This window comes from Biomphalaria glabrata, chromosome 12, assembly GCF_947242115.1.
Source record: "Biomphalaria glabrata chromosome 12, xgBioGlab47.1, whole genome shotgun sequence".
Classification (NCBI taxonomy): Eukaryota; Metazoa; Mollusca; class Gastropoda; family Planorbidae; genus Biomphalaria; species Biomphalaria glabrata.
The window spans coordinates 39,219,612-39,291,700 of record NC_074722.1 but is presented as its reverse complement, the minus strand read 5'-3'; the positions used below and the strand labels follow the sequence as shown (position 1 = coordinate 39,291,700).

Here is a 72,089-nt window from a genome sequence, read left to right as displayed (position 1 = left end):
GCAATTGAACAAGTAAAACAAACTATTCAAAGAGAATTGTATATCTGAGATAAAATTTAGGGTGTAAAATGTTATGCAACTGCTATCTAATGTTTATTACAATGTGTTGGGTGATAGGGTTTGCTTGTAATGCATGTGTACGTTGTACTAAACAGGTTTGTTTTATCTAATTTTATAAAATTAAGACATTAAGGCCACCTCTTATTGGTTTTATTAGCTACAAGGAATAAATAATTGTCCATTTCAAAAATGAAATGGAAACCTTCAAAGTTTAGGCATTTGATACCAAGGATTTTAACATTTCTAAAGTTTTAGTCCATAATATGTAACAATAAAGACCTTGAAAAGTCTATATCAAGAGATAAATTTAGATTATTTTTAAAGCCTTTTTAGAGTTGACATTTAACACTTAGTCTACGAGAACTAAAGAAAACCCATGGTTCAACAGATTGATTGATAGGTAAAGCTAAGAATTTAATGTATTTTGTAAAACATTTTATAAAATTGGTGTTAATTACATTAAGGGACTTTATTTTCATAAAATAATATTAGGTTTATGGTCCTTTCACCATTAAGTTCTAGCAAAAAGAATGATAGAAAGACAATGTGAAGACATCAAAGAATGGGCAGGTCCGCTATGAAATGGTTTATCCAGGGCTAAGTACAGAGAGGAATATGGAAGGGCTGTTGACAGATCTTATTTAGTGCCCCCATGGTTTAACAAATTAATCGATACTTAAAGCTAAGAATTTAATGTATTTTGTAAAACATTTCATAAAATTGGTTTTAATTACATTAAGGGCTTAATCACTTTTATTTTCAGAAAATAATACCAGGGTTATGTTCCTTTCACCATTGAGTTCTAGCAAAAAGAATGAAAGAAAGACAATGTGAAGACAAAGAATGGCAGGTCTGCCATGAAATGGTTTATCCAGGGCTAAGTACAGAGAGGAATATAGAAGGGCTGTTGACAGATCTTGTGTGGTGCCCCCATGGTTCAACAGACTGATCGATAGGTAAAGGTAAGAAATTAATGAATTTTGTAAAACATTTCCTAATATTGGTGTTAATTACATTAAATGACTTAATCGCTCTTTTTTTAAAGAAAATAAAACAAGGGTTATGTTCCTTTCACCATTGAGTTCTAGCAAAAAGAATAAAAGAAAGACACAATGTGAAGACATCAAAGAATGGCAGGTCTGCCATGAAATGGTTTATCCAGGGCTAAGTACAGAGAGGAATATAGAAGGGCTGTTGACAGATCTTGTGTGGTGCCCCCATGGTTCAACAGACTGATCGATAGGTAAAGGTAAGAAATTAATGAATTTTGTAAAACATTTCCTAATATTGGTGTTAATTACATTAAATGACTTAATCGCTCTTTTTTTAAAGAAAATAAAACAAGGGTTATGTTCCTTTCACCATTGAGTTCTAGCAAAAAGAATAAAAGAAAGACACAATGTGAAGACATCAAAGAATGGGCAGGTCTGCCATGAAATGGTTTATCCAGGGCTATGTACAGAGAGGAATATAGAAGGGCTGTTGACAGATCTTATTTGGTGTCCCCATGGTTGATCAGATTTCATCGATAGGTAAAGCTAAGAATTTAATGTATTTTGTAATTTATTTCCTAATATTGGTGTTAATTACATTTAGGGACTTTATCACTTTTTTTTTATAAGAAAATAAAACCAGGGTTATGGTCCTTTCACCATTGAGTTCCTCGATGAAGAATGAGAAAGACAGAGAGTAATATGAAGACATCAAAGAATGGCCAGGTATGCAATGAAATGGTTTATCCAGGGCTAAGTACAGATAGGAATATAGAAGGGCTGTTGACAGATCATGTGTGGTGCAACCATGGTTCAACAGATTGATCGATAGGTAAGGCTAAGAATTTAATGTATTTTGTAAAACATTTCGAAAAAAATTGGTGTTAATTACATTAAGGGACTTAATCACTTTTCTTATTTTAAGAAAATATTACCAGTGTTATGGTCCTTTCACAATTGAGTTCCAGGATGAAGAATGAAAGACAAAGAGCAATGTGAAGACATCAAAGAATGGGCAGGTCTGCCATGAAATGGTTTATCCAGGGCTAAGTACAGAGAGGAATATAGAAGGGCTGTTGACAGATCTTGTGTGGTGCCCCCATGGTTCAACAGATTAATCGATAGGTAAAGCTAAGAATTTAATGTATTTTGTAATTTATTTCCTTATATTAGTGTTAATTACATTAAGGGACTTAATCACTCTTTTTTTTATTTTAAGAAAATATTACCAGGGTTATGGTCCTTTCACAATTGAGTTCCAGGATGAAGAATGAAAGACAGAGAGCAATGTGAAGACATCAAAGAATGGGCAGGTCTGCCATGAAATGGTTTATCCAGGGCTAAGTACAGAGAGGAATATAGAAGGGCTGTTGACAGATCTTGTGTGGTGCCCCCATGGTTCAACAGATTGATCGATAGGTAAAGCCAAGAATTTAATGTATTTTGTAAAACATTTCGAAAAAAATTGGTGTTAATTACATTAAGGGACTTAATCAGTCTTTTTTTATTTTAAGAAAATATTACCAGGGTTATGGTCCTTTCACAATTGAGTTCCAGGATGAAGAATGAAAGACAAAGAGCAATGTGAAGACATCAAAGAATGGGCAGGTCTGCCATGAAATGGTTTATTCAGGGCTATGTACAGAGAGGAATATAGAAGGGCTGTTGACAGATCTTGTGTGGTGCCCTTATGGTTGAACAGATTGATCGATAGGTAAAGCTAAGAATTTAATGTATTTTGTAAAACATTTCGAAAAAAATTGGTGTTAATTACATTAAGGGACTTAATCACTCTTTTTTTATTTTAAGAAAATATTACCAGGGTTATGGTCCTTTCACAATTGAGTTCCAGGATGAAGAATGAAAGACAAAGAGCAATGTGAAGACATGAAAGAATGGGCAGGTCTGCCATGAAATGGTTTATCCAGGGCTAAGTACAGAGAGGAATATAGAAGGGCTGTTGACAGATCTTGTGTGGTGCCCCCATGGTTCAACAGATTAATCGATAGGTAAAGCTAAGAATTTAATGTATTTTGTAATTTATTTCCTTATATTAGTGTTAATTACATTAAGGGACTTAATCACTCTTTTTTTTATTTTAAGAAAATATTACCAGGGTTATGGTCCTTTCACAATTGAGTTCCAGGATGAAGAATGAAAGACAGAGAGCAATGTGAAGACATCAAAGAATGGGCAGGTCTGCCATGAAATGGTTTATCCAGGGCTAAGTACAGAGAGGAATATAGAAGGGCTGTTGACAGATCTTGTGTGGTGCCCCCATGGTTCAACAGATTGATCGATAGGTAAAGCCAAGAATTTAATGTATTTTGTAAAACATTTCGAAAAAAATTGGTGTTAATTACATTAAGGGACTTAATCAGTCTTTTTTTATTTTAAGAAAATATTACCAGGGTTATGGTCCTTTCACAATTGAGTTCCAGGATGAAGAATGAAAGACAAAGAGCAATGTGAAGACATCAAAGAATGGGCAGGTCTGCCATGAAATGGTTTATTCAGGGCTATGTACAGAGAGGAATATAGAAGGGCTGTTGACAGATCTTGTGTTGTGCCCTTATGGTTGAACAGATTGATCGATAGGTAAAGCTAAGAATTTAATGTATTTTGTAAAACATTTCGAAAAAAATTGGTGTTAATTACATTAAGGGACTTAATCACTCTTTTTTTATTTTAAGAAAATATTACCAGGGTTATGGTCCTTTCACAATTGAGTTCCAGGATGAAGAATGAAAGACAAAGAGCAATGTGAAGACATGAAAGAATGGGCAGGTCTGCCATGAAATGGTTTATCCAGGGCTATGTACAGAGAGGAATATAGAAGGGTTATTGACAGATCTTGTGTGGTGCCCTTATGGTTGAACAGATTGATCGATAGGTAAAGCTAAGAATTTAATGTATTTTGTAAAACATTTCCTAAAATTGGTGTTAATTACATTAAGGGACTTAATCACTCTTTTTATTTTAAAATAAATAATAGCAGGGTTATGGTCCTTTCACGTTTGAGTTCTAGGATGAAGAATAAGAGAAAGACAATGTGAAGACATCAAAGAATGGCCAGGTATGCCATGAAATGGTTTATACAGGACTATTTAAAGAGAGGTATATAGAAGGGCTGTTCACATATCTTGTGGTGCCCCCATGGTACAACAGATTGATCATTAGGTAAAGCGAATAATTTAATGTATTTTGTAAAACATTTCCAAAAATTGGTGATAATTACATTAAGGGACTTAATCACTCTTTTTTTTATTTTAAGAAAATATTACCAGGGTTATGGTCCTTTCACCATTGAGTTCCAGGATGAAGAATGAAAGACAGAGCAATGTGAAGACATCAAAGAATAGCCAGGTATGCCATGAAATGGTTATCCAGGGCTAATTAAAGAGAGGAATATATAAGGGCTGTTGACAGATCTTGTGTGGTGCCCCCATGTTTTAACAGATTGATCGATAGGTAAAGCTAAGAATTTAATGTATTTTGTAAAACATTTCCAAAAATTGGTGTTAATTACATTAAGGGACTTAATCACTCTTTTTTTATTTTAAGAAAAAAATACCATGGTTATGGTCCTTTCACCATTGAGTTCTAGGATGAAGAATGAGAGAAAGACACAATGTGAAGACATCAAAGAATTGCCAGGTCTGCCATGAAATGGTTTATCCAGGGCTAATTAAAGAGGAATATAGAAGGGCTGTTGACAGATCTTGTGTGGTGCCCCATGTTTTAACAGATTGATCGATAGGTAAAGCTAAGAATTTAATTTATTTTGTAACACATTTCCAAAAATTGGTGTTAATTACATTAAAGGACTTTATCGCTTTTTTTTATTAAAGGAAAAGTTTGGGATGATTTCTATGGGTTGCCTCTCTTGAATCCAAGACAATATTTCATTATTTTTATTAAGATCTAGAGACTGAAGATTCATAGTAAACTGGGGCGTGGATATGAGGAATTCTAAGACGTGGGGGGGCGTTTTTTTTTCAGGTGCTCAGGGCTGCTACACTTAAGTACTTGTTCTATGCAAATTAGTTTTATTTACTTCTTATGCTGGGTAGGTTCAAGCTAAAATATTCATTGTATACATTTGCGGCTTTTCTTGTACCGAAAGGGAAAGTTTGGGATGATTTCTATGGGTTGCCTCTCTTGAATCCAAGACAATATTTCGTTTTTATTTAGATCTAGAGACTGAAGATTCATAGTAAACTGGGTCGTGGATATGAGGAACTCTAAGACGTGGGGGGGGGGCTTTTTTTTCTTCAGGTGCTAAGGGCTTCTACACTTAAGTACTTATTGTTCCATGCAAATTAGTTTGATTTTTTCTTATGCTGGGTAGGTTTCAAGCTACAATATTCATTGTACACATTTTCGGATTTTTTTGTACGACAGGGAAAGTTCGGGATGATTTATATGGGTTGCCTCTCTTGAATCCTAGACAATAATAATATCTTTTAGATCTAGAGACTGGAGCTTCATTGTAAACTGGGGCGTGGATATATGGAGCTCAAGACATGGGGGGGGGAGTTTATTTCAGATGCTCAGGGCTGCTACATAAAAGTGCTTATTACACGATGCAAACATTTTTTTTTACTTCTTTTGCTGGGTAAGTTTCAAGCTAAATATTCATTGACACAAAGCTAAAATTAAAAAAAAAAACTATTCCAAATAACGTAACCAAATATATGCACAAGTCTTATTCCAATAAACCACGCGGGAAAAAAAGCACAAGTCAATTCTAAAAATACACCAAAATGCACAAGTCTATTCCACCACGAAAACAAAAGACCAGTTGTTTTTAAAAAGCACACTAAAAAAAGCACAAGCTGATTTCAAACTTCATCCACGTCAGAAAAGCACAAATTGATTTTAAATAGCCACAACGAAAAATAAAGCACAATTGATTTTAAACAGCTAACACAAAAAACACAAGTCCGATTCAGAATAGCCGGCACAAAAATGCACAAGCCCGAGTCAGAATAGCCGGCACAAAAATGCACACTTTTGATTCCAGATAGATGGCAAAAAACGAATAGGCACCACACAAAGAATTTAGTTGCACTTCAAAGTAGCACGACACAATACACAAACCTCCGATTCGAAATTGGAATACAAAACACCATATCGAAAATACTATACCACAGTCCATATTTGATATTAAATGTAAACGACGTTAGCTAAGACAAATGACAAAATGATAATGAACTGAAGCAAAATTTGATTATTGTAAACTCAACATGTATAAACAAGGGTCGAGAGAGCAAAATCTCAGGCCAAAAGATAGTAAAATAATGCAAAGAGTCTAAAAGAGCTAGATCTAGATTCTAAAATAGCCTTTTCAATTTTGTTGACCTTAGTAAAACAAAGGACCAATGAATGTAGAATCTACAGACTATGTAAAATAAGATCTAGATCTACATACAACGGGCCAGAATTGTGCAATTATAGCTTATTTTCAATTTAATGGCTAATGAGTTGGGTTTTTTTTTGTGTGGGGGAGGGGGGAAGGAAAGGGGGGGTCTATCATTGTCCCCCCCAAAGTATAACCAGTATAGGTTATAGAAATAAACTTTGAAATTCTGTTCGACATAGTCTACGGAATGTGTGGTCGATATAGTTTACGGTATGTGCGTTCAAAATAGATTACTCGTGTGTAAGAGATCTCGATTAAGCTCAATACCTAGATTTACACTAGTGTAGATCTAACTTTAGAAATATTAAATTACTACATCTAATTAAAAGCTAGAGTTGTAGATCTAGTATACATTCTACACATATCTATATTTCGTTAGGCAATATTCTATTTAAACTAGATCTATTCTAGATCTAGATAAATCTAACATGTTCGACTGCAATGACAAATTGCATTGTATACGCGAAGGAAGTAATTAGATCTAGATATTTTGTTATGTAAAGTCTGTAATGTATTAGATCTAAACATAGATCTAGAAAGATTATCAGTTTAAAATAGGAATACATGGTGAATAAATCGATTTAAATCTAAAATTTAGTTTTGAACAAAAAAGTCAAACTCCATTTAACTATTATCATTTGAGTCTTGGGTTTTCCCACTAAAGTTGGGTTTTTCTCATCAAGAGTTTATGCTTGCTATAAAGTATAGATCTAGATATTTTAACCTTACTAAAGACCGGGTGGTGCATTTTAATGTACGACTGAAAACATGCTGCATTTGTTAAAGTTGATTGTTTAAAGAAGAGACGAAAATGTATTTGCTAATACAGATCAAAATTAAGAATTGTCAAACGCCATTCCTTTAGCTTGGGTTTTCCCCTTAAAGCTGGGTTAAGTTTACCTTGCTATAAAGTTTAGATTTAGATATTTTAACCATAATAAAGACCAGGTGTATGGCTAAAATAATGTTGCAAGTTGAATTTCTTACTTTGCAGAAGAGATGAAAATGCATTGCTAATACATATCAAAATCAAACATGTTAAATGCTGAATATAAGAGGTGGCCTTAGCAAAAGAATATTGAACTTTTAAAATAAATAGGGTACTCACAAATTGTAGACGATCCACTTCGTTGAATCCTCCACACATGAAATTTAATGTCACTAGTACACATTTTTAAAAGCAAAGTCATTGTCAATTGTGTACTGCACATTTTGAAAAGCACATAAAGTTCATAGTCTATATTGTGTAGACTATTTTGATGTCGTAGAATGATGCTGGGATAGCATGTTTATAAATAGCTCATTTTGGAGAGCACGCACTTCTGATAAGAAGAGTGCACTGAGAGCATGGGCATTAGCTGCCCGAAATGTTGACAACAGTTCTGCACACTATGTACGTAGTAAAGACGGGACTGCTACAGTTTTGGAATAGGCATTGATGAACAAACAGACCTAGGGAAAAAAAGTAATGTGTTAAAGTATGAACTTTAATAAATTTATTTCTTTCAAAAACACTTGTAAATATGTTAAGAACAGACATAAAAAAACACAAATCTAAAGTTACCGTTTAATTCTAAGTTTCATATTGACTCACCGATCTCCAGGTCAACTTCAAGAAACATGCATAGACACCATCTAAACTTTAGGGCATAGAAAATGACGACTTTCTTCTCTTCTTCCACTTTCAATCTCGTATGGGTCACCTGTAGATGAACTAACTTGATAGCCCAAATGTCTTGACTTTTATACACTATCGAGTTCAGAAAAAAGTGTGCTGAGTTAATTTTCAATTCAATGACAAAAAAAATATTAATAATAACGACCCAGTTTACAATAGTTCTAAATTGTTTTCAATAGGGAACAACAAAATTACAATTTTAAAGATTTTTGTGTTATAACTACTGACTACTGAGCTCATGCAGCCTAAGGAAGAGAGAATTAGGTCTAGATGTAGATTATATTAATTTTAGACTAAAAAATACGGTAAATCAATAATTTTTATCTATTTTCAGATAGATTTACATTTCCAAATTAAAATAAATAACCCAAACCATAGATCTAATCTGAAAAGAAATCGCATCACACGAGTCACTAGCAACACTCTAACAGTAACAGAGCGATACAGAAATAAACAATAAAAAAAAAAGTTGTTTTTTTTTTCGATAAAAATGTTAATTTAAAGACAATTGTAAGCAAAAGTATATTAGATCTAGTCTGCCTATTATAGATATTTATTTTTTAAAAAATATTTCATCTAGATGCTAGCTGACGGTAATTCATCTTTTTTTGAATCCACGATAATACAAAGAGAAAATATCTGGATCTATGGGCTAGTTTTAACAATGTTAGAACCATCGTACATCAAATAAAACCTTGATCTAGAATTTTCTTTTTTTTTTATTCATGGCGAGTTCAAATATAATAAATGTATGCACTTTTTGTACTTCATTTTTCTCACGTGAAAAACAATTATCAGGGAGGGAAGCTTGTGTTGACGGCTAACCTTTGGGGAAAAAATCATCCAATTTTTTTTTTCTTATTTTGTGCTTTTAAAAAAAAAATGGGAGCGGGCAGGGTTTGAACCCTCGACCGTCGATAAACCCGAACAACAGTCCAGCGTGCTAACCACTTGACCAGGCAGCCAGCTATGTGCGAGGCAGTTCAAAGCCTAAAAAAAAATAAAGAAAAAAAGAGTGTGCTGAGTTAAATTTCAATTCAACGACAAAAAAAAAGTATTAATAATAACGACCCAGTTTACAATAGTTCTAAATTGTTTTCAATAGGGAACAATAAAATTACAATTTTAAAGATTTTTGTGTTATAAATACTGACTACTGAGCTCATGCAGCCTAAGGAAGAGAGAATTAGGTCTAAATGTAGATTATATTAATTTTAGACTAAAAAATACGGTAAATCAATAGAAATGATACAGTTTAAATTTTAATGAATAAGCTAGATCTACAAACTAGATATTGATTGAAACTTACAGAAATTCTATATAGATAATAGACTACCTTCGTTGAATACATTATGTCAAAATTGTTATTATCTAGATCTATTTTATAGAATAAAATTCGATTGTTTATCTTAGCAACAAGTAAGTTATTTTAAAACAAGAAATGAATTTCTAAAAAGGAAAAGATATTAATTGTTTTTTTTAAATACCGGTATATATAATTCCGATAAAACAAAATATATTTTTTTCCCATTGTTTAGCCCGGGGGGGGGGGGGAATCGGTTCACAGAAATAGATTTCTGCTTAACTGTTTAATGTATCCTATTACATAGATCTACATTAATATATAATTTTTAACATTTTCAGCTAGATCTACATTTTCAAAATAAAAAAAAATAACCCAAACCATAGATCTAATCTGAAAAGAAATCGCATCACACAAGTCACTAGCAACACTCTAACAGTAACAGAGCGATACAGAATAAACACTAAAAAAAAAGTTTTTTTTTTCCGATAAAAATGTTAATTTAAAGACAATTGTAAGCAAAAGTATATTAGATCTAAGTTTATTTTTTTAAAAATATTTCATCTAGATGCTAGATTACGGTAATTCCACTTTTTTGGAATCCACGATAATACAAAGAGAAAATATCTGGATCTATGGGCTAGTTTTAACAATGTTAGAACCATCGTACATCAAATAAAACCTTGATCTAGAATTTTCATTTTTTTTATTCATGGCGAGTTCAAATATAATAAATGTATGCACTTTTTGTACTTCATTTTTCTCTCGTGAAAAACAATTATCAGGGAGGGGAGCTTGTGTTGACGGCTAACCTTTGGGGGAAAAAATCATCCAATACAATTTTTTTTCTTATTTTGTGCTTGTAAAAAATGGGAGCGGGCTGGGTTTCCAGTGGTTCCCAAACTTTAAAAAATTATTTTATTTTTTTTTTTATTTTTTTTTTGTTTTATTATTTTTTTTTATTATTTTTTTTTTAAATTTTTTAAAATTAAAAAAAAAAATAATAAAAAAAAAAAAAAATTAAAAAAAAAAAAAAAATTAAAAAAAAAAGTTTAGGAACCACTAGTCTACAGTGAAGTCAGTCCCGGGATAGTGAATTCTCGAAAAAAAAAATAATAAAAAAATGAAAAAAAATTTTCTAAAAAAATTAAAAAAAAAAAATTAAAAAAAAAGTTTAGGAACCACTGGTCTACAGTGAAGTCAGTCCCGGGATAGTGAATTCTCGAAAAAAAAAATAAAAAATTAAAAAATTGAAAAAAAATTTTCTAAAAAAATAAAAAAATATAAAAAAAATTTTTTCCGATAAAATTGTTAATTTAAAGACAATTGTAAGCAAAAGTATATTAGATCTAGACTTCCTATTATAACTCTTTTTTTTTTTAATATTTCATCTAGATGCTAGATTACGGTAATTCCACATTTTTTCATCAACGATAATACAAAGAGAAAATATCTGGATCTATGGGCTAGTTTTAATAATGTTAGAACCATCGTACATCAAATAAAACCTTGATCTAGAATTTTCATTTTTTTTTATTCATGGCGAGTTCAAATATAATAAATGTATGCACTTTTTGTACTTCATTTTTCTCACGTGAAAAACAATTGTCAGGGAGGGGAGCTTGTGTTGACGGCTAACCTTTCTTATTTTGTGCTTGTAAAAAAAAAATGGGAGCGGGCAGGGTTTGAACCCTCGACCGTCGATAAATCCGAACGACAGTTAAGCTTGCAAACCACTTGAGCAGGCAGCCATCCATGTACGAGGCAGTTCAAAGCTTAGAAAAAAATAAAAAATAAAAAATGTCCTCTAATTTAAATCCTTACGTTAGATCTAATGGTTTAATTTAAAACTATTTATTATGAATGACTATATATCAATTACAAGTAAAGATCTATTATAATTGCAATGGGCTTGAATGGGTAATTCACTATCCTGGGACTGACTTCAATGTAGACCAGTGGTTCCCAAACTTTAAAAAAAAAAAAAAAAAATTTTATTTTTATTTTTTTTTTATTATTTTTTTTTATTTAAAAAAAATAATTAAAAAAAATAAAATAAAAAAATAAAAAAAAAATTTTTTTTTCTTATTTTTGTGCTTGTAAAAAATGGTAGCGGGCAAGGTTTGATCCCTCGACCGTCGATAAATCCGAACGACAGTCCAGCGTGCAAACCACTTGACTAGGCAGCCATCCATGTGCGAGGCAGTTCAAAGCTTAGAAAAAAATAAAAAATAAAAAATGTCCTCTAATTCAAATCCTTACGTTAGATCTAATGGTTTAATTTAAAACTATTTATAATGAATGGCTACATATCAATTACAAGTAAAGATCTATTATTAATGCAATGGGCTTGAATGGGTAATTCACTATCCCGGGACTGACTTCACTGTAGACCAGTGGTTCCCAAACTTTAAAAAAAAAATATTTTTTTTATTTTTTTTTTGTAGTTTTATTTTTTTTTTATTATTTTTTTTTGTTTAAATTAAAAAAAAAATAATAAAAAAAATAAATAAAAAAATAATAAAAAATTTTTTTTCTTTTTTTGTGCTTGTAAAAAATGGGAGCGGGTAGGGTTTGAACCCTCGACCGTCGATAAATCCGAACGACAGTCCAGCGTGTAAACCACTTGACCAGGCAGCCATCCATGCGAGAGCAGTTTAAAGCTTAGAAAAAAATAAAAAATAAAAAATGTCCTCTAATTCAAATCCTTACGTTAGATCTAATGGTTTAATTTAAAACTATTTATAATGAATGGCTACATATCAATTACAAGTAAAGCTCTATTATTAATGCAATGGGCTTGAATGGGTAATTCACTATCCCGGGACTGACTTCACTGAAGACCAGTGGTTCCCAAACTTTAAAAAAAAATTTTTTTTTTTTATTTTATTAGTATATTAGATCTAGACTGCCTATTATAGATCTTTTTTTTTAAATATTTCATCTAGATGCTAGATTACGGTAATTCCACTTTTTTTAATCAACGATAATACAAAAAGAAAATATCTGGATCTATGGGCTAGTTTTAACAATGTTAGAACCATCGTACATCAAATAAAACCTTGATCTAGAATTTTCTTTTTTTTTTATTCATGGCGAGTTCAAATATAATAAATGTATGCACTTTTTGTACTTCATTTTTCTCACGTGAAAAACAATTATCAGGGAGGGAAGCTTGTGTTGACGGCTAACCTTTGGGGAAAAAAATCATCCAATTTTTTTTTTCTTATTTTGTGCTTGTAAAAAAAAATGGGAGCGGACAGGGTTTGAACCCTCGACCGTCGATAAATACGAACGACAGTCCAGCGTGCAAACCACTTGACCAGGCAGCCATCTATGCGCGAGCAGTTTAAAGCTTAGAAAAAAATAAAAAATAAAAAATGTCCTCTAATTCAAATCCTTACGTTAGATCTAATGGTTTAATTTAAAACTATTTATAATGAATGGCTACATATCAATTACAAGTAAAGCTCTATTATTAATGCAATGGGCTTGAATGGGTAATTCACTATCCCGGGACTGACTTCACTGAAGACCAGTGGTTCCCAAACTTTAAAAAAAAAAAAAATTATTTTTTTTATTTTAATAGTATATTAGATCTAGACTGCCTATTATAGATCTTTTTTTTTAAATATTTCATCTACATGCTAGATTACGGTAATTCCACTTTTTTTTAATCAACGATAATACAAAGAGAAAATATCTGGATCTATGGGCTAGTTTTAACAATGTTAGAACCATCGTACATCAAATAAAACCTTGATCTAGAATTTTCTTTTTTTTTTTATTCATGGCGAGTTCAAATATAATAAATGTATGCACTTTTTGTACTTCATTTTTCTCACGTGAAAAACAATTATCAGGGAGGGAAGCTTGTGTTGACGGCTAACCTTTGGGAAAAAAAATCATCCAATTTTTTTTTCTTATTTTGTGCTTGTAAAAAAAAATGGGAGCGGACAGGGTTTGAACCCTCGACCGTCGATAAATCCGAACGACAGTCCAGCGTGCAAACCACTTGACCAGGCAGCCATCCATGTACGAGGCAGTTCAAAGCTTAGAAAAAAAAAATGTCCTCTAATTCAAATCCTTACGTTAGATCTAATGGTTTAATTTAAAACTATTTATAATGAATGGCTACATATCAATTACAAGTAAAGATCTATTATTAATGCAATGGGCTTGAATGGGTAATTTATCATGAAGAATAATCTTTTGAAAAGAAAACCCTAAATTCTGTTTTATTTTGACCGGGGCTGCTCTGTCTAATTGTAAACCATGTGGCGGCCATGTTCATGATTTAATGTAACAATAAATTATCTTTTTCCTCTAAATCTAGATTATCAGTTCAAAATCTTCTACTCGACGTCTATATCTATAAATCCTTTATAACTAGTTCAGTCCTAGTCTAAAAACCAATGTTACGACTCAATTCAATAATTCATGTTGATGGGTCTAGACTGAATCGATTTAAGATAATTTATCTTATCGTAATTACTAATTTTATTAGATTTATTTAAATAGAACTAATAATTTAAAATTTAGATAGATCTATCTAGACTAGTTACTAGATCTATAGAAATTCTCAATCAAGATTATCTAAATCTATATAGATCAAGAAGAAGAACAGTTTAAAGGTAAGAAAATAATCTAGATCTAGAAAAAATCAGGGTCAACAGACAGAGAAGTTTTGTAAGGCTATCCAAGCACACCACCTATTCAACTTATTCGATTGTCAATATTAGATCTATTTAGAAATATTAGATCTAGACTAGATTACTATAGATTATAATTATATAAGTAGATCTAGCATCATCTAGATTAATCTATCATCTATTTACTAGTCTAGATCTAGAAAAAAATCTAGATCTAGCTAGAATCTTTTAAATCTTTATCACTCAAGACTGAGTCTTTAAAGAAAGTTTATAAGACTAGATAGAGAGTCTAGAATACAATTCAATATTGATTGTAGATATAGTCAATATAGATTCTAGATATTTAGAATGTAGACTGTAAAGTTTCTTATTAATTTTAATACTAGAATTGTCATTAGAGTATTAGAGTTTGTTTAGTATAGTCTAGTCAGTCTAGAATAGAATGTCTAGATTACTCTAGTCCTAGTACCTAGTTATAGACTTGATCTATAGATTAAATCTAGATCTATATAGACTAGATCAAGAAGTAGAATAGTTTAAGAGGTAAGAAAATCTGCTAGATCTAGATAACTAGACCTATAATATAGTCTAGATCATTAATTAGAATATTACTAGATCTAGATCTATTAACTAGTCTAGAAAAGTCTAGATCTATTATCTAGTCTAGAATAGTCTAGATCTAACTAGAAGCTTAATCACTCAAGTCTCAGAGTCTTTAAAAAAAGTTTATAAGACTAGACAGAGAGTCTAGAATACAATTCAATATTGATTGTAGTAATATCCAGATTTAGAGTGTAGACTAAACTCTAGATCAGTGATTCCCAAAGTGGTCTATATAGACCCCCAGGGGTCTACGAAGACTTCCAGGGGGTCTACAAAATAAAAAATAAATTGGGGGTCTATGAGAGGTCCACGGGGGTCTACGATAATAGATTTCATTTAAAGCAGATCATTTTAATTTTTACATTCATTTAATGTAATTATTTTATACAGTAATATATGATTTTTATCTTGGTAAATCATTTAAACATATATCCTGCTAATCAAACCAAAGAATTGTCTCAATACTTATTTAAAAATTTTTATTTTGTCTACATGTAACAAATGTTTAACAAAAAGAAATGTACACTGTCCAGCGTTGATTATTTAAAACTGAGATTCATTCCTTCCTTGTCAAACAAGCGGTTGCCTAAGTGACTTTTTTAAAATAATGATACCAAACCAATGGCTAGAGGATCATCTGAGACAATGTCACCCTGACAAAATAGATAAAGATTTAAAAATTTTCTAGCACTCAAAGATAAAGTTAAGAATAGACCCACACAATCTCACTTCAACATCATATATATATAGAGAAGATGTTGGTTTGTGAGCGTCTTCCAATATCTCTTTACTTATAGCAAAATACGGAAACATAGGTAAAACATTGATTTTACCAGCCGTTGTAGTTGTGAAAACTGTTTTACACACACCTACATCTGATATTATTAAAAGAATTTCTTTAAGCAAAAATACAAATCAAGGGCACATCGGTGGCATGAGTTATCAAATTAAAAGCTTCTTATGTGATTCTTTGCAAAGGAAATATATACAGTTTTGGATCAGTTTGGAACCAGTGGCATCACAGGCTCTGATGGGGTGTAGCGATGTGTGCTGTAAACTAACCCAGACTTTTTAAAAAAAATGATACCAAACCAATAGCTAGAGGATCATCATCAGTCTGTTGAATTGGTGTTAATTACATTAAGGGACTTAATCACTCTTTTTTTATTTCCAGAAAATAATACCAGTGTTATGCTCCTTTCACCATTGAGTTCCAGGATGAAGAATGAAAGACAGAGAGCAATGTGAAGACATCAAAGAATGGGCAGGTCTGCCATGAAATGGTTTATCCAGGGCTAAGTAAAGAGAGGAATATAGAAGGGCTGTTGACTGATCTTATGTGGTGCCCCCATGGCTCAACAGACTGATTGATAGGTAATGGTAAGAATTTAATGTATTTTGTAAAAAAATTATGAAAATTGGTGTTAATTACATTAAGAGACTTAATCACTTTTTTTATTTCCAGAAAATAATACCAGGGTTATGTTCCTTTCACTGTTGAGTTCCAGGATGAAGAATGAAAGACAGAGAGCAATGTGAAGACATCAAAGAATGTGCAGGTCTGCCATGAAATGGTTTATCCAGGGCTAAGTACAGAGAGGAATATAGAAGGGCTGTTGACAGATCTTGTGTGGTGCCCCCATGGTTCAACAGACTGATTGATAGGTAATGGTAAGAATTTAATGTATTTTGAAAAGAAAATTTAAAAAATTGGTGTTAATTACATTAAGGGACTTAATCACTCTTTTTTTATTTCCAGAAAATGATACCAGGGTCATGCTCCTTTCACCGTTGAGTTCCAGGATGAAGAATGAAAGACAGAGAGCAATGTGAAGACATCAAAGAATGTGCAGGTCTGCCATGAAATGGTTTATCCAGGGCTAAGTACAGAGAGGAATATAGAAGGGCTGCTGACAGATCTTGTTTGGTGCCCCCATGGTTCAACAGACTGATTGATAGGTAATGGTAAGAATTTAATGTATTTTGTAAAAAAATTATAAAAATTGGTGTTAATTACATTAAGAGACTTAATCACTTTTTTTATTTCCAGAAAATAATACCAGGGTTATGGTCCTTTCACTGTTGATTTCCAGGATGAAGAATGAAAAACAGAGAGCAATGTGAAGACATCAAAAAAATGTGCAGGTCTGCCAGGAAATGGTTTATCCAGGGCTAAGTACAGAGAGGAATATAGAAGGGCTGATGACAGATCTTGTGTGGTGCCCCTATGGTTCAACAGACTGATTGATACGTAATGGAAAGAATTTAATGTATTTTGTAAAAAAATTATAAAAATTGGTTTTAATTATATTAAGAGACTTAATCACTTTTTTTATTTCCAGAAAATAATACCAGGGTTATGGTCCTTTCACTGTTGAGTTCCAGGATGAAGAATGAAAGACTGAGAGCAATGTGAAGACATCAAAGATTGTGCAGGTCTGCCATGAAATGGTTTATCCAGGGCTAAGTACAGAGAGGAATATAGAAGGGCTGTTGACAGATCTTGTGTGGTGCCCCCATGGTTCAACAGACTGATTGATAGGTAATGGTAAGAATTTAATGTATTTTGATTCTTACTTGTCATTTTTGTGATTAATGCTCGGAATAGAATTTGTACATTTTAATTTTTTTTTTATGTGGTTATTTAGAATTGGCATTCAAGTTTTTCGTAGTGGCTATTTGAATCGACATATGCTTTTTGTGATTGCTGTTTGGAATCAAACTTGTGCATTCATTTTATAATTATTTAGAATGGACATTTTTTAATTTTTTTTTGTAACTGATGTTAAACATCGGACTTGTGTTTTTTTTTTTTTTTTTTTTTTTTAGAATCAACGTGTTTTGTATAGTTGCTGTTTGAATAGAAATTCGCTTTTTTTGTGATGGCTGTTTTGAATTGAAATTGTGCTTTTTTGTAATGACTGACTGGAATCGGACTTGTGTGATTATATTATAGATTTTCAGTATTGGACTTGTTCCTTTTTATGATCAGTAATAGAAATCCAACTTGCGCGTTTTTTTTTGGTGGTTATTAAAATTTTTGTGATGGGTGTTTTTAATCATACTTCTGCTTTTTTGTGTGGGCTGTTTGAAAAAGACTTGTGTTTTTCTGTGATGGATATTCACATTCCGAGTTGTGCATTTACTTTGTGTTTTTTTAGAATGGCATTTTTATTTGTTTATTTTATGTGACGGCTGTTAGAAGTCTGACTTTGCCTCCTTTTTATGATCGGTGTGGAGTTCGAAACTGGTGGGTTTTTTTTGTGATCATTGTTCGGCATAAGACATTTTTTTTTTTTTTAATCAACTGCTTTTTTTAGTAGTGGCTGATTGAATTGACATTTGGGTCTTTATTGATGGCAGTTTGGACATGTGTTTTTTTAATTGATGTTCTTTATCAGATTTGTTTGTTTTTCTTTTATCAATGTTTTAAATTGGACTTGTGCGTTTTTGTGATCAATGTTCTGCATTAGACTTGTGTGCTTTTTTTTTGTGATGGCTTTTTATGAGCTCTGTTTGAAATTAGACTTGTGTGTTTTTTGTGATCATTGTTCAGTATCGGATTTTTTTTTTTTTTTAAAGAATCATGTGCTTTTTTTTAGTAGCGAAAGAATTGACATTTTCTTCTTTGGAGATGGCTGTTTAGAATCAAACATGTGTATATTACTTAAGCTCTTCATTGGATTTGTGTGTTTTTATGATCAATGTCTGATATTGTGTTTTACATAGTGGTTGTTTAAATTAGTTGCTTTTTTTTTGTGATGGCTGTTTGGAATCAGACTTTTGCATTTTTTTGTTTGTTTGTTTGTTGTTATTTAGAATTGACTTGATTATTTTTTGGCAGTTAATATTTGGAATCTACTTGATAACTTTTCTTTATGACTGCTTGGAATCGACTTTTGTGTTATTTGTAGTGGCTGTCTGGAATTATGTTGTATTATTTTGTTATGGCCTTTCAGAAACAAACTTATATTTTATTTTTTTGGTTATATAGATTTGATTTTTTTTTTTTGCTTTAGCTATTATAATCCAAATTTGCTTTTTTTTGTGATGACTTTTCATATTGACACTGGTTGAATAAAAATTTAATTATTTTTTATTTCACATGATGCAAGTTTACCTTTTGTTTTGCAGTAATTAGATTCATTGTGAAGATGTGTGCACTGGGCTGGAACATTTCCAGACAAAGCTGGACTAGCCATGCATCAGGTAATTATTTACTATTACTGAATGTTATTAAGGTATTGTCTTACACCTATCTTTTCCTCAACTGATCTTAGTACCCATTAGAGTTGGGTTGACTTGGTATTATCATAAATATCCTGGAATTCAAAACCCCAGTTTTTATGTTGTAACCTTCAGCCACCAAATCATCTAGTTAGTAGGTGAAAGAAGTGTATACCAAAAAATGGATGCAAAAACTATTATCTAACATAGAGAACATAAATTTATATCTCTACTCATCTATCATGATCTAGTCAATCTTGATTAGAGTTTATAATAATTTTAGATTCTAGATCTAAAGCTAAATAATATATTCTATTTCTATATTTTTCAATAGACTCTAGACTAGATTGTCACTAGATCTTGTTAGTCATCTAGACAATCTCATCTTATTTCTAAGTTTACTCAAGACTATGGTCTCTAGCAAAGATTAGAATTTTTTTAAAATTCAGGAATTAAAAGGGCGCCTCGGAGTAACCCACCCAACTTTAATGGGTACCTGACATTAGTTGGGGAAATGTATTTGCATATGGCCATTGTGCTGGCAGTGCTGGCCTTTGGTGATTGGATGCCATAGGCAAGGTGAATTTGGTGGCCCTTAATTAAAAAGAAATTGTGAAAAGTTAAAAATAAGGCTATTTCAATTGTTTGGTTGAAATAATCAATGCTGGCGAGTAACAAAATATTATAATGTCATTTAATTAAGCCCTTAGTTTTCAAATATTTTTTTGTAGATCTTGATATATGTATTACATACATCTTAATTTATATATGTTATGGATTTAATTTATTTATAAAGCAGTTTAATAAATATTCTTTTCTATTTTTTTTTCAGCATACTAGCCAAGATTGATACCTCTCCACAAATCAACAAAGACATCAATGAAGCTTTGTTAAAGCTAGTGACAATTTACATGTTTTCTTATGTGGCTTAATTATAATAATGTCAAGAAAGCTAATTAAATAAGAACTATACATTTTATTGTCAGGCTTATGTTAGTCTTAACTATTTCTGTAATTTCTTATTCTTCATTATGGGGGGCATTATGAATCTTAGATAGTTTTCAATGGACCTCATTCACCAATTGTAAACAAACAACATTTAGCCACGTGGTGCTTTATCTCTTCTATATAATTTACGATCTCATGTTTAATTCATGATGGTTGTCACGAGACAATTTTTTTCATTGTTTTATCAATAAGATCACGTGACTAAATGTTGGTGAATGAGGTCCATTCTAAGATAAGTTAATTTTTATTGATCCAATCAAATGGATATTCAGTTTGACTACAATTTTGCTTATAAAAAGCTCAATCGTATAGTTTTGTATTAAATAATAGTTTAATTGCGTTTTAGGTACTAATAGTTAGTATCCTACGTAATATTTAAATGCAGTTTTTTATTATTAAAAATCATTGTTATGTAAATAATTAATTCTGTAATATTAGACATAATTGTAGGTCTTTCTGTGTAGCAACTATACTGCACACTTTTTTTTCATTCCTACGAGTAGATAATATAATTTATTCAATGATAATAAAGAGCTTTGAAATAAATCTCTTTATAATTCTGTACTTATTTCATAATAAAGTAATTTTTACTATCCAAAAAGAAATGCATTTAGAATTTCTATGTGAGAATGATATTTAAATATGTACAGTAGCATGACAAAAGAGCTTTTACATTATATTCTAAAAAGATGTATTACTCTTGCTTATAGCTATAACAATATTTGTCTTGATCTTTTGCAAAAATCAATTTTAAGATAAAACTTAAAATTCTGAAAATCACTATAACCCAAAATATTGTATTATTCTGTTCATGCATCATGGTCCCTCTCTCGACCTTGCTGATGAGATCCAAAAGAACGCTTCGAGTTACATTTGGCACCAACTCAGTTGCAGAAGCTGCTGGAGTAAATTTCACGGTTTATACTCCCAACGCCTAAGGGGATTATTCCTTGAGGTTGTTACCGCAATGCAGCGTGGGTTTGAAATCACAGTACCCCTAGATGAATTGCCTAACTAGGCTGACGAGCTCCATCTACCCGAAGCTCCCGGTTTTGTGGCGCCAAGTATCCGCCTTCACCTGTTAGTAAGAGCAGTTTTGCCGGGCTTAGTATTTAAGCCACACGAGAAGGCCAGGTGCTGGACTTGGTTGTCAGAGGCTATCTGAGACACTTGCCTTTAGGAGTATTTTATATACAATGGAAGCTTATCCCCACTGACACCCCTGGCCATGACAACCACATTAAGGTGCACAATACTATGGTGTCTAGCTGTGCATTGTACCTGACTTAGCACACGCTGATTAAAATTTATAAGATTGAAAAAAGGTAACAAAAACTATTACCTTAAAATGCATCAATGCATTTCTATATGTTTTATTCTTATTCTCTTCCTATCAGTTATAATCTAGCGATATAAATCTATTATTTCTGTTTTTTTTTTTTTTTTTGTTGTTTTTTTCCATATCAGTTTTCAGCTGGCGATATTAAAAATCAACTAGGTTATTCCCCCCTTTGAAAATACGTTTAGTCTTGATCCAGCGCCTAGACAACGCAAAAAATCTGGCCAGTGGTAGCAAGGTCTACTTAGAGACATAAATAGTTCTGTGAAGTTATAATTTGATTAAAATTTAAGGTGCTATTGACATGTATTATTATGAAGATAAAGTTGAAATAAATATTGAATTAAAATAGATCTAGGCTTATATCTAGTCGTATAGTAAAATTAGTTAATAAATCTGCGAAGTTATATTTTGATTTATGATGCTGTCAACATGTAATATTTTAAGATAAGGCGGAAATTGATATCGATCTTTTTTTTTTTAGCCTTTATATATATTATGGTCATATGGAGTTAATGCCTTTAATAGATAATATTTGGAATTATTTTTTTTTTCTGTCAATGATGAGTGGGTGCATTGGTGGATTTTTTTTTTGCACTACCACCCAATCTTCAATTAAAAAGTGATGCATCTTAGTCATCTTTCCTTTTTTTTCTCGCTTATTTATAATCCCTCACACACTGTCACACACATACACACACACACATTGGCAGACTGGCTGCATGGAGCAGCACATTATCCCCCAGCATCCTGCTGTCGTGTATGGGACGCCACTATTTGTAAGCATTCATGCATTAAAGCCCCGTGCTGCACGCATTTTACTTAATGATTACATTGAAAAATATTATTTTTTATGTAAAAAATGCATTTAATAATGGTCACCTTGTCATATAAGAGCTTAAAATGACCAAAAGATTCATTGTTTTTACTTGATATTCATACACAATGGTTAAAGGGAGCCCGCCATGTTTTGAAATTAATGATTTAAGTTTGAAGTTTCTTCCTTCCAATATAAATGCGTTTCTTGACTATAAAAAGAACTGCTAAGACATATATATATATCTTCTGTTTACAGACAAGAATAATCCGATTGGTTCGCGTGATTTTTTTCTCTAATATGATTGATTGTCAATGGACGCTTTAACACAGGCTCACAGCTGAAGTGAACTTATTAGTCTTACGTAGATAAGAATCTAGAGATCTTTAACTTTCCTTAATTCTTTTTAAAGTTTAATTTTATCCAACAATTTCTTAAATCAAATAATTTTTTTAAAGAATCGTGTAAACTTCGTAGATCTAGAAATTAAAATTGGTTTAAACATGGAAATTACTCTGGCAACAGAAGCCGAAAGAGTCACAAGTCTAGATTCTAGATATTAAGATAGATATGTAAGAGTAAGAGTATGATCTACTTGATTTAGAAAATCACGATCTAACTTATCTAAGCATAGGTTGGTGAATGCTACAATCCCGAAGTAGACATATTATAGATCTAGATCTAGAATTTTACAATATAGATTTAGATCTATGTAAGAGATCTAGAAAAGTATATCTAGGTCTAGAATACTCTAGAGTCTACATTGAAGTCAGTCCCGGGATAGTGAATTCTCGAAAAAAAAATAAAAATTTATCTAAATAAAAAAAAATTAAAAAAAATTAAAAAAAAAGAAAATAAAAACTAAAAATTTAAAAAAAAAAAAAAAAAAATTGAAAATGAAAAAAAAAATTAAAAAAAATTAAATGAAAAATAAAAAAATTTTTTTTTTAAATTAAAAAAAAAATAATACAAATAATAATAAATAAAAATCAAAAAAAAATAAAAAAAATAAAAAATAAATAATAAAAAAATTTAAAAAAAATTCAAAAAATTCAAAAAAATAAAAAATATATAAATAATTAAAAAAAATTATAAAAAAAAAAATTATAAAAAAAAAAAAATTATAAAAAAAAAAAATTAAAAATTAAAAAATTATAAAAAAAAAAAATTTAAAATTAAAAAAAAAAGAAAAAAAAAAAAAAAAAAAAGAAAAAAATAAAAATAATAAAAAATTAAAAAAAAAATATAAGTTAAGCAGTGGGTCTACCGAAAAGCAGAAAACATGTCAAGGGGTCTATAAGACAAAAAAGTTTGGGAACCACTGGTCTACAGTGAAATCAATCCCGGGATAGTGAATTCTCAAAAAAGAAATAAAAAAAAAATTTATCAAAAAAAAAAATTAAAAATGAAAAAAAAAAATTTAAAAAAAAATAAAAAAAAAAATAAAAAAAAAATTTAAAAAATTTAAAAAAAAATTTATAAAAAAATAAAAAAATAAAAAAAAATAATAATAAAAAAAATAATTTAAAAAAAAATTTAAAAAATTATAAAAAAAAAAAAATTTAAAAATTAAAAAAAAAAATTAAAAAAAATTAAAAAAAAAATTAAAAATTAAAAAAAAAATTATAAAAAAAAAGATAAAAAAATAATACGAGGGTTATGGTCCTTTCACCATTGAGTTCCAGGATGAAGAATAAAAGACAAAGCAATGTGAAGACATCAAAGTATGGGCAGGTCTGCCATGAAATGGTTTATCCAGGGCTCAGTACAGAGAGGAATATAGAAGGGCTTATGACAGATCTTGTGTGGTGCCCCCATGGTTCAACAGATTGATCATTAGATAATGTTAAGAATTTAATGTATTTTGTAAAAAATTGGTGTTAATTACATTAAGGGACTTAATCAGTCTTTTTTTATTTCCAGAAAATAATACCAGGGTTATGGTCCTTTCATTATTGAGTTCCAGGATGAAGAATGAAAGATAGAGAGCAATGTGAAGACATCAAAGAATGGGCAGGTCTGCCATTAAAAATGGTTTATCCAGGGCTAAGTACAGAGAGGAATATAGAAAGGCTGTTGACAGATCTTGTGATGTGCCCCCATGGTTCAAGAGATTGATCATTAGGTAATGGTAAGAATTTAATGTATTTTGTAAAAAATTGGTGTTAAATAAATTAAGGGACTTTATCAATCTTTTTTTATTTATAGTACACAAGTTTCTTTTACCTCATAGCTGCTTACTAAGAACGGGTTTCGATAGAATCAATACGTTGGGACCACAATTTGCGAAAAACCATAGGCTTGCTATCAAAGCTTTGTATTTTATTTTTGGTATTTCCCAAATCAACTTAATAAAGAAATTATAAGACTTGTCTACGAAAATCAAGATATCTCTTAAACTATCGCTTCTATTCAAGTGAAATTTAGTACACATGTTCCTTTTACCTCCTAGATGCTAACTAAGAATGAATTTCGTCAGACTCAAAAGGTTAGGACCACAATTTGCAAAAAAACCACAGGCTTGCTATCAAAGCTTTGTATTTTATTTTTGTTTTTTCCCAAATCAACTTAATAAGGAATATATAAAGCTTGTTTTCGAAAATCACGATATCTCTTAAACTGTCGCTTCTATTCAAGTAAAATTTAGTACGAAGGTTCCTTTTATCTCCTAGATGCTTACTAAAAACGGGTTTCGATAGAATAAAAACGTTGGGACCACAATTTGTGTAAAACCACAGGCTAGCTATCAAAGCTTTGTTTTTTTTTTTGGTGTTTCCCAAATCAACTTAATAATGAAATTATAAGGCTTCTTTTCGAAAATCAAGATATCTCTTAAACTGTCGCTTCTATTCAAGTGAAATTTAGTACACAAGTTCAGTTTTACCTCCTAAATGCTTACTAAGAACGGTTTTCGTCAGAATCAAAACGTTTGGACCACAATATGTGAAAAACCACAGGCTTGCTATCAGAGCTTTGTATTTTCTTATTGGTATTTCCCAAATTAACTAAATAAAAAAATTATAAGGCTTGTTTTTGAAAATCAAGATATCTATATATATAGAAGGGCTGTTGACAGATCTTATGTGGTGCCCCCATGGTTCAACAGACTAATTGATTGGTAATGGTAAGAATGTATGTATTTTGTAAAAAATTGGTGTTAATTACATTAAGGGACTTAATCAGTCTTTTTTTTATTTCCAGAAAATAATACCAGGGTTATGGTCCTTTCACCTTTGAGTTCCAGGATGAAGAATGAAAGACAGAGAGCAATGTGAAGACATCAAAGAATGGGCAGGTCTGCCATTAAAAATGGTTTATCCAGTGCTAAGTACAGAGAGGAATATAGAAGGGCTGTTGACAGATCTTGTGATGTGCCCCCATGGTTCAACAGATTGATCATTAGGTAATGGTAAGAATTTAATGTATTTTTTAAAAAATTGGTGTTAATTACATTAAGGGACTTAATCAGTCTTTTTTATTTATAGTACACAGGTTTCTTTTACCTTCTAGATGCTTACTAAGAACGGGTTTCGATAGAATTAAAACGTTGGGACCACAATTTGCGAAAAACCATAGGCTTGCTATCAAAGCTTTGTATTTTATTTTTGGTATTTCCCAAATCATTTTAATAAAGAAATTATAAGACTTGTCTACGAAAATCAAGATATCTCTTAAACTATCGCTTCTATTCAAGTGAAATTTAGTACAAATGTTCCTTTTACCTCCTAGATGCTAACTAAGAATGAATTTCGTCAGAATCAAAAAGTTAGGACCACAATTTGCGAAAAACCACAGGCTTGCTATCAAAGCTTTGTATTTTATTATTGGTATTTCCCAAATCAACTTAATAAGGAATATATAAAGCTTGTTTTCGAAAATCACGATATCTCTTAAACTGTCTCTTCTATTCAAGTGAAATTTAGTACGAAGGTTCTTTTTACATCCTAGATGCTTACTAAGAACGGGTTTCGATAGAATCAAAACGTTGGGACCACAATTTCTGTAAAACCACAGGCTTGCAATCAAAGCTTTGTATTTTATTTTTGGTATTTCCCAAATCAACTTAAGAAAGAAATTATAAGGCTTGTCTTCGAAAATCAAGATATCTCTTAAACTGTCGATTCTATTCAAGCGAAATTTAGTACACAGGTTCCTTTTACCTCCTAGATACTTACTAAGAACTGGTTTTGTCAGAATCAAAACGTTAGGACCACAATTTTCGAAAAACCATAGGCTTACTATCAAAGCTTTGTATTTTATTTTTGGTATTTCCCAAATCAACTTAGTAAGAAATTATAAGGCTTGTCTTTGAAAATCAGGATATCTCTTAAACTGTCGCTTTTATTCAAGTGAAATTTAGTTCAAAGGGTTCCTTTTACCTCCTACATGCTTACAAAAAATGGATTTCGTCAGAATCAAAACGATAGGACCACAATTTTCGAAAAACCACAGGCTTGCTATCAAAGCTTTGTATTTTATTTTTGGTATTTTCCAAATCAACTTAATAAGGAAATTATAAGGCTTGTTTTCGAAAATCAGGATATCTCTTAAACTGTTGCTTCTATTCAAGTGAAATTTAGTACACAGGTTCGTTTTACCTCCTACATGCTTACAAAGAATGGATTTCGTCAGAATCAAAACGTTAGGACCACAATTATCAAAAAACCACATGCTATCTATCAAAGCTTTGTTTTTTGTTTTTTTTTTGGTGTTTCCCAAATCAACTTAATAAGGAAATTATAAGGCTTGTTTTCGAAAATCAAGATATCTCTCAAACTGTCGCTTCTATTCAAGTGAAATTTAGTACGAAGGTTCCTTTTACATCCTAGATGCTTACTAGAAACGGGTTTCGAAAGAATCAAAACGTTGGGACCACAATTTGTGTAAAACCTCAGGGTTGCTATCAAAGCTTTGTATTTTATTTTTTAAAATTTCCCAAATCAACATAAGAAGGAAATTTTAAGGCTTGTCTTCGAAAATCAAAATATCTCTTAAACTGTCGATTCTATTCAAATCAAGTTTAGTACACAGGTTCCTTTTACCTCCTACATGCTTACAAAAAATGGATTTCGTCAGAATCAAAACGTTAGGACCATAATTTGCGAAAAACCACAGGCTTGCTATCAAAGCTTTGTATTTTATTTTTGGTATTTCCCAAATCAACTTAATAAGGAATATATAAAGCTTGTTTTCGAAAATCACAATATCTCTTAAACTGTCGCTTCTATTCAAATAAAATTTAGTACGAAGGTTCCTTTTACATCCAAGATGCTTACAAAGAATGGATTTCGTCAGAATCAAAACGTTAGGACCACAATTTGCGAAAAACCACAGGCTTGCTATCAAAGCTTTGTATTTTATTATTGGTATTTCCCAAATCGACTTAATAAGGAATATATAAAGCTTGTTTTCGAAAATCACGATATCTCTTAAACTGTCGCTTCTATTCAAGTGAAATTTAGTACACAAGTTAAGTTTTACCTCCTAGATGCTTACTAAGAACGGGTTTCGATAGAATCAAAACGTTAGGACCACAATTATCAAAAAACCACAGTCTTGCTATCAAAGCTTTGTATTTTATTTTTGGTATTTCCCAAATCAACTTAAGAAGGAAATTTTAAGGCTTCTCTTCGAAAATCAAGATATCTCTTAAACTGTCGCTTCTATTTAAGTGAAATTTAGTACACAGGTTCCTTTTACCTCCTACATGCTTACAAAAAATGGATTTCGTCAGAATCAAAACGTTAGGACCATAATTTGCGAAAAACCACAGGCTTGCTATCAAAGCTTTGTATTTTATTTTTGGTATTTCCCAAATCAACTTAATAAGCAATATATAAAGCTTGTTTTCGAAAATCACGATATCTCTTAAACTGTCGCTTCTATTCAAGTGAAATTTAGTACACAGGTTCGTTTTACCTCCTACATGCTTACAAAGAATGGATTTCGTCAGAATCAAAACGTTAGGACCACAATTATCAAAAAACCACATGCTATCTATCAAAGCTTTGTTTTTTTTTTTTTTTTTGGTGTTTCCCAAATCAACTTAATAAGGAAATTATAAGGCTTGTTTTCGAAAATCAAGATATCTCTTAAACTGTCGCTTCTATTCAAGTGAAATTTAGTACGAAGGTTCCTTTTACATCCTAGATGCTTACTAAGAACGGGTTTTGAAAGAATCAAAACGTTGGGACCACAATTTGTGTAAAACCTCAGGGTTGCTATCAAAGCTTTGTATTTTATTTTTTAAAATTTCCCAAATCAACATAAGAAGGAAATTTTAAGGCTTGTCTTCGAAAATCAAAATATCTCTTAAACTGTCGATTCTATTCAAATCAAATTTAGTACACAGGTTCCTTTTACCTCCTACATGCTTACAAAGAATGGATTTCGTCAGAATCAAAACGTTAGGACCATAATTTGCGAAAAACCACAGGCTTGCTATCAAAGCTTTGTATTTTATTTTTGGTATTTCCCAAATCAACTTAATAAGGAATATATAAAGCTTGTTTTCAAAAATCACGATATCTCTTAAACTGTCGCTTCTATTCAAATAAAATTTAGTACGAAGGTTCCTTTTACATCCAAGATGCTTACAAAGAATGGATTTCGTCAGAATCAAAACGTTAGGACCACAATTTGCGAAAAACCACAGGCTTGCTATCAAAGCTTTGTATTTTATTATTGGTATTTCCCAAATCGACTTAATAAGGAATATATAAAGCTTGTTTTCGAAAATCACGATATCTCTTAAACTGTCGCTTCTATTCAAGTGAAATTTAGTACACAAGTTAAGTTTTACCTCCTAGATGCTTACTAAGAACGGGTTTCGATAGAATCAAAACGTTAGGACCACAATTATCAAAAAACCACAGTCTTGCTATCAAAGCTTTGTATTTTATTTTTGGTATTTCCCAAATCAACTTAAGAAGGAAATTTTAAGGCTTCTCTTCGAAAATCAAGATATCTCTTAAACTGTCGCTTCTATTTAAGTGAAATTTAGTACACAGGTTCCTTTTACCTCCTACATGCTTACAAAAATGGATTTCGTCAGAATCAAAACGTTAGGACCATAATTTGCGAAAAACACCAGGCTTGCTATCAAAGCTTTGTATTTTATTTTTGGTATTTCCCAAATCAACTTAATAAGCAATATATAAAGCTTGTTTTCGAAAATCACGATATCTCTTAAACTGTCGCTTCTATTCAAGTGAAATTTAGTACACAAGTTCAGTTTTACCTCCTAAATGCTTACTAAGAACGGTTTTCGTCAGAATCAAAACGTTTGGACCACAATATGTGAAAAACCACAGGCTTGCTATCAGAGCTTTGTATTTTCTTATTGGTATTTCCCAAATTAACTAAATAAAAAAATTATAAGGCTTGTTTTTGAAAATCAAGATATCTATATATATAGAAGGGCTGTTGACAGATCTTATGTGGTGCCCCCATGGTTCAACAGACTGATTGATAGGTAATGGTAAGAATGTATGTATTTTGTAAAAAATTTGTGTTAATTACATTAAGGGACTTAATCAGTCTTTTTTTTATTTCCAGAAAATAATACCAGGGTTATGGTCCTTTCACCTTTGAGTTCTAGGATGAAGAATGAAAGACAGAGAGCAATGTGAAGACATCAAAGAATGGGCAGGTCTGCCATTAAAAATGGTTTATCCAGTGCTAAGTACAGAGAGGAATATAGAAGGGCTGTTGACAGATCTTGTGATGTGCCCCCATGGTTCAACAGATTGATCATTAGGTAATGGTAAGAATTTAATGTATTTTTTAAAAAATTGGTGTTAATTACATTAAGGGACTTAATCAGTCTTTTTTATTTATAGTACACAGGTTTCTTTTACCTTCTAGATGCTTACTAAGAACGGGTTTCGATAGAATTAAAACGTTGGGACCACAATTTGCGAAAAACCATAGGCTTGCTATCAAAGCTTTGTATTTTATTTTTGGTATTTCCCAAATCATTTTAATAAAGAAATTATAAGACTTGTCTACGAAAATCAAGATATCTCTTAAACTATTGCTTCTATTCAAGTGAAATTTAGTACAAATGTTCCTTTTACCTCCTAGATGCTAACTAAGAATGAATTTCGTCAGAATCAAAAAGTTAGGACCACAATTTTCGAAAAACCAAAGGCTTACTATCAAAGCTTTGTATTTTATTTTTGGTATTTCCCAAATCAACTTAATAAGGAATATATAAAGCTTGTTTTCGAAAATCACGATATCTCTTAAACTGTCTCTTCTATTCAAGTGAAATTTAGTACGAAGGTTCCTTTTACATCCTAGATGCTTACTAAGAACGGGTTTCGATAGAATCAAAACGTTGGGACCACAATTTCTGTAAAACCACAGGCTTGCAATCAAAGCTTTGTATTTTATTTTTGGTATTTCCCAAATCAACTTAAGAAAGAAATTATAAGGCTTGTCTTCGAAAATCAAGATATCTCTTAAACTGTCGCTTCTATTCAAGCGAAATTTAGTACACAGGTTCCTTTTACCTCCTAGATACTTACTAAGAACTGGTTTTGTCAGAATCAAAACGTTAGGACCACAATTTTCGAAAAACCAAAGGCTTACTATCAAAGCTTTGTATTTTATTTTTGGTATTTCCCAAATCAACTTAGTAAGAAATTATAAGGCTTGTCTTTGAAAATCAGGATATCTCTTAAACTGTCGCTTTTATTCAAGTGAAATTTAGTTCAAAGGGTTCCTTTTACCTCCTACATGCTTACAAAAAATGGATTTCGTCAGAATCAAAACGATAGGACCACAATTTTCGAAAAACCACAGGCTTGCTATCAAAGCTTTGTATTTTATTTTTGGTATTTCCCAAATCAACTTAGTAAGAAATTATAAGGCTTGTCTTTGAAAATCAGGATATCTCTTAAACTGTCGCTTTTATTCAAGTGAAATTTAGTTCAAAGGGTTCCTTTTACCTCCTACATGCTTACAAAAAATGGATTTCGTCAGAATCAAAACGATAGGACCACAATTTTCGAAAAACCACAGGCTTGCTATCAAAGCTTTGTATTTTATTTTTGGTATTTTCCAAATCAACTTAATAAGGAAATTATAAGGCTTGTTTTCGAAAATCAGGATATCTCTTAAACTGTTGCTTCTATTCAAGTGAAATTTAGTACACAGGTTCGTTTTACCTCCTACATGCTTACAAAGAATGGATTTCGTCAGAATCAAAACGTTAGGACCACAATTATCAAAAAACCACATGCTATCTATCAAAGCTTTGTTTTTTGTTTTTTTTTTGGTGTTTCCCAAATCAACTTAATAAGGAAATTATAAGGCTTGTTTTCGAAAATCAAGATATCTCTTAAACTGTCGCTTCTATTCAAGTGAAATTTAGTACGAAGGTTCCTTTTACATCCTAGATGCTTACTAGAAACGGGTTTCGAAAGAATCAAAACGTTGGGACCACAATTTGTGTAAAACCTCAGGGTTGCTATCAAAGCTTTGTATTTTATTTTTTAAAATTTCCCAAATCAACATAAGAAGGAAATTTTAAGGCTTGTCTTCGAAAATCAAAATATCTCTTAAACTGTCGATTCTATTCAAATCAAGTTTAGTACACAGGTTCCTTTTACCTCCTACATGCTTACAAAAAATGGATTTCGTCAGAATCAAAACGTTAGGACCATAATTTGCGAAAAATCACAGGCTTGCTATCAAAGCTTTGTATTTTATTTTTGGTATTTCCCAAATCAACTTAATAAGGAATATATAAAGCTTGTTTTCGAAAATCACAATATCTCTTAAACTGTCGCTTCTATTCAAATAAAATTTAGTACGAAGGTTCCTTTTACATCCAAGATGCTTACAAAGAATGGATTTCGTCAGAATCAAAACGTTAGGACCACAATTTGCGAAAAACCACAGGCTTGCTATCAAAGCTTTGTATTTTATTATTGGTATTTCCCAAATCGACTTAATAAGGAATATATAAAGCTTGTTTTCGAAAATCACGATATCTCTTAAACTGTCGCTTCTATTCAAGTGAAATTTAGTACACAAGTTAAGTTTTACCTCCTAGATGCTTACTAAGAACGGGTTTCGATAGAATCAAAACGTTAGGACCACAATTATCAAAAAACCACAGTCTTGCTATCAAAGCTTTGTATTTTATTTTTGGTATTTCCCAAATCAACTTAAGAAGGAAATTTTAAGGCTTCTCTTCGAAAATCAAGATATCTCTTAAACTGTCGCTTCTATTTAAGTGAAATTTAGTACACAGGTTCCTTTTACCTCCTACATGCTTACAAAAAATGGATTTCGTCAGAATCAAAACGTTAGGACCATAATTTGCGAAAAACCACAGGCTTGCTATCAAAGCTTTGTATTTTATTTTTGGTATTTCCCAAATCAACTTAATAAGCAATATATAAAGCTTGTTTTCGAAAATCACGATATCTCTTAAACTGTCGCTTCTATTCAAGTGAAATTTAGTACACAAGTTAAGTTTTACCTCCTAGATGCTTACTAAGAACGGTTTTCGTCAGAATCAAAACGTTTGGACCACAGTATGTGAAAAACCACAGGCTTGCTATCAAAGCTTTGTATTTTCTTATTGGTATTTCCCAAATCAACTTAATAAGCAATATATAAAGCTTGTTTTCGAAAATCACGATATCTCTTAAACTGTCGCTTCTATTCAAGTGAAATTTAGTACACAGGTTCCTTTTACCTCCTACATGCTTACAAAGAATGGATTTCGTCAGAATCAAAACGTTAGGACCACAATTATCAAAAAACCACATGCTATCTATCAAAGCTTTGTTTTTTTTTTTTTTTTTTTTGGTGTTTCCCAAATCAACTTAATAAGGAAATTATAAGGCTTGTTTTCGAAAATCAAGATATCTCTTAAACTGTCGCTTCTATTCAAGTGAAATTTAGTACGAAGGTTCCTTTTACATCCTAGATGCTTACTAAGAACGGGTTTCGATAGAATCAAAACGTTTGGACCATAATTTGTGTAAAACCACAGGCTTGCTATCTAAGCTTTGTATTTTATTTTTGGTATTTCCCAAACCAACTTAAGAAGGAAATTTTAATGCTTGTCTTCGAAAATCAAGATATCTCTTAAACTGTCGATTCTATTCAAGCGAAATTTAGTACACAGGTTTCTTTTACCTCCTAGATGCTTACTAAGAACGGGTTTTGATAGCATCAAAGAGTTGGAACCACAATATGTGAAAAACCACAGGCTTGCTATCAAAGCTTTGTATTTTATTTTTGGTATTTCCTAAATCAATTTAATAAAGAAATTATAAGGCTTGTCTTCGAAAATTAAGATATCTCTTAAACTGTCGATTTTATTCAAGTGAAATTAAGTACACATGTTCCTTTTACCTCATAGATGCTTAGTTAGAACGGGTTTTGTTAGAATCAAAACGTTAGGACCACAATTTGCGAAAAACCACAGGCTTACTATCAAAGCTTTGTATTTTATTTTTGGTATTTCCCAAATCAACTTAATAAGGAAATTATAAGGCTTGTCTACTAAAATCAAATTATCTATATATATAGGAGGGCTGTTGACCGATCTTGTGTGGTGCCCCCATGGTTCAACAGACTGATTGCTAGGTAATGGTAAGAATTTAATGTATTTTGTAAAAAAAAATATTAAAAATTGGTGTTAATTACATTAAGGGACTTAATCACTCTCTTTTTATTTCCAGAACATAATACCAGGGTTATGCTCCTTTCACCGTTGAGTTCCAGGATGAAGAATGAAAGACAGAGAGCAATTTGAAGACATCAAAGAATGTGCAGGTCTGCCATGAAATGGTTTATCCAGGGCTAACTACAGAGAGGAATATAGAAGGGCTGATGACAGATCTTGTGTGGTGCCCCAGTGGTTCAACAGACTGATTGATAGGTAATGGTAAGAATTTAATGTATTTTGTAAAAAAATTATAAAAATTGGTTTTAATTATATTAAGAGACTTAATCACTTTTTTTTATTTCCAGAAAATAATACCAGAGTTATGGTCCTTTCACTGTTGAGTTCCAGGATGAAGAATGAAAGACAGAGAGCAATGTGAAGACATCAAAGAATGTGCAGGTCTGCCATGAAATGGTTTATCCAGGACTAAGTACAGAGAGGAATATAGAAGGGCTGTTGACAGATCTTGTGTGGTGCCCCCATGGTTCAACAGACTGATTGATAGGTAATGGTAAGATTTTAATGTATTTTGATTCTTACTTGTCATTTTTGTGATTAATGCTAGGAATAGAATTTGTACATTTTAATTTTTTTTATGTGGTTATTTAGACTTTGCATTCAAGTTTTTCGTAGTGGCTGTTTGAATCGACGTATGCTTTTTGTGATTGCTGTTTGGAATCAAACTTGTGCATTCATTTTATAATTATTTAGAATGGACATTTTTTAATTATTTTTTTTTTGTAACTGATGTTCGACATCGGACTTTTGTTGTTTTTTGTTTTTTTTTTTAGAATTAACGTGTTTTGTATAGTGGCTGTTTGAATAGAAATTTGCTTTTTTCGTGATGGCTGTTTGGAATGAAATTGTGCTTTTTTGTTATGGCTGACTGGAATCGGACTTGTGTGATTATGTTTTCGATTTTCAGAATTGGACTTGTGCCTTTTTATGATCAGTAATAGAAATCCGACTTGCGCATTTTTTTTTGGTGGTTATTAAAATTTTTGTGATGGGTGTTTTTAATCATACTTCTGCTTTTTTGTGTGGGCTGTTTGAAAAAGACTTGTGTTTTTCTGTGATGGATATTCACATTCCAAGTTGTGCATTTACTTTGTGTTTTTTTAGAATGGCATTTTTATTTGTTTATTCTATGTGATGGCTGTTAGAAGTCTGACTTGTGCCTCCTTTTTATGATCGGTGTGGAGTTCGAAACTGTACTTGGTGGGTTTTTTTTTGTGATCAATGTTCGGCATAAGACTTGTTTTTTTTTTTTTTTAATCAACTGCTTTTTTTAGTAGTTGCTGATTGAATTGACATTTGGGTCTTTATTGATGGCAGTTTGGACATGTGTTTTTTTAATTGATGTTCTTTATCAGATTTGTTTTTTTTTCTTTTATCAATGTTTTAAATTGGACTTGTGCGTTTTTGTGATCAATGTTCTGCATTAGACTTGTGGGCTTTTTTTTGTGATGGCTTTTTATGAGCTCTAATTGAAATTAGACTTGTGTGTTTTTTGTGATCATTGTTTAGTTTCGGATTTTTTTATATATTTTTTTTTAAAGAATCATGTGCTTTTTTTTAGTAGCTGAATGAATTGACATTTTCTTCTTTGGAGATTGCTGTTTGGAATCAGACATGTGTATATTCAAATATTTTTTTTGAAATTTTTGAATTTTTTTTTATAATTTTTTTAATAATTTTTTTATTATTATTATTTTTTAATTTTTAAATTTTTTTAAATTTTTTATTTTCTCATTTTTAATTTTTTTTATTTTTTTTAGAAAAAGTTTTTTTAAAGTTTATTTTTTCAAGAATTCACTATCCCGGGACTGATTTCACTGTAGACCAGAAGTTCCCAAACTTTTTTGTCTTGTAGACCCTATGCCATGTTTTCTGCTTTTCGGTAGACCCCCTGCTTAGCTTATATTATTTACATAACAATGATTTTTAATAATAAAAAACTGCATTTAAATATTACATAGCATACTATCTATCAGTACTTAAAATGCAATTAAACTATTATTTAATACAAAACATTACGATTGAGCTTTTTATAAGCAAAATTGTAGTCAAACTGAATATCCCTTTGATTGGATCAATAAAAATTAACTTATCTTAGAATGGACCTCATTCACCAACATTTAGTAACGTGATCTTATTGGTAAAACAATGAAAAAAACTGTCTCGTGACAACCATCATGAATTACACATGAGATCGTAAATTATATAGAAGAGATATAGCACCACGTGGCTAAATGTTGTTTGTTTACAATTGGTGAATAAGGTCCATTGAAAACTATCTAAGATCCATAATGCCCCCAATAATGAAGAATAAGAAATTACAGAAATAGTTAAGACTAACATAAGCCTGACAATAAAATGTATAGTTCTTATTTAATTAGCTTTCTTGACATTATTATAATTAAGCCACATAAGAAAACATGTAAATTGTCACTAGCTTTAGCAAAGCTTCATTGATGTCTTTGTTAATTTGTGGAGAGGTATCAATCTTGGCTAGTATGCTGAAAAAAAATAGAAAAGAATATTTATTAAACTGCTTTATAAATAAACTAAATCCATAACATATATAAATTAAAATGTATGTAATACATATATCAAGATCTACAAAAAAAAATTGAAAACTAAGGGCTTAATTAAATGACATTATAATATTTTGTTACTCGCCAGCAATGATTATTTCAACCAAACAATTGAAATAGCCTTATTTTTAACTTTTCACAATTTCTTTTTTATTAAGGGCCTTCAAATTCACCTTGCCTATGGCATCCAATCACCAAAGGCCAGCACTGCCAGCACAATGGCCATATGCAAATACATTTCCCCAACTAATGTCAGGTACCCATTAAAGTTGGGTGGGTTACTCCGAGGCGCCCTTTTAATTCCTGAATTAAAAAAAAATTCTAATCTTGGCTAGAGACCATAGTCTTGAGTAAAGTTAGAAATAAGATGAGATTGTCTAGATGACTAACAAGATCTAGTGACAATCTAGTCTATATAAAATGGACAATAATTATTAAAAAAGAAATTTAAAATCATTAAATAAAATTTAATTTAATTTCTAATTATTAATAAAATATCTTACCAGAATGCTAGCCACTCTTTCTAAAACTATGACCAGTGCCTTATTTAAATCTTGAATTATATTTCTAGTCTAGGAGTTCCAATCAATTTTGTTGTATACAAAGGCCATGATACTGATTATAGGAATATGCCAGATGTCTGTTTCAGCATCTGAGTAAATAAATTAATGAAACTCCTATGACTCTAAGTTAGGGTAATGTCATCTTTCATATCTGTATTAAAAAAACACAAAAAAAAAAACAAAAAAAACTGGACATACATTCCTCATTATCAGTTCCCATCCTGTTTGTCATTTAAATATTTTGGACATTCCTTTTACATTCCAGCCAAGATCTTGCAGCGGACAGTAGAAAATGGCAGTTTGAACTTCAGATCATTGTGTCAACCGTCTCGTGCAAACCACAAAACCAGGCAGTGTAATCAAGATCTACCTAAGAATGAAAAACACTATCAGATACAATTTCACATTACATCTAAAAAAGGATAGCTATATTTAACTTGATCTAGTAGAAGATGTACAACTATCATACCCATATAATGTAGATTAACAAACTGATTCAAGATAAATACTATTATCTTCTTATCTTATATAATACAGACGTTACTTCAAAAAAGAAGATGATTACGTCCTACGCGTCAAACATTTAGTCATGCATATTAACCAATGACTTAAATTCTGCCAAGTCACTGGTTTTCCTGGCTATCTCAGGCAACCCATTCCATGCTCTAATAGCACTAGGGAAGAAGGAGTATTTGTACAAATTTGTCCTAGCATATGGGACAAGGAATGTGCCTTTATCTTTGTGTCTTTCAGAGTATTTTATTAAATTTTGTTTTTGTATTTGAAGATTATGGTTCAGTGTTTTATGTATGATTGCTACTTTACTTTTGAGCCTTCTGTCCTGAAGACTTTCTAAATTTAGTGATTTTACTAAAGGTGTTACTCTAGTCAAATGTGAATATTCATTTGTTATGAATAGCACTGCTCTATTTTGTGTCTGTTCTAGTTTCTTAATGTTTTCTTGAGTTGTGGGGTCCCAAACGGAGGATGCATATTCTATTATTGGCCTAACCAAAATTTTAAATAACATTTTAGTTTTATGTTCTTATTTGATTTATAGAAATTTCTTTTAATAAATCCTAATGCTTTGTTTGATTTTTTTTGTAGTTTCATCAATATGTGGATTCCATGACAGTTTTTCATTTATTATAACACCTAGGTATTTTGCGTTTTTAGTCTGTGTTACTGGTTTGCCATGAATAAGATAAGTGGAATTAATTTGTTTTAGTTTTTTTGTTACTCTTAACAACTGACATTTTTCTGGGTGGAAAGACATGCTCCAATTTGATTCCCATTTCTGTAATTCATCTAATTCTCTTTGTAAAATATCTGTGTCTTGTGTTGTTTTTATTGTTCTATATATTATGCAATCGTCTGCAAATAATCTGACTTTTGTTCCTGAAGTAATGCAATTTGGTAAATCATTTATGTAAATTAAAAATAGTAGTGGACCCAAGACTGTTCCTTGAGGTACACCTGAGTTTACTATTATCGGTGTTGATTTAGAGCCATTTATTATTACAGTTTGTTCTCTCCCTATCAGAAAGTCCTTAATCCACTGATGCAGTGGACCAGTAATGCCGAAATATTTTAATTTTTAAAGCAAACTATGGTGGTGAACTTTGTCAAAAGCCTTAGAAAAATCTAGTAAGATAGCATCTATTTGTTCACTATTATATTAAGCCAATCCTACACCCATACTACTTGTATACATAAAATTGGGTGGATCTAGAATTTTAGATCTAGATAGACTAGATTCTTATTAAAATTCTAGATCTTTTCTATTAAGTAATAAAAACCTTTAAAATGTATTTTAATATGGATGAAGCTGAACAGAAAGGATTGGAAAATAGTCGATGCCAACGCAGAGGCTCTTGTTCTTGTATGTGCCATAGTTGTCTATTGACTGAAGGTGGTGGAGATAATTCAACAAGATGATTTACAATGTAATTCAAGAGATCTGTCTAGGTTAGTTCATTATTTTTCTGGAGATTTCTATGATCAAGTCTAGATTTTCTAGATCTAGCATCATATACAATAATTTCTAGAGATCTAGTGCTAAGTCCTATACATATGGGATCTAGATCTAATCAAGATCTATCTAAAATCAGAATAAAAAATATGGAATGTCACACTAGATTTAGAATAGAATAGCAAAGTTTTACCAATATCTAGATTTTTAGTCCAGTAAATCAACTTATATAGATCAAAATATAAATTAAATTCACCTTTATCTATCCCTTAGTCTTATGGACTGTTAAGGCACCACACAAGGTTTGTCGACCATTCTTTTCCTCACCGTCTTTTGAATGACTAATTCCTGAGAATAGTAAACCGTTATTGTTAAAGAATATACAGGTAATCAGTGCTTTTTTGTAAAGAAATAGGTGCCGGAGCTCAGTGATGGATTGCCTTTTACCAACTAATAAATAAATAATAAACTTTAAAATACAAAAGTAACTTTTTCGCTGCATTGAAAAAAGTGCCGGTACGCTGTACCAGTGCTTACTGTAATGCTGCTGACCTGAAAAATTGTAGTTAAACTAAATAATACAGTAATATTAAGCCCATACTAATTAGTCTTAGATATATAGATCTAGAAATTATATTGACATTGTGTAGATCTAGTCAATCTAGATTTCAAAGCAAAGAAAACAGAAGAACGGTAGACCATAAGGCAAAGACGATAGGATTGACATGGACCAAGCTGAAGAAATCCATAATATTTATTGAAAATTTTAAGTTAGATCTAGACTAATAATCTAGAATACTAGGACTATAGTAATCTATACATTCTTTTCTAGACTCTACTAGACAAACTCTAATGATGATTCTAATATTAAATATGTAGATCTGGAGCAGTGTTTCCCAAATTTTTTTGTCTCGTAGACCCCTTGCCATGTTTTCTGCTTGTCGGTAAAACCCCTGCTTAACTTATATTTTTTTTTTGTATTTTTTTTTTTAGATAAATTTTTTTAAATTTTTATTTTTATTTATTTTTTTATTTTTTTTAGTTAATTTTTTTTTTTTTTTTTTAATTTTTTTTTTTTTCGAGAATTGACTTTCCCGGTACTGACTTCACTGTAGACCAGTGGTTCCCAAACTTTTATAAAAAAATTTTTATAATTTTTATAAAAATTTTTTTTATTTTTTTTTTCCGAGAATTGACTATCTTGGGACTAACTTCACTGTAGACCAGTGGTTCCCAAAATTTTAGTAAAATTTTTTTTTTTTTGTTTTTTTGTTTTTTTTATAAAAAAAATTTTTTTTCAATTTTTTTTTTTCAATTTTTTTTTTAGATAAATTTTTTTTTGTAATTTCTTTAGATAAATTTTGTTTTAAATTTTTTTTTTTTTTTCGAGAATTCACTATCCCAGGACTGATTTCACTGTAGACCAGTGGTTCCCAAACATTCAGTAAATTTTTTTTTTTTTTTTTTTTTATAAAATTTTTTTTTTTTAATTTTTTTTTTTTTTTTTAATTTTTTTTTTTTTTTTTTATAAAATTTTTTTTTTTAGTAAATTTTTTTTTTTTTAAATTTTTTTAGATAAATTTTGTTTTAAATTTTTTTTTTTCTTTTTTTGAGAATTCACTATTGCGGGACTGACTTCACTGTAGACCAGTGGTTCCCAAACTTTTTTGTTTCGTAGACCCCTTGCCATGTTTTCTGCTCTTTGGTAGACCCCCTGCTTAACTTATATTGCTTTTTTTTTTCAATTTATTTGAAAACTAATTTCTAATTTTAGTGAGTTGAAGATAAATTTAGATGAGTGAGTTTTTAGATAAATTTTTTTAAATTTTTATTTTTATTTATTTTTTTATTTTTTTTTGATAATTTTTTTTTTTTTTTTTAATTTTTTTTTTTCTTTCGAGAATTGACTTTCCCGGTACTGACTTCACTGTAGACCAGTGGTTCCCAAACTTTTATAAAAAAATTTTTATAATTTTTTTAAAAATTTTTTTTATTTTTTTTTTCCGAGAATTGACTATCTTGGGACTAACTTCACTGTAGACCAGTGGTTCCCAAAATTTTAGTAAAATTTTTTTTTTTTTTTTTTGTTGTTTTTTTTATAAAAAAAATTTTTTTTTAGTTTTTTTTTTCAATTTTTTTTTTAGATAAATTTTTTTTTTGCAATTTCTTTAGATAAATTTTGTTTTAAATTTTTTTTTTTTTTTTTGAGATTTCACTATCCAAGGACTGATTTCACTGTAGACCAGTGGTTCCCAAACATTCAGTAAATTTTTTTTTTTTTTTTTTTTTTTTTCAATAAAATTTTTTTTTTTTTTTTTTTTATAAAATTTTTTTTGTTTAATTTTTTTTTTTTTTTTTTAGTAAATTTTTTTTTTTTTTTTTTTTTTTAATTTTTTTTTTTTTTTTTTTAGTAAATTTTTTTTTTTTTTTTTTTTTATAAAATTTTTTTTTTTAATTTTTTTTTTTTTTTTTTTTTAGTAAATTTTTTTTTTTTTTTTTTTTTTGAGAATTCACTATTGCGGGACTGACTTCACTGTAGACCAGTGGTTCCCAAACTTTTTTGTTTCGTAGACCCCTTGCCATGTTTTCTGCTTTTTGGTAGACCCCCTGCTTAACTTATATTGCTTTTTTTTTTTCAATTTATTTGAAAACTAATTTCTAATTTTAGTGAGTTGAAGAGTAAAATGCAATTTAAAAATACATATAAGTATTAAATAATAACTCATTTTTATTGATAAAATTCAAATTTAACCAATTTAATATGTATTGCTGGAATCATCAAACACACTGGAAATGTTTTTTTACCCAGGCTTCTCATCTGTTCCTATGGATGTCATGTTTCATACATTCTATAAAGAAGACATTCAAACAATAAATATTAATTAATTAATTTGTTTTAAGTATCATTGTAAAAGTTTTCGCAAAGAGTTTCTCGTGTATCTTTCACGTGTCCGCCGAACTGTTTTCACTAAAGGGGAAGGGACGAAGGCGAGTAACTGGCGCCTTAGCCAGTAGGCTTCAAGCAGGAAGAGCTCATTAGCCACATAGCAGAAGGAAAACTGAATTTAAAAATCTGCTGCCTTGCAACTATTCCCAAACATGGGAAAGCTGTCGTGGGTCAACCCTGAGGAAAATAAGGAGCTGGCAACCCCTAGGAAGTTTACAGCACACAGCGCTACACCCCATCAGAGCCTGTGACGCCACTGGTTCCAAACTGATCCCAAACTGTATATATTTCCTTTGCAAAGAATCACATAAGAAGCTTTTAATTTGATAACTCATGCCACCGATGTGCCCTTGAACTGTATTTTTGTTTAAAGAAATTCTTTTAATAATATCAGATGTAGGTGTGTGTAAAACAGTTTTCACAACTACAACGGCTGGTAAAATCAATGTTTTACCTATGTTTCCATATTTTGCTATAAGTAAAGAGATATTGTAAGATGCTCACAAACCAACATCTTCTCTATATATATATGATGTTGAAGTGAGATTGTGTGGGTCTATTCTTAACTTTATCTTTGAGTGCTAGAAAATTTTTAAATCTTTATCTATTTTGTTAGGGTGACATTGTCTCAGATGATCCTCTAGCAATTGGTTTCGTATCATTATTTTAAAAAAGTCACTTAGGCAACGGCTTGTTTGACAAGGAAGGAATAAATCCCAGTTTTAAATAATCAATGATGGACAGTGTACATTTCTTTTCGTTAAACATTTGTTACATGCAGACAAAATTAAAATTTTTAAATAAGTATTGAGAAGATTCTTTGGTTTGATTAGCAGGATATATATTTAAATGATTTACCAAGATAAAAATCATATATTACTGTATAAAATAATTACATTAAATGAATGTAAAAATTAAAAAAAGAGTGATTAAGTCCCTTAATGTAATTAACACCATTTTGTTTACAAAATACATTAAATTCTTACCATTACCTATCAATCAGTCTGTTGAACCATGGGGGCACCACACAAGATCTGTCAACAGCCCTTCTATATTCCTCTCTGTACTTAGCCCTGGATAAACCATTTCATGGCAGACCTGCCCATTCTTTCATGTCTTCACATTGCTCTCTGTCTTTCATTCTTTATCCTGGAACTCAATGGTCAAAGGAGCATAACCCTGGTATTATTTTCTGGAAATAAAAAAAGACTGATTTAGTCCCTTAATGTAATTAACACAATTTTTTTTTAAAAATACATTAAATTCTTACCATTACCAATCAATTAGTCTGTTGAACCATGGGGGCACCACACAAGATCTGTCAACAGCCCTTCTATATTCCTCTCTGTACTTAGCCCTGGATAAACCATTTCTTGGCAGACCTGCCCATTCTTTGATGTCTTTCCATCTCTCTGTCTTCCTTCTTTGTACACAAATGGGGAAAAAATGGACCATAATTTTTAAAAAAGAAATTTAATATCATTAAATAAAATTTAATTTAATTTCTAATTATTAATAAAATATCTTACCAGAATGCTAGCCACACTTTCTAAAACTATGACCAGTGCCTTATTTAAATCTTGAATTATATTTCTAGTCTAGGAGTTCCAATCAATTTTGTTGTATACAAAGGCCATGATACTGATTATAGGAATATGCCAGATGTCTGTTTCAGCATCTGAGTAAATAAATTAATGAAACTCCTATGACTCTAAGTTAGGGTAATGTCATCTTTCATATCTGTATTAAAAAAACACAAAAAAAAACAAAAAAAAACTGGACATACATTCCTCATTATCAGTTCCCATCCTGTTTGTCATTTAAATATTTTGGACATTCCTTTTACATTCCAGCCAAGATCTTGCAGCGGACAGTAGAAAATGGCAGTTTGAACTTCAAATCATTGTGTCAACCATCTCGTGCAATCCACAAAACCAGGCAGTGTAATCAAGATCTACCTAAGAATGAAAAATACTATCAGATACAATTTCACATTACATCTAGAAAAGGATAGCTATATTTAACTTGATCTAGTAGAAGATGTACAACTATCATACCCATATAATGTAGATTAACAAACTGATTCAAGATAAATACTATTATCTTCTTATCTTATATAATACAGACGTTACTTCAAAAAAGAAGATGATTACATCCTACGCGTCAAACATTTAGTCATGCATATTAACCAATGACTTAAATTCTGCCAAGTCACTGGTTTTCCTGGCTAGCTCAGGCAACCCATTCCATGCTCTAATAGCACTAGGGAAGAAGGAGTATTTGTACAAATTTGTCCTAGCATATGGGATGAGGAATGTGCCTTTATCTTTGTGTCTTTCAGAGTATTTTATTAAATTTTGTTTTTGTATTTGAAGATTATGGTTCAGTGTTTTATGTATGATTGCTACTTTACTTTTGAGCCTTCTGTCCTGAAGACTTTCTAAATTTAGTGATTTTACTAAAGGTGTTACTCTAGTCAAATGTGAATATTCATTTGTTATGAATCGCACTGCTCTATTTTGTGTTTGTTCTAGTTTCTTAATGTTTTCTTGAGTTGAGGGGTCCCAAACGGAGGATGCATATTCTATTATTGGCCTAACCAAAGTTTTAAATAACATTTTAGTTTTATGTTCTTATTTGATTTATAGAAATTTCTTTTAATAAATCTTAATGCTTTGTTTGATTTTTTTGTAGTTTCATCAATATGTGGATTCCATGACAGTTTTTCATTTAATATAACACCTAGGTATTTTGTGTTTTTAGTCTGTGTTACTGGTTTGCCATGAATAAGATAAGTGGAATTAATTTGTTTTAGTTTTTTTGTTACTCTTAACAACTGACATTTTTCTGACAATTTGATTCCCATTTCTGTAATTCATCTAATTCTCTTTGTAAAATATCTGTGTCTTGTGTTGTTTTTATTGTTCTATATATTATGCAATTGTCTGCAAATAATCTGACTTTTGTTCCTGAAGTAATGCAATTTGGTAAATCATTTATGTAAATTAAAAATAGTAGTGGACCCAAGACTGTTCCTTGAGGTACACCTGAGTTTACTGTTATCGGTGTTGATTTAGAGCCATTTATTATTACAGTTTGTTCTCTCCCTATCAGAAAGTCCTTAATCCACTGATGCAGTGGACCATTAATGCCGAAATATTTTAATTTTTTAAGCAAACTATGGTGGTGAACTTTGTCAAAAGCCTTAGAAAAATCTAGTAAGATAGCATCTATTTGTTCACTATTATATTAAGCCAATCCTACACCCATACTACTTGTATACATAAAATTGGGTGGATCTAGAATTTTAGATCTAGATAGACTAGATTCTTATTAAAATTCTAGATCTTTTCTATTAAGTAATAAAAACCTTTAAAATGTATTTTAATATGGATGAAGCTGAACAGAAAGGATTGGAAAATAGTCGATGCCAACGCAGAGGCTCTTGTTCTCGTATGAGCCATAGTTGTCTATTGACTGAAGGTGGTGGAGATAATTCAACAAGATGATTTACAATGTAATTCAAGAGATCTGTCTAGGTTAGTTCATTATTTTTCTTGAAGATTTCTATGGTCAAGTCTAGATTTTCTAGATCTAGCATCATATACAATAATTTCTAGAGATCTAGTGCTAAGTCCTATACATATGGGATCTAGATCTAATCAAGATCTATCTAAAATCAGAATAAAAAATATGGAATGTCACACTAGATTTAGAATAGAATAGCAAAGTTTTACCAATATCTAGATTTTTAGTCCAGTAAATCAACTTATATAGATCAAGATATAAATTAAATTCACCTTTATCTATTTCTTAGTCTGTTGGACTGTTAAGGCACCACACAAGGTTTGTCGACCATCTTTTCCTCACCGTCTTTTGAATGACTAATTCCTGAGAATAGTAAACCGTTATTGTTAAAGAATATACAGGTAATCAGTGCTTTTTTGTAAAGAAATAGGTGCCGGAGCTCAGTGATGGATTGCCTTTTAACAACTAATAAATAAATAATAAACTTTAAAATACAAAAGTAACTTTTTCGCTGCATTGAAAAAAGTGCCGGTACGCTGTACCAGTGCTTACTGTAATGCTGCTGACCTGAAAAATTGTAGTTAAACTAAATAATACAGTAATATTAAGCCCATACTAATTAGTCTTAGATATATAGATCTAGAAATTATATTGACATTGTGTAGATCTAGTCAATCTAGATTTCAAAGCAAAGAAAACAGAAGAACGGTAGACCATAAGGCAAAGACGATAGGATCGACATGGACCAAGCTGAAGAAATCCAGAATATTTATTGAAAATTTTTAGTTAGATCAAGACTAATAATCTAGAATACTAGGACTATAGTAATCTATACATTCTTTTTTAGACTCTACTAGACAAACTCTAATGATGATTCTAATATTAAATATGTAGATCTAGAGCAGTGGTTCCCAAACTTTTTTGTCTCGTAGACCCCTTGCCATGTTTTCTGCTTTTCGGTAGAACCCCTGCTTAACTTTAATTTTTTTTTTATATATTTTTTTTTAGATAAATTTTTTTAAATTTTTATTTTTATTTTTTTTTTTATTTTTTTTAGGTAATTTTTTTTTTTTAATTTTTTTTTTTTTCGAGAATTGACTTTCCCGGTACTGACTTCACTGTAGACCAGTGGTTCCCAAACTTTTATAAAAAAATTTTTATAATTTTTTTAAAAATTTTTTTCATTTTTCTTTTTTTTTCGAGAATAGACTATCTTGGGACTGACTTCACTGTAGACCAGTGGTTCCCAAAAGTTTAGTAAAATTTTTTTTGATGTTTTTTTTATAAAAAAAATTTTTTTTTTTAATTTTTTTTTTTCAATTTTTTTTTTTTAGAAAACTTTTTTTTTTTAATTTCTTTAAAAAAATTTTTGTTTTAAATTTTTTTTTTTTTTTTTTTTTGAGAATTCACTATCCCAGGACTGACTTCACTCTAGACCAGTGGTTCCTAAACATTTAGTAAATTTTTTTTTTTTTTTTTTTTTTTTTTTAGTAAATTTTTTTTTTTTTTTTTTTATAAAATTTTTTTTTTTTAAATTTTTTTTTTTTTTTTAATTTTTTTTTTTTTTTAAATTTTTTTTTTTTTTTGATTTTTTTTTTTTTAAATTTTTTAAGATAAATTTTGTTTAAAATTTTTTTTTTTTTTCTTTTTTTATAAAATTTTTTTTTTTATTTTTTTTTTTTTAATTTTTTACATAAATTTTTTTTTTTTTAGATAATTTTTTTTTTTTAATTTTTTTTTAGATAAATTTTGTTTTTAATTTTTTTTTTTTTTTTTTTTTTTGAGAATTCACTATTGCGGGACTGACTTCACTGTAGACCAGTGTTTCCCAAATTTTTTTGTTTCGTAGACCCCTTGCCATGTTTTCTGCTTTTTGGTAGACCCCCTGCTTAACTTATATTGCTTTTTTTTTTTGCAATTTATTTGAAAACTAATTTCTAATTTTAGTGAGTTGAAGAGTAAAATGCAATTTAAAAATACATATAAAGTATTAAATAATAACTCATTTTTATTGATAAAATTCAGATTTAACCAATTTAATATGTATTGCTGGAATCATCAAACACACTGGAAATGTTTTTTTTACCCAGGCTTATCATCTGTTCCTATGGATGTCATGTTTCATACATTCTATAAAGAAGACATTCAAACAATAAATATTAATTAATTAATTTGTTTTAAGTATCATTGTAAAAGTTTTCGCAAAGAGTTTCTCGTGTATCTTTCACGTGTCCGCCGAACTGTTTTCACTAAAGGGGAAGGGACGAAGGCGAGTAACTGGCGCCTTAGCCAGTAGGCTTCAAGCAGGAAGAGCTCATTAGCCACATAGCAGAAGGAAAACTGAATTTAAAAATCTGCTGCCTTGCAACTATTCCCAAACATGGGAAAGCTGTCGTGGGTCAACCCTGAGGAAAAATAAGGAGCTGGCAACCCCTAGGCAGTTTACAGCACACAGCGCTACACCCCATCAGAGCCTGTGACGCCACTAGTTCCAAACTGATCCCAAACTGTATATATTTCCTTTGCAAAGAATCACATAAGAAGCTTTAATTTGATAACTCATGCCACCGATGTGCCCTTGAACTGTATTTTTGTTTAAAGAAATTCTTTTAATAATATCAGATGTAGGTGTGTGTAAAACAGTTTTCACAACTACAACGGCTGGTAAAATCAATGTTTTACCTATGTTTCCATATTTTGCTATAAGTAAAGAGATATTGTAAGATGCTCACAAACCAACATCTTCTCTCTATATATATATGATGTTGAAGTGAGATTGTGTGGGTCTATTCTTAACTTTATCTTTGAGTGCTAGAAAATTTTTAAATCTTTATCTATTTTGTTAGGGTGACATTGTCTCAGATGATCCTCTAGCAATTGGTTTCGTATCATTATTTTAAAAAAGTCACTTAGGCAACGGCTTGTTTGACAATGAAAGGAATGAATCCCAGTTTTAAATAATCAATGCTGGACAGTGTACATTTCTTTTCGTTAAACATTTGTTACATGTAGACAAAATTAAAATTTTTAAATAAGTATTGAGAAGATTCTTTGGTTTGATTAGCAGGATATATATTTAAATGATTTACCAAGATAAAAATCATATATTACTGTATAAAATAATAACATTAAATGAATGTAAAAATTAAAAAAAGAGTGATTAAGTCCCTTAATGTAATTAACACCATTTTTTTTTACAAAATACATTAAATTCTTACCATTACCTATCAATCAGTCTGTTGAACCATGGGGGCACCACACAAGATCTGTCAACAGCCCTTCTATATTCCTCTCTGTACTTAGCCCTGGATAAACCATTTCATGGCAGACCTGCCCATTCTTTCATGTCTTCACATTGCTCTCTGTCTTTCATTCTTCATCCTGGAACTCAATGGTCAAAGGAGCATAACCCTGGTATTATTTTCTGGAAATAAAAAGACTGATTAAGTCCCTTAATGTAATTAACACAATTTTTTTTTTAAAAATACATTAAATTCTTACCATTACCAATCAATTAGTCTGTTGAACCATGGGGGCACCACACAAGATCTGTCAACAGCCCTTCTATATTCCTCTCTGTACTTAGCCCTGGATAAACCATTTCTTGGCAGACCTGCCCATTCTTTGATGTCTTTCCATCTCTCTGTCTTCCTTCTTTGTACACAAATGGGGAAAAAATGGACCATAATTCTTAAAAAAGAAATTTAATATCATTAAATAAAATTTAATTTAATTTCTAATTATTAATAAAATATCTTACCAGAATGCTAGCCACACTTTCTAAAACTATGACCAGTGCCTTATTTAAATCTTGAATTATATTTCTAGTCTAGGAGTTCCAATCAATTTTGTTGTATACAAAGGCCATGATACTGATTATAGGAATATGCCAGATGTCTGTTTCAGCATCTGAGTAAATAAATTAATGAAACTCCTATGACTCTAAGTTAGGGTAATGTCATCTTTCATATCTGTATTTAAAAAAACAACAAAAAAAAACTGGACATACATTCCTCATTATCAGTTCCCATCCTGTTTGTCATTTAAATATTTTGGACATTCCTTTTACATTCCAGCCAAGATCTTGCAGCGGACAGTAGAAAATGGCAGTTTGAACTTCAGATCATTGTGTCAACCATCTCGTGCAATCCACAAAACCAGGCAGTGTAATCAAGATCTACCTAAGAATGAAAAATACTATCAGATACAATTTCACATTACATCTAGAAAAGGATAGCTATATTTAACTTGATCTAGTAGAAGATGTACAACTATCATACCCATATAATGTAGATTAACAAACTGATTCAAGATAAATACTATTATCTTCTTATCTTATATAATACAGACGTTACTTCAAAAAAGAAGATGATTACATCCTACGCGTCAAACATTTAGTCATGCATATTAACCAATGACTTAAATTCTGCCAAGTCACTGGTTTTCCTGGCTAGCTCAGGCAACCCATTCCATGCTCTAATAGCACTAGGGAAGAAGGAGTATTTGTACAAATTTGTCCTAGCATATGGGATGAGGAATGTGCCTTTATCTTTGTGTCTTTCAGAGTATTTTATTAAATTTTGTTTTTGTATTTGAAGATTATGGTTCAGTGTTTTATGTATGATTGCTACTTTACTTTTGAGCCTTCTGTCCTGAAGACTTTCTAAATTTAGTGATTTTACTAAAGGTGTTACTCTAGTCAAATGTGAATATTCATTTGTTATGAATCGCACTGCTCTATTTTGTGTTTGTTCTAGTTTCTTAATGTTTTCTTGAGTTGAGGGGTCCCAAACGGAGGATGCATATTCTATTATTGGCCTAACCAAAGTTTTAAATAACATTTTAGTTTTATGTTCTTATTTGATTTATAGAAATTTCTTTTAATAAATCTTAATGCTTTGTTTGATTTTTTTGTAGTTTCATCAATATGTGGATTCCATGACAGTTTTTCATTTAATATAACACCTAGGTATTTTGTGTTTTTAGTCTGTGTTACTGGTTTGCCATGAATAAGATAAGTGGAATTAATTTGTTTTAGTTTTTTTGTTACTCTTAACAACTGACATTTTTCTGACAATTTGATTCCCATTTCTGTAATTCATCTAATTCTCTTTGTAAAATATCTGTGTCTTGTGTTGTTTTTATTGTTCTATATATTATGCAATTGTCTGCAAATAATCTGACTTTTGTTCCTGAAGTAATGCAATTTGGTAAATCATTTATGTAAATTAAAAATAGTAGTGGACCCAAGACTGTTCCTTGAGGTACACCTGAGTTTACTGTTATCGGTGTTGATTTAGAGCCATTTATTATTACAGTTTGTTCTCTCCCTATCAGAAAGTCCTTAATCCACTGATGCAGTGGACCATTAATGCCGAAATATTTTAATTTTTTAAGCAAACTATGGTGGTGAACTTTGTCAAAAGCCTTAGAAAAATCTAGTAAGATAGCATCTATTTGTTCACTATTATATTAAGCCAATCCTACACCCATACTACTTGTATACATAAAATTGGGTGGATCTAGAATTTTAGATCTAGATAGACTAGATTCTTATTAAAATTCTAGATCTTTTCTATTAAGTAATAAAAACCTTTAAAATGTATTTTAATATGGATGAAGCTGAACAGAAAGGATTGGAAAATAGTCGATGCCAACGCAGAGGCTCTTGTTCTCGTATGAGCCATAGTTGTCTATTGACTGAAGGTGGTGGAGATAATTCAACAAGATGATTTACAATGTAATTCAAGAGATCTGTCTAGGTTAGTTCATTATTTTTCTTGAAGATTTCTATGGTCAAGTCTAGATTTTCTAGATCTAGCATCATATACAATAATTTCTAGAGATCTAGTGCTAAGTCCTATACATATGGGATCTAGATCTAATCAAGATCTATCTAAAATCAGAATAAAAAATATGGAATGTCACACTAGATTTAGAATAGAATAGCAAAGTTTTACCAATATCTAGATTTTTAGTCCAGTAAATCAACTTATATAGATCAAGATATAAATTAAATTCACCTTTATCTATTTCTTAGTCTGTTGGACTGTTAAGGCACCACACAAGGTTTGTCGACCATCTTTTCCTCACCGTCTTTTGAATGACTAATTCCTGAGAATAGTAAACCGTTATTGTTAAAGAATATACAGGTAATCAGTGCTTTTTTGTAAAGAAATAGGTGCCGGAGCTCAGTGATGGATTGCCTTTTAACAACTAATAAATAAATAATAAACTTTAAAATACAAAAGTAACTTTTTCGCTGCATTGAAAAAAGTGCCGGTACGCTGTACCAGTGCTTACTGTAATGCTGCTGACCTGAAAAATTGTAGTTAAACTAAATAATACAGTAATATTAAGCCCATACTAATTAGTCTTAGATATATAGATCTAGAAATTATATTGACATTGTGTAGATCTAGTCAATCTAGATTTCAAAGCAAAGAAAACAGAAGAACGGTAGACCATAAGGCAAAGACGATAGGATCGACATGGACCAAGCTGAAGAAATCCAGAATATTTATTGAAAATTTTTAGTTAGATCAAGACTAATAATCTAGAATACTAGGACTATAGTAATCTATACATTCTTTTTTAGACTCTACTAGACAAACTCTAATGATGATTCTAATATTAAATATGTAGATCTAGAGCAGTGGTTCCCAAACTTTTTTGTCTCGTAGACCCCTTGCCATGTTTTCTGCTTTTCGGTAGAACCCCTGCTTAACTTTAATTTTTTTTTTATATATTTTTTTTTAGATAAATTTTTTTAAATTTTTATTTTTATTTTTTTTTTTATTTTTTTTAGGTAATTTTTTTTTTTTAATTTTTTTTTTTTTCGAGAATTGACTTTCCCGGTACTGACTTCACTGTAGACCAGTGGTTCCCAAACTTTTATAAAAAAATTTTTATAATTTTTTTAAAAATTTTTTTCATTTTTCTTTTTTTTTCGAGAATAGACTATCTTGGGACTGACTTCACTGTAGACCAGTGGTTCCCAAAAGTTTAGTAAAATTTTTTTTGATGTTTTTTTTATAAAAAAAATTTTTTTTTTTAATTTTTTTTTTTCAATTTTTTTTTTTTAGAAAACTTTTTTTTTTTAATTTCTTTAAAAAAATTTTTGTTTTAAATTTTTTTTTTTTTTTTTTTTTGAGAATTCACTATCCCAGGACTGACTTCACTCTAGACCAGTGGTTCCTAAACATTTAGTAAATTTTTTTTTTTTTTTTTTTTTTTTTTTAGTAAATTTTTTTTTTTTTTTTTTTATAAAATTTTTTTTTTTTAAATTTTTTTTTTTTTTTTAATTTTTTTTTTTTTTTAAATTTTTTTTTTTTTTTGATTTTTTTTTTTTTAAATTTTTTAAGATAAATTTTGTTTAAAATTTTTTTTTTTTTTCTTTTTTTATAAAATTTTTTTTTTTATTTTTTTTTTTTTAATTTTTTACATAAATTTTTTTTTTTTTAGATAATTTTTTTTTTTTAATTTTTTTTTAGATAAATTTTGTTTTTAATTTTTTTTTTTTTTTTTTTTTTTGAGAATTCACTATTGCGGGACTGACTTCACTGTAGACCAGTGTTTCCCAAATTTTTTTGTTTCGTAGACCCCTTGCCATGTTTTCTGCTTTTTGGTAGACCCCCTGCTTAACTTATATTGCTTTTTTTTTTTGCAATTTATTTGAAAACTAATTTCTAATTTTAGTGAGTTGAAGAGTAAAATGCAATTTAAAAATACATATAAAGTATTAAATAATAACTCATTTTTATTGATAAAATTCAGATTTAACCAATTTAATATGTATTGCTGGAATCATCAAACACACTGGAAATGTTTTTTTTACCCAGGCTTATCATCTGTTCCTATGGATGTCATGTTTCATACATTCTATAAAGAAGACATTCAAACAATAAATATTAATTAATTAATTTGTTTTAAGTATCATTGTAAAAGTTTTCGCAAAGAGTTTCTCGTGTATCTTTCACGTGTCCGCCGAACTGTTTTCACTAAAGGGGAAGGGACGAAGGCGAGTAACTGGCGCCTTAGCCAGTAGGCTTCAAGCAGGAAGAGCTCATTAGCCACATAGCAGAAGGAAAACTGAATTTAAAAATCTGCTGCCTTGCAACTATTCCCAAACATGGGAAAGCTGTCGTGGGTCAACCCTGAGGAAAAATAAGGAGCTGGCAACCCCTAGGCAGTTTACAGCACACAGCGCTACACCCCATCAGAGCCTGTGACGCCACTAGTTCCAAACTGATCCCAAACTGTATATATTTCCTTTGCAAAGAATCACATAAGAAGCTTTAATTTGATAACTCATGCCACCGATGTGCCCTTGAACTGTATTTTTGTTTAAAGAAATTCTTTTAATAATATCAGATGTAGGTGTGTGTAAAACAGTTTTCACAACTACAACGGCTGGTAAAATCAATGTTTTACCTATGTTTCCATATTTTGCTATAAGTAAAGAGATATTGTAAGATGCTCACAAACCAACATCTTCTCTCTATATATATATGATGTTGAAGTGAGATTGTGTGGGTCTATTCTTAACTTTATCTTTGAGTGCTAGAAAATTTTTAAATCTTTATCTATTTTGTTAGGGTGACATTGTCTCAGATGATCCTCTAGCAATTGGTTTCGTATCATTATTTTAAAAAAGTCACTTAGGCAACGGCTTGTTTGACAATGAAAGGAATGAATCCCAGTTTTAAATAATCAATGCTGGACAGTGTACATTTCTTTTCGTTAAACATTTGTTACATGTAGACAAAATTAAAATTTTTAAATAAGTATTGAGAAGATTCTTTGGTTTGATTAGCAGGATATATATTTAAATGATTTACCAAGATAAAAATCATATATTACTGTATAAAATAATAACATTAAATGAATGTAAAAATTAAAAAAAGAGTGATTAAGTCCCTTAATGTAATTAACACCATTTTTTTTTACAAAATACATTAAATTCTTACCATTACCTATCAATCAGTCTGTTGAACCATGGGGGCACCACACAAGATCTGTCAACAGCCCTTCTATATTCCTCTCTGTACTTAGCCCTGGATAAACCATTTCATGGCAGACCTGCCCATTCTTTCATGTCTTCACATTGCTCTCTGTCTTTCATTCTTCATCCTGGAACTCAATGGTCAAAGGAGCATAACCCTGGTATTATTTTCTGGAAATAAAAAGACTGATTAAGTCCCTTAATGTAATTAACACAATTTTTTTTTTAAAAATACATTAAATTCTTACCATTACCAATCAATTAGTCTGTTGAACCATGGGGGCACCACACAAGATCTGTCAACAGCCCTTCTATATTCCTCTCTGTACTTAGCCCTGGATAAACCATTTCTTGGCAGACCTGCCCATTCTTTGATGTCTTTCCATCTCTCTGTCTTCCTTCTTTGTACACAAATGGGGAAAAAATGGACCATAATTCTTAAAAAAGAAATTTAATATCATTAAATAAAATTTAATTTAATTTCTAATTATTAATAAAATATCTTACCAGAATGCTAGCCACACTTTCTAAAACTATGACCAGTGCCTTATTTAAATCTTGAATTATATTTCTAGTCTAGGAGTTCCAATCAATTTTGTTGTATACAAAGGCCATGATACTGATTATAGGAATATGCCAGATGTCTGTTTCAGCATCTGAGTAAATAAATTAATGAAACTCCTATGACTCTAAGTTAGGGTAATGTCATCTTTCATATCTGTATTTAAAAAAACAACAAAAAAAAACTGGACATACATTCCTCATTATCAGTTCCCATCCTGTTTGTCATTTAAATATTTTGGACATTCCTTTTACATTCCAGCCAAGATCTTGCAGCGGACAGTAGAAAATGGCAGTTTGAACTTCAGATCATTGTGTCAACCATCTCGTGCAATCCACAAAACCAGGCAGTGTAATCAAGATCTACCTAAGAATGAAAAATACTATCAGATACAATTTCACATTACATCTAGAAAAGGATAGCTATATTTAACTTGATCTAGTAGAAGATGTACAACTATCATACCCATATAATGTAGATTAACAAACTGATTCAAGATAAATACTATTATCTTCTTATCTTATATAATACAGACGTTACTTCAAAAAAGAAGATGATTACATCCTACGCGTCAAACATTTAGTCATGCATATTAACCAATGACTTAAATTCTGCCAAGTCACTGGTTTTCCTGGCTAGCTCAGGCAACCCATTCCATGCTCTAATAGCACTAGGGAAGAAGGAGTATTTGTACAAATTTGTCCTAGCATATGGGATGAGGAATGTGCCTTTATCTTTGTGTCTTTCAGAGTATTTTATTAAATTTTGTTTTTGTATTTGAAGATTATGGTTCAGTGTTTTATGTATGATTGCTACTTTACTTTTGAGCCTTCTGTCCTGAAGACTTTCTAAATTTAGTGATTTTACTAAAGGTGTTACTCTAGTCAAATGTGAATATTCATTTGTTATGAATCGCACTGCTCTATTTTGTGTTTGTTCTAGTTTCTTAATGTTTTCTTGAGTTGAGGGGTCCCAAACGGAGGATGCATATTCTATTATTGGCCTAACCAAAGTTTTAAATAACATTTTAGTTTTATGTTCTTATTTGATTTATAGAAATTTCTTTTAATAAATCTTAATGCTTTGTTTGATTTTTTTGTAGTTTCATCAATATGTGGATTCCATGACAGTTTTTCATTTAATATAACACCTAGGTATTTTGTGTTTTTAGTCTGTGTTACTGGTTTGCCATGAATAAGATAAGTGGAATTAATTTGTTTTAGTTTTTTTGTTACTCTTAACAACTGACATTTTTCTGACAATTTGATTCCCATTTCTGTAATTCATCTAATTCTCTTTGTAAAATATCTGTGTCTTGTGTTGTTTTTATTGTTCTATATATTATGCAATCGTCTGCAAATAATCTGACTTTTGTTCCTGAAGTAATGCAATTTGGTAAATCATTTATGTAAATTAAAAATAGTAGTGGACCCAAGACTGTTCCTTGAGGTACACCTGAGTTTACTGTTATCGGTGTTGATTTAGAGCCATTTATTATTACAGTTTGTTCTCTCCCTATCAGAAAGTCCTTAATCCACTGATGCAGTGGACCATTAATGCCGAAATATTTTAATTTTTTAAGCAAACTATGGTGGTGAACTTTGTCAAAAGCCTTAGAAAAATCTAGTAAGATAGCATCTATTTGTTCACTATTATATTAAGCCAATCCTACACCCATACTACTTGTATACATAAAATTGGGTGGATCTAGAATTTTAGATCTAGATAGACTAGATTCTTATTAAAATTCTAGATCTTTTCTATTAAGTAATAAAAACCTTTAAAATGTATTTTAATATGGATGAAGCTGAACAGAAAGGATTGGAAAATAGTCGATGCCAACGCAGAGGCTCTTGTTCTCGTATGAGCCATAGTTGTCTATTGACTGAAGGTGGTGGAGATAATTCAACAAGATGATTTACAATGTAATTCAAGAGATCTGTCTAGGTTAGTTCATTATTTTTCTTGAAGATTTCTATGGTCAAGTCTAGATTTTCTAGATCTAGCATCATATACAATAATTTCTAGAGATCTAGTGCTAAGTCCTATACATATGGGATCTAGATCTAATCAAGATCTATCTAAAATCAGAATAAAAAATATGGAATGTCACACTAGATTTAGAATAGAATAGCAAAGTTTTACCAATATCTAGATTTTTAGTCCAGTAAATCAACTTATATAGATCAAGATATAAATTAAATTCACCTTTATCTATTTCTTAGTCTGTTGGACTGTTAAGGCACCACACAAGGTTTGTCGACCATCTTTTCCTCACCGTCTTTTGAATGACTAATTCCTGAGAATAGTAAACCGTTATTGTTAAAGAATATACAGGTAATCAGTGCTTTTTTGTAAAGAAATAGGTGCCGGAGCTCAGTGATGGATTGCCTTTTAACAACTAATAAATAAATAATAAACTTTAAAATACAAAAGTAACTTTTTCGCTGCATTGAAAAAAGTGCCGGTACGCTGTACCAGTGCTTACTGTAATGCTGCTGACCTGAAAAATTGTAGTTAAACTAAATAATACAGTAATATTAAGCCCATACTAATTAGTCTTAGATATATAGATCTAGAAATTATATTGACATTGTGTAGATCTAGTCAATCTAGATTTCAAAGCAAAGAAAACAGAAGAACGGTAGACCATAAGGCAAAGACGATAGGATCGACATGGACCAAGCTGAAGAAATCCAGAATATTTATTGAAAATTTTTAGTTAGATCAAGACTAATAATCTAGAATACTAGGACTATAGTAATCTATACATTCTTTTTTAGACTCTACTAGACAAACTCTAATGATGATTCTAATATTAAATATGTAGATCTAGAGCAGTGGTTCCCAAACTTTTTTGTCTCGTAGACCCCTTGCCATGTTTTCTGCTTTTCGGTAGAACCCCTGCTTAACTTTAATTTTTTTTTTATATATTTTTTTTTAGATAAATTTTTTTAAATTTTTATTTTTATTTTTTTTTTTATTTTTTTTAGGTAATTTTTTTTTTTTAATTTTTTTTTTTTTCGAGAATTGACTTTCCCGGTACTGACTTCACTGTAGACCAGTGGTTCCCAAACTTTTATAAAAAAATTTTTATAATTTTTTTAAAAATTTTTTTTATTTTTCTTTTTTTTTCGAGAATAGACTATCTTGGGACTGACTTCACTGTAGACCAGTGGTTCCCAAAAGTTTAGTAAAATTTTTTTTGATGTTTTTTTTATAAAAAAAATTTTTTTTTTTAATTTTTTTTTTTCAATTTTTTTTTTTAGAAAACTTTTTTTTTTTAATTTCTTTAAAAAAATTTTTGTTTTAAATTTTTTTTTTTTTTTTTTTTGAGAATTCACTATCCCAGGACTGACTTCACTCTAGACCAGTGGTTCCCAAACATTTAGTAATTTTTTTTTTTTTTTTTTTTTTTTTTTTTTTTTTTTTAAGTAAATTTTTTTTTTTTTTTTTTTTATAAAATTTTTTTTTAATTTTTTTTTTTTTTTTAATTTTTTTTTTTTTTTAAATTTTTTTTTTTTTTTATTTTTTTTTTTTTTTTAAATTTTTTAAGATAAATTTTGTTTAAATTTTTTTTTTTTTCTTTTTTTATAAAATTTTTTTTTTTATTTTTTTTTTTTTAATTTTTTTTTTTTTTGTTTTTTTTTTTTTTTTTTTTTTTAAATTTTTTTTTTTTTTTAGATAAATTTTTTTTTTTTTAGATAATTTTTTTTTTTTTAATTTTTTTTAGATAAATTTTGTTTTTAATTTTTTTTTTTTTTTTTTTTTTTTGAGAATTCACTATCGCGGGACTGACTTCACTGTAGACCAGTGTTTCCCAAATTTTTTTGTTTCGTAGACCCCTTGCCATGTTTTCTGCTTTTTAATAGACCCCCTGCTTAACTTATATTGCTTTTTTTTTTTGCAATTTAATTGAAAACTAATTTCTAATTTTAGTGAGTTGAAGAGTAAAATGCAATTTAAAAATACATATAAAGTATTAAATAATAACTCATTTTTATTGATAAAATTCAAATTTAACCAATTTAATATGTATTGCTGGAATCATCAAACACACTGGAAATGTTTTTTTACCCAGGCTTATCATCTGTTCCTATGGATGTCATGTTTCATACATTCTATAAAGAAGACATTCAAACAATAAATATTAATTAATTAATTTGTTTTAAGTATCATTGTAAAAGTTTTCGCAAAGAGTTTCTCGTGTATCTTTCACGTGTCCGCCGAACTGTTTTCACTAAAGGGGAAGGGACGAAGGCGAGTAACTGGCGCCTTAGCCAGTAGGCTTCAAGCAGGAAGAGCTCATTAGCCACATAGCAGAAGGAAAACTGAATTTAAAAATCTGGTGCCTTGCAACTATTCCCAAACATGGGAAAGCTGTCGTGGGTCAACCCTGAGGAAAAATAAGGAGCTGGCAACCCCTAGGCAGTTTACAGCACACAGCGCTACACCCCATCAGAGCCTGTGACGCCACTAGTTCCAAACTGATCCCAAACTGTATATATTTCCTTTGCAAAGAATCACATAAGAAGCTTTAATTTGATAACTCATGCCACCGATGTGCCCTTGAACTGTATTTTTGTTTAAAGAAATTCTTTTAATAATATCAGATGTAGGTGTGTGTAAAACAGTTTTCACAACTACAACGGCTGGTAAAATCAATGTTTTACCTATGTTTCCATATTTTGCTATAAGTAAAGAGATATTGTAAGATGCTCACAAACCAACATCTTCTCTCTATATATATATGATGTTGAAGTGAGATTGTGTGGGTCTATTCTTAACTTTATCTTTGAGTGCTAGAAAATTTTTAAATCTTTATCTATTTTGTTAGGGTGACATTGTCTCAGATGATCCTCTAGCAATTGGTTTCGTATCATTATTTTAAAAAAGTCACTTAGGCAACGGCTTGTTTGACAATGAAAGGAATGAATTCCAGTTTTAAATAATCAATGCTGGACAGTGTACATTTCTTTTCGTACATTTGTTACATGTAGACAAAATTAAAATTTTTAAATAAGTATTGAGAAGATTCTTTGGTTTGATTAGCAGGATATATATTTAAATGATTTACCAAGATAAAAATCATATATTACTGTATAAAATAATAACATTAAATGAATGTAAAAATTAAAAAAAGAGTGATTAAGTCCCTTAATGTAATTAACACCATTTTTTTTTACAAAATACATTAAATTCTTACCATTACCTATCAATCAGTCTGTTGAACCATGGGAACACCACACAAGATCTGTCAACAGCCCTTCTATATTCCTCTCTGTACTTAGCCCTGGATAAACCATTTCATGGCAGACCTGCCCATTCTTTCATGTCTTCACATTGCTCTCTGTCTTTCATTCTTCATCCTGGAACTCAATGGTCAAAGGAGCATAACCCTGGTATTATTTTCTGGAAATAAAAAAAGACTGATTAAGTCCCTTAATGTAATTAACACAATTTTTTTTTTAAAAATACATTAAATTCTTACCATTACCAATCAATTAGTCTGTTGAACCATGGGGGCACCACACAAGATCTGTCAACAGCCCTTCTATATTCCTCTCTGTACTTAGCCCTGGATAAACCATTTCTTGGCAGACCTGCCCATTCTTTGATGTCTTTCCATCTCTCTGTCTTCCTTCTTTGTACACAAATGGGGAAAAAATGGACCATAATTCTTAAAAAAGAAATTTAATATCATTAAATAAAATTTAATTTAATTTCTAATTATTAATAAAATATCTTACCAGAATGCTAGCCACACTTTCTAAAACTATGACCAGTGCCTTATTTAAATCTTGAATTATATTTCTAGTCTAGGAGTTCCAATCAATTTTGTTGTATACAAAGGCCATGATACTGATTATAGGAATATGCCAGATGTCTGTTTCAGCATCTGAGTAAATAAATTAATGAAACTCCTATGACTCTAAGTTAGGGTAATGTCATCTTTCATATCTGTATTTAAAAAAACAACAAAAAAAAACTGGACATACATTCCTCATTATCAGTTCCCATCCTGTTTGTCATTTAAATATTTTGGACATTCCTTTTACATTCCAGCCAAGATCTTGCAGCGGACAGTAGAAAATGGCAGTTTGAACTTCAGATCATTGTGTCAACCATCTCGTGCAATCCACAAAACCAGGCAGTGTAATCAAGATCTACCTAAGAATGAAAAATACTATCAGATACAATTTCACATTACATCTAGAAAAGGATAGCTATATTTAACTTGATCTAGTAGAAGATGTACAACTATCATACCCATATAATGTAGATTAACAAACTGATTCAAGATAAATACTATTATCTTCTTATCTTATATAATACAGACGTTACTTCAAAAAAGAAGATGATTACATCCTACGCGTCAAACATTTAGTCATGCATATTAACCAATGACTTAAATTCTGCCAAGTCACTGGTTTTCCTGGCTAGCTCAGGCAACCCATTCCATGCTCTAATAGCACTAGGGAAGAAGGAGTATTTGTACAAATTTGTCCTAGCATATGGGACGAGGAATGTGCCTTTATCTTTGTGTCTTTCAGAGTATTTTATTAAATTTTGTTTTTGTATTTGAAGATTATGGTTCAGTGTTTTATGTATGATTGCTACTTTACTTTTGAGCCTTCTGTCCTGAAGACTTTCTAAATTTAGTGATTTTACTAAAGGTGTTACTCTAGTCAAATGTGAATATTCATTTGTTATGAATCGCACTGCTCTATTTTGTGTTTGTTCTAGTTTCTTAATGTTTTCTTGAGTTGAGGGGTCCCAAACGGAGGATGCATATTCTATTATTGGCCTAACCAAAGTTTTAAATAACATTTTAGTTTTATGTTCTTATTTGATTTATAGAAATTTCTTTTAATAAATCTTAATGCTTTGTTTGATTTTTTTGTAGTTTCATCAATATGTGGATTCCATGACAGTTTTTCATTTAATATAACACCTAGGTATTTTGTGTTTTTAGTCTGTGTTACTGGTTTGCCATGAATAAGATAAGTGGAATTAATTTGTTTTAGTTTTTTTGTTACTCTTAACAACTGACATTTTTCTGACAATTTGATTCCCATTTCTGTAATTCATCTAATTCTCTTTGTAAAATATCTGTGTCTTGTGTTGTTTTTATTGTTCTATATATTATGCAATTGTCTGCAAATAATCTGACTTTTGTTCCTGAAGTAATGCAATTTGGTAAATCATTTATGTAAATTAAAAATAGTAGTGGACCCAAGACTGTTCCTTGAGGTACACCTGAGTTTACTGTTATCGGTGTTGATTTAGAGCCATTTATTATTACAGTTTGTTCTCTCCCTATCAGAAAGTCCTTAATCCACTGATGCAGTGGACCATTAATGCCGAAATATTTTAATTTTTTAAGCAAACTATGGTGGTGAACTTTGTCAAAAGCCTTAGAAAAATCTAGTAAGATAGCATCTATTTGTTCACTATTATATTAAGCCAATCCTACACCCATACTACTTGTATACATAAAATTGGGTGGATCTAGAATTTTAGATCTAGATAGACTAGATTCTTATTAAAATTCTAGATCTTTTCTATTAAGTAATAAAAACCTTTAAAATGTATTTTAATATGGATGAAGCTGAACAGAAAGGATTGGAAAATAGTCGATGCCAACGCAGAGGCTCTTGTTCTCGTATGAGCCATAGTTGTCTATTGACTGAAGGTGGTGGAGATAATTCAACAAGATGATTTACAATGTAATTCAAGAGATCTGTCTAGGTTAGTTCATTATTTTTCTTGAAGATTTCTATGGTCAAGTCTAGATTTTCTAGATCTAGCATCATATACAATAATTTCTAGAGATCTAGTGCTAAGTCCTATACATATGGGATCTAGATCTAATCAAGATCTATCTAAAATCAGAATAAAAAATATGGAATGTCACACTAGATTTAGAATAGAATAGCAAAGTTTTACCAATATCTAGATTTTTAGTCCAGTAAATCAACTTATATAGATCAAGATATAAATTAAATTCACCTTTATCTATTCCTTAGTCTGTTGGACTGTTAAGGCACCACACAAGGTTTGTCGACCATTCTTTTCCTCACCGTCTTTTGAATGACTAATTCCTGAGAATAATAAACCGTTATTGTTAAAGAATATACAGGTAATCAGTGCTTTTTTGTAAAGAAATAGGTGCCGGAGCTCAGTGATGGATTGCCTTTTAACAACTAATAAATAAATAATAAACTTTAAAATACAAAAGTAACTTTTTCGCTGCATTGAAAAAAGTGCCGGTACGCTGTACCAGTGCTTACTGTAATGCTGCTGACCTGAAAAATTGTAGTTAAACTAAATAATACAGTAATATTAAGCCCATACTAATTAGTCTTAGATATATAGATCTAGAAATTATATTGACATTGTGTAGATCTAGTCAATCTAGATTTCAAAGCAAAGAAAACAGAAGAACGGTAGACCATAAGGCAAAGACGATCGGATCGACATGGACCAAGCTGAAGAAATCCAGAATATTTATTGAAAATTTTTAGTTAGATCAAGACTAATAATCTAGAATACTAGGACTATAGTAATCTATACATTCTTTTTTAGACTCTACTAGACAAACTCTAATGATGATTCTAATATTAAATATGTAGATCTAGAGCAGTGGTTCCCAAACTTTTTTGTCTCGTAGACCCCTTGCCATGTTTTCTGCTTTTCGGTAGAACCCCTGCTTAACTTTAATTTTTTTTTTATATATTTTTTTTTAGATAAATTTTTTTAAATTTTTATTTTTATTTTTTTTTTTATTTTTTTTAGTAATTTTTTTTTTTTAATTTTTTTTTTTTTCGAGAATTGACTTTCCCAGTACTGACTTCACTGTAGACCAGTGGTTCCCAAACTTTTATAAACAAATTTTTATAATTTTTTTAAAATTTTTTTTTATTTTTCTTTTTTTTTCGAGAATAGACTATCTTGGGACTGACTTCACTGTAGACCAGTGGTTCCCAAAAGTTTAGTAAAATTTTTTTTGATGTTTTTTTTATAAAAAAATTTTTTTTTTTAATTTTTTTTTTTTCAATTTTTTTTTTTTAGATAAATTTTTTTTTTTAATTTCTTTAAAAAAATTTTTGTTTTAAATTTTTTTTTTTTTTTTTTTTCTTTTTGAGAATTCACTATCCCAGGACTGACTTCACTCTAGACCAGTGGTTCCCAAACATTTAGTAAATTTTTTTTTTTTTTTTTTTTTTTTTTAAGTAAATTTTTTTTTTTTTTTTTTTATAAAATTTTTTTTTTTAATTTTTTTTTTTTTTTTTAATTTTTTTTTTTTTTTAAATTTTTTTTTTTTTTATTTTTTTTTTTTTTTAAAATTTTTTAAGATAAATTTTGTTTTAATTTTTTTTTTTTCTTTTTTTATAAAATTTTTTTTTTTATTTTTTTATTTTTTTTTTTTTTTTTTTTTTTTTTTTTTTTTTTTTTTTAAATTTTTTTTTTTTTTTAGATAAATTTTTTATTTTTTTTTTTTTAATTTTTTTTAGATAAATTTTGTTTTTAATTTTTTTTTTTTTTTTTTTTTTTGAGAATTCACTATCGCGGGACTGACTTCACTGTAGACCAGTGTTTCCCAAATTTTTTTGTTTCGTAGACCCCTTGCCATGTTTTCTGCTTTTTAATAGACCCCCTGCTTAACTTATATTGCTTTTTTTTTTTGCAATTTATTTGAAAACTAATTTCTAATTTTAGTGAGTTGAAGAGTAAAATGCAATTTAAAAATACATATAAAGTATTAAATAATAACTCATTTTTATTGATAAAATTCAAATTTAACCAATTTAATATGTATTGCTGGAATCATCAAACACACTGGAAATGTTTTTTTACCCAGGCTTATCATCTGTTCCTATGGATGTCATGTTTCATACATTCTATAAAGAAGACATTCAAACAATAAATATTAATTAATTAATTTGTTTTAAGTATCATTGTAAAAGTTTTCGCAAAGAGTTTCTCGTGTATCTTTCACGTGTCCGCCGAACTGTTTTCACTAAAGGGGAAGGGACGAAGGCGAGTAACTGGCGCCTTAGCCAGTAGGCTTCAAGCAGGAAGAGCTCATTAGCCACATAGCAGAAGGAAAACTGAATTTAAAAATCTGCTGCCTTGCAACTATTCCCAAACATGGGAAAGCTGTCGTGGGTCAACCCTGAGGAAAAATAAGGAGCTGGCAACCCCTAGGCAGTTTACAGCACACAGCGCTACACCCCATCAGAGCCTGTGACGCCACTAGTTCCAAACTGATCCCAAACTGTATATATTTCCTTTGCAAAGAATCACATAAGAAGCTTTAATTTGATAACTCATGCCACCGATGTGCCCTTGAACTGTATTTTTGTTTAAAGAAATTCTTTTAATAATATCAGATGTAGGTGTGTGTAAAACAGTTTTCACAACTACAACGGCTGGTAAAATCAATGTTTTACCTATGTTTCCATATTTTGCTATAAGTAAAGAGATATTGTAAGATGCTCACAAACCAACATCTTCTCTCTATATATATATGATGTTGAAGTGAGATTGTGTGGGTCTATTCTTAACTTTATCTTTGAGTGCTAGAAAATTTTTAAATCTTTATCTATTTTGTTAGGGTGACATTGTCTCAGATGATCCTCTAGCAATTGGTTTCGTATCATTATTTTAAAAAAGTCACTTAGGCAACGGCTTGTTTGACAATGAAAGGAATGAATCCCAGTTTTAAATAATCAATGCTGGACAGTGTACATTTCTTTTCGTTAAACATTTGTTACATGTAGACAAAATTAAAATTTTTAAATAAGTATTGAGAAGATTCTTTGGTTTGATTAGCAGGATATATATTTAAATGATTTACCAAGATAAAAATCATATATTACTGTATAAAATAATAACATTAAATGAATGTAAAAATTAAAAAAAGAGTGATTAAGTCCCTTAATGTAATTAACACCATTTTTTTTTACAAAATACATTAAATTCTTACCATTACCTATCAATCAGTCTGTTGAACCATGGGGGCACCACACAAGATCTGTCAACAGCCCTTCTATATTCCTCTCTGTACTTAGCCCTGGATAAACCATTTCATGGCAGACCTGCCCATTCTTTCATGTCTTCACATTGCTCTCTGTCTTTCATTCTTCATCCTGGAACTCAATGGTCAAAGGAGCATAACCCTGGTATTATTTTCTGGAAATAAAAAAAGACTGATTAAGTCCCTTAATGTAATTAACACAATTTTTTTTTTAAAAATACATTAAATTCTTACCATTACCAATCAATTAGTCTGTTGAACCATGGGGGCACCACACAAGATCTGTCAACAGCCCTTCTATATTCCTCTCTGTACTTAGCCCTGGATAAACCATTTCTTGGCAGACCTGCCCATTCTTTGATGTCTTTCCATCTCTCTGTCTTCCTTCTTTGTACACAAATGGGGAAAAAATGGACCATAATTCTTAAAAAAGAAATTTAATATCATTAAATAAAATTTAATTTAATTTCTAATTATTAATAAAATATCTTACCAGAATGCTAGCCACACTTTCTAAAACTATGACCAGTGCCTTATTTAAATCTTGAATTATATTTCTAGTCTAGGAGTTCCAATCAATTTTGTTGTATACAAAGGCCATGATACTGATTATAGGAATATGCCAGATGTCTGTTTCAGCATCTGAGTAAATAAATTAATGAAACTCCTATGACTCTAAGTTAGGGTAATGTCATCTTTCATATCTGTATTTAAAAAAACAACAAAAAAAAACTGGACATACATTCCTCATTATCAGTTCCCATCCTGTTTGTCATTTAAATATTTTGGACATTCCTTTTACATTCCAGCCAAGATCTTGCAGTGGACAGTAGAAAATGGCAGTTTGAACTTCAGATCATTGTGTCAACCATCTCGTGCAATCCACAAAACCAGGCAGTGTAATCAAGATCTACCTAAGAATGAAAAATACTATCAGATACAATTTCACATTACATCTAGAAAAGGATAGCTATATTTAACTTGATCTAGTAGAAGATGTACAACTATCATACCCATATAATGTAGATTAACAAACTGATTCAAGATAAATACTATTATCTTCTTATCTTATATAATACAGACGTTACTTCAAAAAAGAAGATGATTACATCCTACGCGTCAAACATTTAGTCATGCATATTAACCAATGACTTAAATTCTGCCAAGTCACTGGTTTTCCTGGCTAGCTCAGGCAACCCATTCCATGCTCTAATAGCACTAGGGAAGAAGGAGTATTTGTACAAATTTGTCCTAGCATATGGGATGAGGAATGTGCCTTTATCTTTGTGTCTTTCAGAGTATTTTATTAAATTTTGTTTTTGTATTTGAAGATTATGGTTCAGTGTTTTATGTATGATTGCTACTTTACTTTTGAGCCTTCTGTCCTGAAGACTTTCTAAATTTAGTGATTTTACTAAAGGTGTTACTCTAGTCAAATGTGAATATTCATTTGTTATGAATCGCACTGCTCTATTTTGTGTTTGTTCTAGTTTCTTAATGTTTTCTTGAGTTGAGGGGTCCCAAACGGAGGATGCATATTCTATTATTGGCCTAACCAAAGTTTTAAATAACATTTTAGTTTTATGTTCTTATTTGATTTATAGAAATTTCTTTTAATAAATCTTAATGCTTTGTTTGATTTTTTTGTAGTTTCATCAATATGTGGATTCCATGACAGTTTTTCATTTAATATAACACCTAGGTATTTTGTGTTTTTAGTCTGTGTTACTGGTTTGCCATGAATAAGATAAGTGGAATTAATTTGTTTTAGTTTTTTTGTTACTCTTAACAACTGACATTTTTCTGACAATTTGATTCCCATTTCTGTAATTCATCTAATTCTCTTTGTAAAATATCTGTGTCTTGTGTTGTTTTTATTGTTCTATATATTATGCAATTGTCTGCAAATAATCTGACTTTTGTTCCTGAAGTAATGCAATTTGGTAAATCATTTATGTAAATTAAAAATAGTAGTGGACCCAAGACTGTTCCTTGAGGTACACCTGAGTTTACTGTTATCGGTGTTGATTTAGAGCCATTTATTATTACAGTTTGTTCTCTCCCTATCAGAAAGTCCTTAATCCACTGATGCAGTGGACCATTAATGCCGAAATATTTTAATTTTTTAAGCAAACTATGGTGGTGAACTTTGTCAAAAGCCTTAGAAAAATCTAGTAAGATAGCATCTATTTGTTCACTATTATATTAAGCCAATCCTACACCCATACTACTTGTATACATAAAATTGGGTGGATCTAGAATTTTAGATCTAGATAGACTAGATTCTTATTAAAATTCTAGATCTTTTCTATTAAGTAATAAAAACCTTTAAAATGTATTTTAATATGGATGAAGCTGAACAGAAAGGATTGGAAAATAGTCGATGCCAACGCAGAGGCTCTTGTTCTCGTATGAGCCATAGTTGTCTATTGACTGAAGGTGGTGGAGATAATTCAACAAGATGATTTACAATGTAATTCAAGAGATCTGTCTAGGTTAGTTCATTATTTTTCTTGAAGATTTCTATGGTCAAGTCTAGATTTTCTAGATCTAGCATCATATACAATAATTTCTAGAGATCTAGTGCTAAGTCCTATACATATGGGATCTAGATCTAATCAAGATCTATCTAAAATCAGAATAAAAAATATGGAATGTCACACTAGATTTAGAATAGAATAGCAAAGTTTTACCAATATCTAGATTTTTAGTCCAGTAAATCAACTTATATAGATCAAGATATAAATTAAATTCACCTTTATCTATTTCTTAGTCTGTTGGACTGTTAAGGCACCACACAAGGTTTGTCGACCATCTTTTCCTCACCGTCTTTTGAATGACTAATTCCTGAGAATAATAAACCGTTATTGTTAAAGAATATACAGGTAATCAGTGCTTTTTTGTAAAGAAATAGGTGCCGGAGCTCAGTGATGGATTGCCTTTTAACAACTAATAAATAAATAATAAACTTTAAAATACAAAAGTAACTTTTTCGCTGCATTGAAAAAAGTGCCGGTACGCTGTACCAGTGCTTACTGTAATGCTGCTGACCTGAAAAATTGTAGTTAAACTAAATAATACAGTAATATTAAGCCCATACTAATTAGTCTTAGATATATAGATCTAGAAATTATATTGACATTGTGTAGATCTAGTCAATCTAGATTTCAAAGCAAAGAAAACAGAAGAACGGTAGACCATAAGGCAAAGACGATAGGATCGACATGGACCAAGCTGAAGAAATCCAGAATATTTATTGAAAATTTTTAGTTAGATCAAGACTAATAATCTAGAATACTAGGACTATAGTAATCTATACATTCTTTTTTAGACTCTACTAGACAAACTCTAATGATGATTCTAATATTAAATATGTAGATCTAGAGCAGTGGTTCCCAAACTTTTTTGTCTCGTAGACCCCTTGCCATGTTTTCTGCTTTTCGGTAGAACCCCTGCTTAACTTTAATTTTTTTTTTATATATTTTTTTTTAGATAAATTTTTTTAAATTTTTATTTTTATTTTTTTTTTTATTTTTTTTAGGTAATTTTTTTTTTTAATTTTTTTTTTTTTCGAGAATTGACTTTCCCGGTACTGACTTCACTGTAGACCAGTGGTTCCCAAACTTTTATAAAAAAATTTTTATAATTTTTTTAAAAATTTTTTTTATTTTTCTTTTTTTTTCGAGAATAGACTATCTTGGGACTGACTTCACTGTAGACCAGTGGTTCCCAAAAGTTTAGTAAAATTTTTTTTGATGTTTTTTTTATAAAAAAAATTTTTTTTTTTAATTTTTTTTTTTCAATTTTTTTTTTTTAGAAAACTTTTTTTTTTTAATTTCTTTAAAAAAATTTTTGTTTTAAATTTTTTTTTTTTTTTTTTTTTGAGAATTCACTATCCCAGGACTGACTTCACTCTAGACCAGTGGTTCCTAAACATTTAGTAAATTTTTTTTTTTTTTTTTTTTTTTTTTTTAGTAAATTTTTTTTTTTTTTTTTTTATAAAATTTTTTTTTTTTAATTTTTTTTTTTTTTTTAATTTTTTTTTTTTTTTAAATTTTTTTTTTTTTTTTGATTTTTTTTTTTTTAAATTTTTTAAGATAAATTTTGTTTAAAATTTTTTTTTTTTTCTTTTTTTATAAAATTTTTTTTTTTATTTTTTTTTTTTTAATTTTTTACATAAATTTTTTTTTTTTAGATAATTTTTTTTTTTTAATTTTTTTTTAGATAAATTTTGTTTTTAATTTTTTTTTTTTTTTTTTTTTTTGGGAATTCACTATTGCGGGACTGACTTCACTGTAGACCAGTGTTTCCCAAATTTTTTTGTTTCGTAGACCCCTTGCCATGTTTTCTGCTTTTTGGTAGACCCCCTGCTTAACTTATATTGCTTTTTTTTTTTGCAATTTATTTGAAAACTAATTTCTAATTTTAGTGAGTTGAAGAGTAAAATGCAATTTAAAAATACATATAAAGTATTAAATAATAACTCATTTTTATTGATAAAATTCAGATTTAACCAATTTAATATGTATTGCTGGAATCATCAAACACACTGGAAATGTTTTTTTTACCCAGGCTTATCATCTGTTCCTATGGATGTCATGTTTCATACATTCTATAAAGAAGACATTCAAACAATAAATATTAATTAATTAATTTGTTTTAAGTATCATTGTAAAAGTTTTCGCAAAGAGTTTCTCGTGTATCTTTCACGTGTCCGCCGAACTGTTTTCACTAAAGGGGAAGGGACGAAGGCGAGTAACTGGCGCCTTAGCCAGTAGGCTTCAAGCAGGAAGAGCTCATTAGCCACATAGCAGAAGGAAAACTGAATTTAAAAATCTGCTGCCTTGCAACTATTCCCAAACATGGGAAAGCTGTCGTGGGTCAACCCTGAGGAAAAATAAGGAGCTGGCAACCCCTAGGCAGTTTACAGCACACAGCGCTACACCCCATCAGAGCCTGTGACGCCACTAGTTCCAAACTGATCCCAAACTGTATATATTTCCTTTGCAAAGAATCACATAAGAAGCTTTAATTTGATAACTCATGCCACCGATGTGCCCTTGAACTGTATTTTTGTTTAAAGAAATTCTTTTAATAATATCAGATGTAGGTGTGTGTAAAACAGTTTTCACAACTACAACGGCTGGTAAAATCAATGTTTTACCTATGTTTCCATATTTTGCTATAAGTAAAGAGATATTGTAAGATGCTCACAAACCAACATCTTCTCTCTATATATATATGATGTTGAAGTGAGATTGTGTGGGTCTATTCTTAACTTTATCTTTGAGTGCTAGAAAATTTTTAAATCTTTATCTATTTTGTTAGGGTGACATTGTCTCAGATGATCCTCTAGCAATTGGTTTCGTATCATTATTTTAAAAAAGTCACTTAGGCAACGGCTTGTTTGACAATGAAAGGAATGAATCCCAGTTTTAAATAATCAATGCTGGACAGTGTACATTTCTTTTCGTTAAACATTTGTTACATGTAGACAAAATTAAAATTTTTAAATAAGTATTGAGAAGATTCTTTGGTTTGATTAGCAGGATATATATTTAAATGATTTACCAAGATAAAAATCATATATTACTGTATAAAATAATAACATTAAATGAATGTAAAAATTAAAAAAAGAGTGATTAAGTCCCTTAATGTAATTAACACCATTTTTTTTTACAAAATACATTAAATTCTTACCATTACCTATCAATCAGTCTGTTGAACCATGGGGGCACCACACAAGATCTGTCAACAGCCCTTCTATATTCCTCTCTGTACTTAGCCCTGGATAAACCATTTCATGGCAGACCTGCCCATTCTTTCATGTCTTCACATTGCTCTCTGTCTTTCATTCTTCATCCTGGAACTCAATGGTCAAAGGAGCATAACCCTGGTATTATTTTCTGGAAATAAAAAAAGACTGATTAAGTCCCTTAATGTAATTAACACAATTTTTTTTTTAAAAATACATTAAATTCTTACCATTACCAATCAATTAGTCTGTTGAACCATGGGGGCACCACACAAGATCTGTCAACAGCCCTTCTATATTCCTCTCTGTACTTAGCCC

The 72,089-nt window shown here is 30.2% G+C and overlaps 2 long non-coding RNA genes across 2 annotated transcripts; one reads left to right on the top strand and one right to left on the bottom strand.

Moving 5' to 3' along the window:
• Positions 1-17,737: 17,737 nt before the first annotated feature.
• Positions 17,738-19,917, top strand: LOC129921912 (uncharacterized). The gene is made up of 2 exons (XR_008773861.1): positions 17,738-18,922; positions 19,773-19,917. It is a non-coding gene; the product is annotated as an uncharacterized LOC129921912 (long non-coding RNA).
• A 16,256-nt stretch (positions 19,918-36,173) lies between these two features.
• LOC129922142 (uncharacterized) lies at positions 36,174-37,317 on the bottom strand. The gene is made up of 2 exons (XR_008774116.1): positions 36,900-37,317; positions 36,174-36,318 (listed from the first exon to the last, which is right to left on the bottom strand). It is a non-coding gene; the product is annotated as an uncharacterized LOC129922142 (long non-coding RNA).
• Between the last annotated feature and the right edge of the window lie 34,772 nt (positions 37,318-72,089).